We start from the raw sequence: 72,089 nt of genomic DNA, 5'->3' as shown, positions 1-72,089 counted from the left end.
CCAGTGTCCTGCAACCTTTAAATGTGCCTCTGCTTCAACACACCTGAATCTAATAATTAGGTCATTAGGAGGATTCTGGAGAACTTGACTGCATACTGAGGAGATAATTCGGCCATAGATTAAGGTGTGTTGGACCAGGGACACATCTAAAAGTTTGAAGACACTGGCCCTTGAGGACTGGAGTTTGACATCCCTGTTCTAAATGATCAAACAAAACTACACTTAAGTCGGTCAAACAAATAGCCACAACTGAAAATGAATGTCTCTGGTTACAGTAACACCTACAAAACTACCATCTCATCTCAAATACTAACCAAAATTACAATAAAGTCTCTGTTGCCTTGGGGATTTCTTGACTGCTCAGACAGCTAAACTTCCAATTGTTGTGGCTCATAGATCTGCTGCACCTCATGTGTCCTGATTAAGCAGGTATCAGAATCTTATTTTAAATACTGAATATTTATAAGTGGTGCATAGTGATAAGATATGCAGTCATATACAACAGATCTGATCTTTTTGTTTGTTTTTTATGTCTTTTTATTACTTTTATGGTTCAAACAGAGAAGCACGTGGATCAAGTTGTAGGAACTTGACTCTTTCGGTAAAGCTCTACTCACAAGACATTGTGATAATATCAGGCACTCTTGTTATACCAGGAACTGTATTTTCCCCCACTAGGAATGATATTAATTTTGACCAGACATAGCACGAAACAATGTGAAAGAAACTAAAAAGCTTAGGTTTTAGTTAGTAACCTGGGAGTTAAGATAGACTGAAATTAAATTAGGAGAGCTGGTTGAAATCCAGTATGGGAAAGAACTCCCCTCATTCATTTCCAGCCTTTTCGAAGGGCCCCATTGGTCCTTTGGACTCTCACAAATCCCCTTAAAACCCCTGGAGTCACTGATGGTGTATCAGGCCCTTGGATCTGCCATGTGCAGGGCTGGGTGACAGGCTGTGGTTTGGAGCCAGCCAGGGGGGTTAGAGGACAGCTACTGTGAGGGCGCCCAGAGAGCTGGGAGTCACTCAGCCACATAGACCCTGTGTTTGTGTATGGAACACTGTGCTCTTATCTCCCGCCTGTACTGACGCCACACTCTTCCTGTTTCAAATCTTTACGACTGATTTTCTCTTCACTCTTGCCTCAGCCCCAGCCAGTCTTGTTGTTTTTTTGGCACCCTTGTTCTTTTCAGGCCAGATTAAATTAGAGTCTCACTGGCGACAGAAGCAGTGCTGCTCTTAATGCGGACAAGTGTGAGAAGTTCAGCGCATCGGCTTGTTTAAGTCTTCTAAAAGTAAATATTTTTAATGGTCAAAATGTTTTTAATCAGTTCAAATATTGAGATTTCACCATGCTTATTCCATGCCTTCCTTTTGCTGGTCAATGTGAATGTTGAAACTGGTTATTATTTGTACTCATAATATATTAACAACATAATATAATATATATAACAATATTAACAAGATGTTATTGGACGAGCATGGTATGATAAAGAAGTATATAAATAAGATGTTAAGCCATACTGTGGATGATGAATATATATTTTTTAATTGTTACGTATTTTGTGCTATGAAGAGTCAATATTCAAAAATGTTCAAAGAACGTCAATATAGAGTGAAGGATTTCTCTCCACTGTTGCCACACGCTTGCTCAAGAGGACTGGTTATGATATTTTATTTTATTTTTTTACTGTGTCCTGTCTGGTATACTTGTAGCACAATCACACTGCCTATGAGATTACTGGCGAAACATGACATCATTAACCACATTTATTCGTAACCATGCTGTTCTGGCGCCAGAAGAAACTCATCAACACCTTTAGAAATCAGTGATCTATGGCCGCTCAGAGAGATATCACTTTAAATTCACAGTAAACTAAAGAATAAGTTTTCATCCACAAAGCATACTGAAAAAAACTCAACTCATCTGTTGCGAAGGGGTTAAAATCAGTCTGAATAAACTTGTTAATAAACTATGTGACATTTTGCAGCTTTTTCTTTGGTCACTTATCAAATAGTGAGTTCGACTTCATTGTTTTAAATTCTGCGTTCCACTGTATACACGTTGTTGCTTTAGAATAAATAACTTAAGAGAAAACAATAATGAATATTATTTTTATGTTCTACAGGGTTGGATATTCATTTGTTCATTGATAAACCTTTAAGCTCTGAAACCAGAAAGCTAATAAAATATGTATATTTAGCAGCAGTTGAATAGTTGCTCTGCAACTATTGTAATATTATATTTTAAACCCTTCGAGCCGGTGCTCAAAGGTTTAAAATATAAACACCTTTTTAACAGCAAGGCACAAGTAAACTTGTGCGTAATTTGGAGGTGTGTGGGGTTGAATTTTGTCTTTATTGAACAGAGTCTGCTGTATACTAGGTATGGGCCGGTTGGAAATTTTCACAGTATGATAACCTTGTTTAAAAATACCATAGTTTCATGGTATTATGGTATTAACACAAAATCTAAAATAAAAATGTCCAACTTTTTTTTGACTGTATACTGAAGGAGTGGTATGGGGGACATTTTCAATGGTTTTGAAACCGTAGCTTTCAAAAACAGTGGCACACCTTTACACTGATACCCACCCCATACCTATTTCATACCAATCTCTGTTTGAAAGGTGCCTCATCATGGGACTGTACAGGGGTTGGACAATGAAACTGAAACACCTGTCATTTTAGTGTGGGAGGTTTCATGGCTAAATTGGACCAGCCTGGTAGCCAGTCTTCATTGATTGCACATTGCACCAGTAAGAGCAGAGTGTGAAGGTTCACTTAGCATGGTAAGAGCACAGTTTTGCTCAAAATATTGAAATGCACACAACATTATGGGTGACATACCAGAGTTCAAAAGAGGACAAATTGTTGGTGCACGTCTTGCTGGCGCATCTGTGACCAAGACAGCAAGTCTTTGTGACGTATCAAGAGCCACGGTATCCAGGGTAATGTCAGCATACCACCAAGAAGGACGAACCACATCCAACAGGATTAACTGTGGACGCAAGAGGAAGCTGTCTGAAAGGGATGTTCGGGTGCTAACCCCGATTGTATCCAAAAAACATAAAACCACGGCTGCCCAAATCACGGCAGAATTGAATATGCACCTCAACTCTCCTGTTTCCACCAGAACTGTCCGTCGGGAGCTCCACAGGGTCAATATACACGGCCGGGCTGCTACAGCCACACCTTTGGTCACTCATGCCAATGCCAAACGTCGGTTTCAATGGTGCAAGGAGCGCAAATCTTGGGCTGTGGACAATGTGAAACATGTATTGTTCTCTGATGAGTCCACCTTTACTGTTTTCCCCACATCCGGGAGAGTTACGGTGTGGAGAAGCCCCAAAGAAGCGTACCACCCAGACTGTTGCATGTCCAGAGTGAAGAATGTGGGTGGATCAGTGATGGTTTGGGCTGCCATATCATGGCATTCCCTTGGCCCAATACTTGTGCTAGATGGGCTACCGTCAAGGACTACCGAACCATTCTTGAGGACCATGTGCATCCAACGGTTCAAACATTATATCCTGAAGGCGGTACCGTGTATCAGGATGACAATGCACCAATACACACAGCAAGACTGGTGAAAGATTGGTTTGATGAACATGAAAGTGAAGTTGAACATCTCCCATGGCCTGCACAGTCACCAGATCTAAATATTATTGAGCCACTTTGGGGTGTTTTGGAGGAGCGAGTCAGGAAACGTTTTCCTTCACCAGTATCACGTAGTGACCTGGCCACTATCCTGCAAGAAGAATGGCTTAAAATCCCTCTGACCACTGTGCAGGACTTGTATATATCATTCCCAAGACGAATTGACGTTGCATTGGCCGCAAAAGGAGGCCCTACACCATACTAATAAATTATTGTGGTCTAAAACCAGGTGTTTCAGTTTCATTGTCCAACCCTTGTATATTGTAATGGGCAATGTGGCTTATTTGCTCCAGCTGCTTGGTGAGTTTCTTTTAGTTGCAGTTAGAACAGTAGCAAAAAGCCACAGAGCAAAGAGCGTTATAATTATTTACTTGGAGCAGTGCCAGCCCAAAGTTGTTGTGATGAGGTTGTTGCCTTACCATTAGCCAGCAAGGCCATCTCTTGCTTCAGATTCTCTAATAACCAGTCTCTGCTTGACCGCATGTCATGAGAAAGCTGCCAGTGCTGCTCCTCTTGATGGTCCATAGAAAACTTCCCTTAGACCCTGCAAAGACCATCCATCTTCTGGCTGTTTTATTAATGTCATGGCAAGGTCTTAGTGCTTCAAGAATCGGACTGACTAAAACAGGTACCTATAAGTACCGAAATGGGCACTGTGTGTCCTTGAGCTTACTAATAATTTGGTACATATTGGTCTGAGATTGGTACTAATGCAGAACTCTTTTATCATTACCAGCATTATTAACACCAGTCCACTTTCCAGAGTATCAGTTCTACAAATATTGTCTTCATAACACACCAAGGTAATTTCAGCTATTGCGTTAACATAACTGTGCAGGGGTAAAATATATACCCATTGCATGACTGCATGTGTAAGAGGATCTGTTTAATGCAATCAGTATTTTTTTTCATCTTAAACTTATTAATTTCCTGAAGTTGCCAGCCTTCAACTGTATAGTCCTCTAACTTACATTTCAATAGTAATGAAATAGTAATTAAATATCTTCATAAGCTACTGACTACCTGGAGTTGTCTTAGTTATGAACCAAGTAAACATGATATCTATAGCAGTATCAAAATTACCTAAAATAGTGTTAAATTTTAACAATTTTAACTTAAATATTTAAGACAATAATGCATAACATTGTTTTAAAAGTACATTAATAAAATACACAGACAGAAAGAATTGATGTATCGTGTCTTATAGAAATATTTGTATCACTTTATGGTTTTCTCATTTTGTCATGTTGTAGCTACAAGCTTTAATGCATTTATTTGGATTTTGTGTTAGAACAACACAAGACAGCACATAATTGTGAAATTTAAGGAAAGAAGTACATGGTTTTCTTAAATTTTTATAAATAAAAATCTATCAAGTATGACTTGCATGTGTAGTTTTCCCCCTTTATTCTAAAAGCCCAAAATAAAATCCAGTGTGAGCAACTTGCTTAAGAAGTCACTGAATTAGCAATCAGAGTCCACCTGTCTGTAATTTAACCTCAGTATGAATCCATCTGTTCTATGAAGGCCTCAGAGGTCTGTTAGAGAACATTAGTGGAGAAACACTAACTTGAAGACCAAGTAATTCAGCAGGCAGATAAGGGAGAAAGTTGCAGAGAGGTTTATAACAGGGTTGAGTTATAAACAGTACCCCAAGTCTTTAACACCTTACTGAGTTTAATTCGTCATCAAAAAGTGGAGTACAGCACAACTGCAATTTTACCAAGACATAGCTGCCCACCTAAATTGACAGACTGGACAAGGAGAGGAATAATAAGGCCTATGGTAACTCTTGGGGAGCTGCAGGGATCCACAGCTCAGGCAGGAGAATCTTTGCAAATGACAACTCTTAGAGAGGACCAATCTGGTTTTAATGGAAGAGTTGCAAGAAAAAAAGACATTGTACAGAAGGCAGCCATTGGATGTCTTGTTGAGAGCTTGTCACAAGCCAGGTGGGGGACACTGCAAACATGTAGAAGAGGATACTCGGGTCCAATAAGATTAAAGCTGTTTAGCTTTCATGCAAAAAACTGGGTGGGGCTGAAAATTAACATGGCACATCAACCTTAACACACCATCGCTACGGTGAAACATAGTGGTGGTATCATCATGCTGAGGGGATGCTTTTGTTCAGCAGGGACAGAGAAGGTGGTCAGAGTTGATGGAAAGATGGATGAAAAACAAGGCAATCATAAAATAAATCATGTTATAGGCTGCAAAAGACTTGAGACTGGAGTGGACTTTCATGTTCCAGCAGGAAAACAACTTTTAACATACAGCCAGAGCTACAATGGTATGGTTTAGATCAAAACATATTCATATGTTTGAATGGCCAGTCAGAGTTTAGATAAAATCCAAATGGGAATTTGAGGCAACTACTGAAAGGGGATGTTCACATATGATCTACATGCAAAGAGCAATGGGCAAACATTTCAGTCTTTAAGTGAGCAAAGTTGGTAGAGACATACCCAAAAGACTTGTTTAAGGGGTATGAATACTTTTGCAAGGCAATGCAAAACAAAACAGATCACTATGTATTCTGCATAACTGTTGAAAACATGTTTATTAACTTTGGGAAGTGTCCATCTTTCTTCTTCTGTTTTGCTGAATCAAAAACAACAATTAAAAATACATAAACACTGAAAAAACTCCAGACCAGTTTTTTTCTTGGTATCTGCAAGCGTCACTACCAGTCTTCCTCTCCGCTGTCTGCGGCCTGGGTGGCTGATTTGGATGGCGCCAAGCACTGTGAAACTCTGCCGTAATCAGGAACAGTGAGGGGCAGTCTCTATCACACAGTTTCTTTCCTTTTCCTTTGTTTTCCACAGATTTCCTTCCTCGTTTTCTTAGATATTCTCTCCCCACTGATGTAAGTCCAAACAGAGGCCTATTTAGAAAGTAAACAGATGAATGAGGGGAGGTTCTGAGCCTGGCGTCCACGGAGTCAGGCACAGAGCGGAGACGTCTCGCTCCACCCGCCCCGCGCTGACACAGCCTGTAAATATACGGCATGACAAATGGCGTGGCCGCGGAGCCGTCCCACAACCAATCTCTGGCAAGCAGGCCCGATGCCGGAGAGGCTAGCCGGCAGGCTGCGTCTTATTCACTGTCACAAGAGACACATTGTTTATAGGACAGAGAGACACTGTAAGACAAACACTAATACCCCTTGAGTGGGTGACACACTGGGAAAACCCTCAGCTTGTGGCTCCAGTGTTGGCTGGGAGAGCATGCATTGAAAATTTTGCATCAGCTCCTTATTATACTTTGTTGCCTTTCCGCATAATTTTGAGCGATCACTGTAGCCAACTTTAATTTTGGCACTATGAAGATCTTTTCAGATGCCCTGCTCTGGTTACATGGGCTCAGCTCTGTCTGTGTGGCTTTCACCACATATTTATGCATCTGACTACTAACTGAAGGCATATATTTTCACCATAACAAATTTATTTTCATGCTTCTCTCAGAGGACATCCACTAGGGGAGAATTCATCTTGGGAGAGCTCATAATAGCAGTTTTTCTTCCTGTTTGTCTCAAACTTGGCAAAAGCACTGGATTTCATGCTTGTCCTAGCTGTGTGATAACTGATTAAGTATTAGAGACACTGTTAATAGCTTTGGGGACAAGTTGCAGAGCAGTGGTTCAAATTCTCTTTTATGTTAAAAGTGCTATATGAATCAAGTCTACTGACTTATTTTATAACAGTCACTACAATATTGATGAGTGGATGAGTCAAAATTTCTTACAAAACGAGACATAATAGACAGAACTTGTTTGTTTGGTCTCAGAAATTCAAGGATAAACTACTGCCCCTAGATTTCTGACCAAAATTAGGAAAACTGATCCTATCATATTAGCCTTTAAATGCAAGCAATGGTTCTCTGTCATTTAAAGTATACATATTAATATTTGTCTATGAGGGAGTGAGTAGTTTAGGGCTTAAATAAATTTTGGAGTTGATTGCCAGGTATGAACAAGAGCTGCACAAAATATTAAATTACAGTCATCATTGTAATATCACCATTTGCAATATCATAATCACAAAGGACTGCTTGGGAAGTCCTTTGCTATGAGATTGTGTTCAAGGGTCATGCATTCACACTCTGCATATTAATAATACATCTGAACAGTTGGATGGGCTCTAACTGCCCTTACTGCCCACACCCAAACTATTTTTTTTAGTCTGAAACGCTGAAGCCGGTGGAGGGCATTGTGTAATGGTAAAGAAAAGGAGTCCTAATAAATGTGGTTTAGCAATAATAATCTATATCATTATCACAGGTTTTCAGTAATATTTAATTTCCCGTAGTATAAACCATGTAGATCCCTCAGGTCAAAACTGAACTGTTCACTCAATGTTCCAAGACAAGAACTAAACAAGGAGAGGCAGTATTTAGCACCTCTATGCACCTCATCTTTGAAATCAACTTCCTAAAACCTGAGATGCTGTTAGATGAGAGACTGTTCGCTTCTTTACATCAAGACTGAAAACACTGATGACTACACCATTTCCATGAAACTCAAATAATGTTTTATCAGTTCATATTTTAACATGTCTTAGCTCTATGTTATTATACTTTCTTTCTTATTTTGCCATGCTTAAATTTTATTATTATTCTTTTAATGCGCCTGGTTTTTAAAGGCATTTTCTTTACTTCTTTTCCTTTATTTTTTATGTAAATTCCTTTGAATTACATTTGGTATGAACTGTGATATACAAATAAATTTCCCTTGCCTTTTTAATGGAAACATAATCCTCGAATCTAATGTATATTTGAGGCAAGTCTATTTTTAATTGCTCATTCTTAAACTATGGGAAGTCTTTTTCTGTTAATTCTACTGATTTGTTTCTTCCTAAAAAAAATTGAGATGCTAAAGCATAGAAGTGTTTTGTACTATTTAATGTGCATTATTTAATTGCTGAGGCTCCCTGTTTGGCGTTCTTTCCTACTCCATATCCCTTTTTCTGGTTTAATTCAATTCAGGACCTTGCATTAAGTTGATGATCTCATTAAAGTGAGTTAATGTGTCCACAAGGTAAGTTGTTTTAATCTAAAACATATTAATTTGCTTTCTGTCATAGATGGTGCTGCTTACATGCACTTCATCCAGACAGATGTTTGACTTTTTTAACAGGTTTTCATAGCGTGATCTAATTCAACATGTGCAAATCTTATTTTAAGTATCCCACAATCTGAGTGCATGCAAAGCCTCACACACCACCAGATTAGGAACTATGGGCTCAGAGAAAGGAATGTCTTTGAGGAGGAGAAGGAGGAAAACAGAGAGAATATGGGGTCTCTCTGGGGAAACAGTTGTTTGACCTCTAAAGATAGACCTGCAAACTGAAAGGACCCTACACTTTCCGGCTTTGCTCTTTACCAGGATTTCCTTCCCATGTCAAAGCACACACGAAGCACTAGAGACATTGGTCATACTGGGCGACCTATTGTGATCTCTGAACAAGTCCGCTCACTGTGGTCACACAAGGAGCCAGAGAGCGCCAGACTGGCAGGCGATCCAGGGTTTCCTCCAAGATAGGAGATCAAGTAAATCAGAGTTAGGAGTCGTTACCCTTTAAGAGTCCTAATGACCACCGCTCCTTCCCCCCGGCACACAACTATGTCTGAGATATGGAGCATTATGAAGACAGTATTTGGTGTTGTCATTCATTTTTCATCAACCAGCTCTTCTTTCAGTAAACCTGATATCATCCCGGTGTCTCTGTATCAGAGCTAACTTAATGCAACAGGATTTGTGTTATGTAGCATTAGCATTTAGTCTGGAACTCCATTAGTAATGTATTTTGCATTTACCCCACATGAAAACTATGTTACCTTATAAGAGCATCCATTTGTCACATTGTTCTGTGTGAAATGCAAACAAATTGATTTAAATTTATGGGTAGTGTCAGTGGAGGTTAGACACATTCATCTCCCTGAACAACAGGAATGACAACAATATAATACAACTAACTGGCCACCACAGATTTGCTGCTGATAGTACAGTATAAAGCTGTTGGACATAGACCATGTTTCTTGCTTTCTTTATTCATACATGTTGATATAACCCACACAAAGCTAAGGATAGTTCACTCGTAACTAACTTAAAAACTCAACCTACAAGTAAAATATGTTGTTAAAAGTCTCCCTTCATCTCTATATATATATATGTGTTAGCAATAGAGATGAATAGACAAATCAGCGGATTAATAAATTCACAGTCAGAAATTGAAAAAAATCCTTTTTCTGTTTAGTTAAGGTGTTTAAAAAAGAAGCCGAAGGACACCCAGAGATCACATCCTTTCCTTAAAAAAAACAAAAAAAAACACTGTATGCATACACATTTACAAAAACATTACTTCCTTTTTTATTTATTTATATTTAAGATATCTACATAGAGCAAATTGGAGCCAAAGAAAAATTGTTTGTGTGCACAAACTTGTTGAATAAAGCTGATTCTGATTACAAGAGATGAATGAATCAATATAAAAGAACCATGTATTTTCTACAACATGTCCCAATATGTATACATTATTTAAGCTGTGAGACAAGGATGGGAGTGACACTTTCAGCAGATAACAGAATTGCTTAAACGATTACAGCAAAATAGCTGTTTTATCTTGTTATGGAACATGCTGGGTTTGGATATTCTGCCAGAATCCTGGAGCTCTCATAGTTAAGGTAGGACTTTACATTCTCAGGCCATACACACAGAGACGGCTGTTATGGCAATGTGGTGGTAATACTAGTGGTATAAACAGAGACTCTGCCACTCTCCACCTCAGAGCCTCTCATTTACGAACACACTGCTTTACTTTTAATACTATTTTTGAGAATGGAAGTAACAGCTATGTGAGGACTTTTTGCTTGACTCACTGATCCTTTTATCACTGTTGCTGAAATGTTTTTTCTAGTTTTGAAAGTACAGATTACACATTCTGCCAGGGCTACATTCTTTAACAAACAACTTATGCTCCAATAATATGTAGAAATCGTGGTGCTGTAAGCCCACAGCTTATACAGCCTGATTGTTTTACACTTTAGATTAAAATGCATGTTATCCTCTTCTTCTTCATAATCTCTGTAAATATAAACTGATCAGATTTCTTTGTGCCAATAGGCAGATTTTACACATAACTGCCTATTGTTATTAGAAACACCCTTTACAAATTCTAGGAATTGCTGCAAAAATGCTGGGTTAACGAGGCCAGTGCATGAAATGTATTTAATCAGTTCAATTTTTGTGTAGTCTTTGTTGTTTGTTTTTTCTGACATGGTTTACAGGCTTTGATTATTGTTTCTGTTCCCTAGGTTTCAGGTTGGTTTCTCTGTTTAACTTTGACCGTTCTCTTCCAGGTTCAGTGGTTTAGCTTCACTTCCTGTCTTACTGTAGAATCTCTTCTCCTTTATAACACTGTTTTTTGCTTCCTTTCCATTTTCACCTCAAGTTGTGTTAATGATATTTGAATACATTTTTTATAGTTCTTTATACACAAACCCCTTGTGTCATGCATTTAGATTCTCATCCTTCTTAAAATTTGTAATGCCTGTGCAGATAAAGGCGTTGAAAGTGCTGTATACAACCTAATCCCTGAAGGTTCTTTTGGAAGGTTCTAGGTCAAGCTCAGTGTCTCTACTCAGTAATATTTATTTCAGCATAGCTATAAAAACCTGCTGTGGCTGTTTTGTTTTTAGTGCATAAATGGTGACCTGCAACTGACTCTCTTTGTTGTGCTCTACATTGGAAGTGTGGCATCTGAGAAACCGATTAGCAGTCTTTTCTATGACTAGTGAATCCTAGAAGCGCCCTTCAGGAAGAATTTAGCCAGAGTGTTACCAGTAAAGAGAAAGCGTGTCTTCTCATCATTGGGAAAAGATAAGAGTCCCAATCAGTTGTGAATTAATCTGTAATCATGTTGAATGATTCAGTCCTCTTTAGACTGGTCAGTATACATGTTTTCTTTTTTTTTTATCTTGTCTAAGGTGGACCGAATGCCAACAAACATTTTATCAGGATCTGAACAAATGCAGTCCCTTTTTATTAAAAACTTATCGTTGCCTGCTGGTTTGCTACAGAAATTATGCTTCAAATCAGATGCCAGCTTTAGCATCAGTAATGGCTAATGGTTAGCTAGTTGCACTATTCTGAGAGTGCTTACAAAATCTTCATATCTTATGTCACTCTGACCTTCTTTTTACCAGCGAATACCCAAAATATAGCAACACAAACTATTAGACGTTGTGGCAGCTTTTTGAGTGCCTACTGTCCTAACAAGAATGTCGGGTTCTGGGAGTTGCTGCTTGTATTTTTGTGCCTGCTATTAACTACGCTTCGCCCCCAGGTGTCGCTTGTGCTTGGTTGGGTTAGGACAGGTGTTTTCCATCTCCGTGATCAAGGTGGGAGGTTTAAAAGGAGCATGCTGCCAGCACTACAACGCCTGAGTGTTTTGCCTCTGTGGTAACAAGAGGCCAAGTTCAACCAGCCAAGTTTAAGACATCGTGTTTTGTTAGACTACAACTTATCAGTCTTGTCCTTGCTTATTTCCAGGTTCAGCTTTGGACCCAGTTCAAGCTCCGCTGAAAGTACCTACCTGACTTCGCCTTCTTTGCCAAGATTTCCAGTCAGGCTTTGCTGGTAGCCAATGGACTCCATACTCTCAGCTTTCCCAGCGAAACCTCTCCACCCTCCAGTGAGCAGCACTTCTGGACTCAAGGAAACACCGAATCAAAGTTTTGATCCGTGGGAAGGATCAGTTAATCAAAGTAACCAGGCCAACCAAGCTTACCAGACCCGGAATCACATTCCGGGTCTGGTAAGCTTGGTTGGCCTACAAACTGTAAGATGCCAAACACTACAAATCCTAATTGTCCCCATTCTCTACTTACCTGTTTCCCTTCCATACAGCCGAGAGGTTCCAGTCCCAGATCCCGCCTTCATCGGACCTGTGATAAAATAAACACTTTAAACTTCATAATCTCTCTGAGTGTTTTCTGCACGCGGGTCAGATTGGCTACAAACAAAATGACAAAGAAGTCTTTATTAATGTTTATTAACAGAACGCCTTCCTTTTTTATTTCAAAATAAGGTGTTAATAAATAAAAAAAAGAGTGTAAAGCTTAAAGGGCACACCTTCATAGCCAGAAAAATAAAATAAAGATGGCAGAAAAATAAAGTGGCCCTATGTAAAAACGTAATTGCCCCTAAACTTATTATGCATATTATTGCGTTTGCATATAATGGGCAATGAGTATTTTTCATCACCATAGAGTAATTTTGGACCATTGCTTTTTTTGGAATTGCCCTATCAGCCACATTGAAGGGCTTGAGCAACTTCTTTATTTTCATGCCACAGTTTCTCAAAGTGATTTTAGTTCACACTATGACTAGGCTACTCTAAAACCTCAATTTTGGCGGACTTGCTGGTCACAAACCAAAGCCTCAGGTCACAAACCCATGACCTCAATTTTTCCTTCAGGAATTTCTGGTAGAGAGCAGTATCACATTACCACCACCATGTTTGACTGTTGGTATAATGTTCTGGTTCAGAAACATTTTATTAGTTTTACCCTAGATGTAATCCTATCCACACCTTAAAAATGTTACAATTTTCTTTTACCAGTGCACATAATTGTGTTTTCCACAAACTCCTGGAGATCATAAAGAGTTTTCTTTTTTTTTTTTTTTTCTTTTTACTGCGTCCTGTCCGGCAGAGTAGCACTCAGAATTATTGTCTGAGTGCCAAGAAAAAGCCCAACAGATTTATTTTCACAAGTGGAGCATTACGGCTTAAGGTGCATTCACACCGAACGTGGATTCTGCGAATATTTCGCCTCATTTGTGTGCTTTTGCCCGCTTGACATTCCGCGTGAACGCCGCATTGGCATTTGGCATCAAGCGGCAACGCTTCACCGTGTCATCAAATAGGAGGAGCTTCCATCTGCTGCTTGCTAGTTTCAACTGAACATGGCGGACATGGATTACACGGATAATTATGGTGTTTTACCTGTGGAGAGCCGAAAAACGCCGCCGACGTCAACATCCCTGGGTTCACCAGATTCTTCAGGGACGGGAACAGTTCGGAGATTACCACCACCTACTCCAGGAGCTGCGTCTGGGTGACGGTCGATTTCAGCGGTACTTCCGTCTATCTAGGAACCAGTTCGAAGATCTGCTGTCCTGCGTTGGGAGACGAATCGGCCTCCGGGACACCAACTACCAGCACTATATCCCCGCTGCTGAACGCCTGTCCATCTGTCTTCGGTGAGTAAATAAATCTCAGCTCAGTAAAAAAAACTGCCGATTTTTAATGTCCACATCTCCTAAATATAAGATATTTGTGCCTAAACATAACCAGGCCAGGTCCTTTCTGTACTTGTCTCGGTAAAAGTAATTAATTGAATCATACAACTCTGGCTTGCCGCACACCGCCACTATGATTTTGTCCTCCATCTTCACTGACAACCACTTCTTCTCCGCTGCGGTCTTTCACCCTACGTCACAGCCACATCCAGTCCCTGATTGGTTGACGCGACGTGAATTTAGGAAAAAGTTCAGATTTTTGCCGCTTCGCTTGGCGCGCCTTCTGCACCGTGTCCTCCGTGTCCTTCGCACCGTGTCGCGCCGCTCTGCTCCTTAACACGCCTCTACATAGGGATAACATGTAAATCGGCCTCTCCTTTCACAGAAACCACGTTCGGTGTGAACGCACCATAACGCTTTGATGCTCTGCTTGATAGGACAGGAACGAAAAGGAAAGGTGCTTATGAATGCAAGATGCATTTGGTGGTAACTGCGGCTCAATAAAGAACACTTGTGTATATGTTAACACCTGAATCTAAACACCTGTGGGTTTGAGTGTGAGTGCGCTTGTGTATATAAGGTAGCCAGGAGGTGGTCCTCTTCCCTCTGGGATGGAGACAGGCAGACCACCCCACCCCACCACCAGTCCAGACAGGTGCTGGGGTGCCGCCTGAAACCGAGTGACTCTGGCCCGGACCCTGAACCCCCGCCCCGACCCCAGTTCCCAACAACCCCCATCCTCATCCAGAGAGGGGGCCATGTACAAAAGAGGTGTCTACCTGGTCCAAACGAGCCCATCAACTAGAGCCGCCACAGGATGAAACAGTCCCAACCCTCCAGTGAATTCCTACCCCATGAGCCCCCCACCACCATGAAGCTCCACAAGCTCCACACACACCCCAAGCACCCCCACCACATCCTGCCCCCCACAACACAGCGCGCTGTAACGGCAAGGGCCCCGCGCAACACCCCCCCGCCTCTGCCCACAGTCGCAATAGAGCAGACACCATCGAGCACCATGCTCACAATGGAGCCCCCGATCCCACACCAAGACGGGACAAACTCATCCGGCAAGATCATTAAGAGTTTTGTTTTTGGAAAATGTGAGATGGGCCTATACATTCTTTTTAGTCAGCAAAGGTTTTCCTCTTGGAATGCTAATGTTTTTGTCCCATCTCATTCTCAATGTTTAATCAACCTGTGAGCTTATCTGAGACAAATAAGGCCAACATTGGATGTTGTCTGGGTTATAATGTGACATATTGAAGGAGTCTTGAAAAACTATTGGCAAGCTTGACACTTCCGGGAAAGGTTCACCACCATTTCATGTTTTCTCCATTTCTGAATAGTGGCTCTCACTGCCGCTCGATGCAGTCCCAAATATTTAGAAATGGCTTTTCAACTATTTGGATAGACTGAATTGCTTTGCTTCTCTCTTTTCTTAGATATTTTAGCCTATGTCATGTTGCCAGATAGACAAATAGGTTCTGTTTAAGTCATTTCTTTGTTCTACATGTCCGGCAATAATTGGGCCAGCGTCTGGCTTGTAATATTGACCTTAGGTTTATAAGTGGTGAATCACAGTTAATTAATAATTTAACCAGGGTTTAGATTACATTTTCACCTACCAGGATGGTGCGAATATGTTTTCCCTTATTGACAGAAATCATTGTTTGAAAATAATATTTTCAGGTGTTTGCTGTTAAAAGTAGTTAGATCTGAACATTATAATTGTGACAAAAAGAAACCTGTAAAAGCAGAAACTTCCTGCATTCATAGCTTTCCATACTTGTCTTTCACAATTACATTAAAATGTTTGAGCTGAGTTTTGTGGATAATAAAGTGTACACAGGACTATCAGCAGATGTAAGCCTAAAGTTAGCTTTTAGGTTTGCATGCCACAGTCTTTGCTTCTCCTCAGGCTGTAGCCAGAGAAAGAAAATGGACCTTCAGCTCTTTAGTCATACTGACTATAATCATTATCAGCTCTGTGGTAGGGACTGGCTCCATCTCTGTAGAGGCGGCTAAATGTCTAAACTGTCTAGGGTGTGACATGGCTCTGCTCAGTCAGAGAACTAAACGCTTTGGTTTAGGTACTCTCAGTGTCTGCCGCCTCTATCTGCTCGCCATTAGCAGCAATGGCTCTGATGACATGTTCTTCCTGAACTGCTCTTGTCAGAGCTCCTTTTCTGTGGCTGTAGTTGCCTGTGGCCTGTCCGTATTGAGGCTTGTCTATTTTGGGAGGTCATTTGGAGCCGGACACTCTGTCTCCCCAAAGCAGCCTGTCTCCTGATACTGATATCAACTGCTGGCTTTTAACAGGGGAGTCACGGCAATTTACGAGAGTGACGCCAAGCGAGACAGTTATCAAGACCCCACCGCCAGATTAGCTGGTTGGTCTTCTAATGAGCATCCTTGAAAAGGGAAACGGAGGGGGGATCCACAGAGAACAATAATAACTTTATCCTCCGTGATGTTGACAGAACAGGAAATACTCCTCAAAGTGCTTCATTTAAGAGAACATGTCAATCATTTCTCATGTTCAGAGATTGGCTTTTAGGCATCCCTAGCTTCAAGAGATGAAGTAAGGATTCTGTCAAGGTGAAGAGTGAACAAGTCTTTACATAAAATTATACAAGTTATTCTGGTGCTGTTTATAGCATGTAGGTCTTCAGAGCATTTCAGGGAATAAGCCTACAATAAGAATAGAAACCCCAACAATTTGTATGTTATAAATTTATGAAGTTTTAAAATGAAAAATATAATTTATTGTTAAAAAAATCTAGGTCACCCAGGTTGTTGTGATTGACTTCAGTCAAAAGTTAAGGTTTGAAACTCAAAGTTAGTTTGACTCTGATAAACCATGTAAAACTATGTGAAGTTTTTTATTTAATAGTAGAAAACCAATAAACCAAGCTTAAAATGGAATGGTATTTGAGTGGAAGGTGTTGCCTTTTTCTGATATTTTTGTCATTTTTTGTTGTTTTATAAAACTGGCAGAGGTGGTGAAATCAGTTCATAAAATTGATTTGAATCCATCAGAGGCCGATCGGTTTGAAACATTATGCTGAACCAGAAGTCAACCAGAATGAATGTGAAATATGGGATTGGTAAACATTTAGCCATTTTCCCCCTTTGTCTGTACATAGAAACAGAAACTCTCACACCTATTTCAGAGAGATGGATACTTTGGATTTCCAGTGTTTATTTTGGGTTATATTTCACGTAATTCATGAAAAAATATTTGTATGCAGTTAAACCTAATATTATTTCTACCCCTGGTAGATTAAGGTTTAGAGTAATCGTGTTTCTTTTATCACATGTTTCTTCTGACTGGGAGTATTATTTGCAGTTTGGACTGACCCAGCCAGAGTTGCCACTTATAGTTGTTTGAGAATCTGTTGAGGAAGGTAACGATTAGGGTGGTGGTAAGGAGGACATCCATCCTGGAAGACTTGGAGCTTGGAGACTAAATGACAGCATCTTAGAACACATTTGTGACCAATTATTTATTTACATTAAATAATGAACAATTTAACATATGATGAGGAATCAACAACTATTCTTTTTATTCCCAACTCTGAGGAACTCACCAGTTTTGACTCAACCTTGCCAACTTATTTTCTGTTTCGTTACTTTGTGTGTTGGCCAGTCTATAATCTAGGTAAAAATCATAAAATGACTTTGTGCGTGGGTGATGTCATACTTGGCATAATGTTTTACTGTGGATTTTAGAAGGATTAGATTTACTAGCATTTGGGAAACATTTAAAAGGTACAGTGGTTTAGACAAAGTGCCTTCACTGCCTGTAGTATGTCTTTCCCCCTCTCCTGCCTTCATGAAACCCCTTTATTTACAGAGCATTCAAGTTTGTTTCATGCTAGCTTTTGCCAAGCTTGAAAAAAATGAAATATAGCAAGTATGGAAGTAGATGAATGTAAATTCTGCCAAGCACTTGGGTGAACTTTCAATGCCAGTCTCCTGAAGGGGAATGATATCTGCCTGAAGTGTGAATATTCACTCTCTGCCAGCTAGTTTTGGCCTGAGTGCTCCTCTTCTGGAACAGTATTTTCATTTTAACACTACTTGTATGGACAGCCAAAGGCAGTCAAAGACAAAATTTATGAATACATTAAGACCATTTTGACATTTCAAATGAACTGAGTGCAGATATACTGTCAGTCACAGTTTTGTGGTAGTCGCTAGTTTATAATTGCAGTCTGCTCCTATGAAGTAAGAAAAATTAAAGAAACATATTAAAAATATGTGACATCAGTTACAGTTTAACACATTTCCATGAGTGTGCTTTTATGTGTGAGCTCAATGTGGACAGCTTGTGACTTGGAAAGAGTTTTGTGGATCATTTGGATGCCTAAGGCAAGAGCCTTTGGTACCACTTGGATATGGAAGACGGGAATTATAATGCATTTATATAAAAACATTAAAACGAAGGAGAAAGTTTGAAATAAAATAATAAGAAAGCCCATTAATGGGGCCAAGAAAAGGTGACGCACTCTTACTCTAAGATCTTTACCTTTTCTTTTAGGCATGCTTTTAATTCATATTGCTTAGAATAATGTGGTGAGTGGGATAGCAATTTCAAGATTGAAAAATGCATGTATGGAAGCAATTCAGAACATATTCAACCATTTATTTAATAAAATGAATAATTCTTAAACCACTGTACTAGTCACAGACAACTGACCAGATCTGGTCAGATTAGGTTTATTTAATTTTTCCTTTGATTTCTTACATTTTGGTCTGTTAAAACAGTTTTCTCCATGCTGGTTTGACTGATGGGTTGCTACTACGATTGTTGTTGATAATTCTGGATAACCTTCTGTTCTGAAATTACCATGCTCCTGGGGCCCTCGTAAATAAGCACATACAAAGCCCACCAGATCCCTACAAAAGCCCATGTAACACCCAAAAGCAGATCCCAAACCTTGGAACTTTGTGAAACACGTGGTCAGAAAAACTGGACACAGAAACGTATTAATCTGTTCCACCAATAAATGGCTTGTACAATAATACTGGATTCCTCTGTCTAATTAATGCACGAGAACTTTTCCAACTAGTTATTGGTCTGATTTTCATCAATACGGATTTGATGATACCTTACATCCAGCTTACAAGAAGTGACAATCCACAAAATTAGGTTCAAATAACGAGACGAGAGGAAATTGTAGCAATATATTTTCAAAAAATAAAAAATCCCTAATGTTTTTTTTTTTGCTTTGTCTTAATAGGTTTCACTAATCACAAACTGTAGAATAAAACATTTCAAAAGTTACAAAACTGCATTTTAGAGAATGTCATCAGTGTACAATAATCCAGTCCAGGTAAGAGTAGCGTTTTTTATGCTTGTCTAAGCCTCATTAAGTTCTTGTGCAAAAAAAAAAAAAAAACATTAAAAATGTTCCCTTTTGTAGAAAACAAGATTTCAGGAACATCAGTCTGAATATTTGCTCAGTGTAAAATTATCCAGCTCAGGTTTCATCCGCATGGGCATTTTAGATTTTGGACTAGAGTTAAATAAATGTATGATAAAATATAGCCTTCAGCTTAGTGCCGATGGAAAGCCCCAAATCAACCATAGCTTTGTTAGCAGCTTTAGAATTGCAGTGCATACAAATCATTCATATTTTGTCTGTCACCAAATGCTGCCTCACAAACAGTTAAAAACTGATTGAGGCCTCTTCCACTTTGCTGTCGACCAGCCATGTAGACATTTTTGTGTATTTGTGTGTATACGGTTGTGTGTATACATTTAAATGAGTGTGTGTGTGTGTGTGTGTGTGTGTGTGTGCGTGTGTGCGTGTGTGTGTCTGTGTGCATGTGCATGTGCATGTCTGTGTGCATGTGCATGTGCATGTTAGAGAGAGGCTGTAGTTGATCGTGTTATATGCTGGCTGGTGCTCGGGTATGGAAACCTATTGAAGTTTATGTTTTTATTTTTTTGAAATGTGGGTCAGTGGGACTGTTGATTAAAGCCTGTGTGAGTGCCCAGAAGGTCAGCCCAGAGAGAGACCCACATGAGCAGGCTCCAGTGCTGCTGAATGGGCCGATAATGGCCTCGATCAGAAGGAATGTGTTCATGGAGCCTTGCTAGTGACAGCCAGCCCCTGGGGAAGGGAATTACTCTGACTTATTCAAAAAGAAGATGACAAAAGCAGGGCTTTAGGCACAGTTTCTCTGGACTTCTTGTCTCCTCTCAGCTAAATTCATAAAACTACGTCCCCATCGCTTTTCTTCTGTTAAAATAAAAAAAACATCAAACTTCTCAGTACAGCATTGAAGAAAAAAATAGGTAGTTGTCAATCCATGTAATGTTTGCAATTCATCAAGTGTCTTACTGAGAAATTATAGATCTTGGGAAAAATGTTGTAAGTTGCGAATACAAACTGTGCTGGAAACTGCCATGAATGTGCAATAACATTTCCAAATTTAATAATTTCTGCAGAGTTTTAAAATTTTTGTGTTTCACTTGTAGTAAGATCCCTTTATGAGTTATTAATCAAAAGAACGCTGTTAAAGCCACTGGAATGAGTTTGTTCCTGCTAGTTAACGTCCTTCATAGATATCTACATCTATTAATAATGACTCAAAAAATATAATTTCCAAAAATACATGCAGTGTTCTGTTCTATTTGAAAAAAATGTAATACTATATTTGTTAAATTTTGCATTAATCTGTAATTATTTTATTTTAATTGTCAGTGAATGTTATTGTTATCCTACTGTGGTATAGGGCAGCCCAGTGCATGCACCCTCAATTTCGTTGTACCTCCAGTAAAACGACAATAAAGACTATTCCATTCTATCAGTCATTTTCTACTGCTTATTCCATAGTGGGTCACAGGGGAGCTGGTGCCTATCTCCAGCAGTCTATGGGCAAGAGGCAGGGTACACCCTGGACAGGTCACCAGTCCATCACAGGGCAACACACAAACAACCACACACACACTCATTCATACACCTAAGGGCAATTTAAAGTGACCAATTAACCTAACAGGCATGTCTTTGGACTGTGGGAGGAAGCCAGAGTACCCAGTGAGAACCCACACATGCACAGGGAGAACATGCAAACTCCATGCAGAAAGACCCCCAGTCGGGAATCAAACCCAGGACCTTCTTGCTGCAAGGCAACAGTGCTACCAACTGCGCCACCGTGCAGCTCTATTTTATTCTATTCTATTAAAAAGAAACATCGATATTTGCATATTTTTAAGTCTTTTTTTCTCAAATGGGACATTAACATGAACATAACATATTTATTCACCACAAATTTATCATAATCTCCTCAAAACAGTTTTTTCTTCCCAATACAAAGAAGATATTCAGTGCCATTTTCTGTCACAACTGGCTCCTGAAGTCAGAATAGCATCACATCAGTCCCCTTCATAAGTTATATTATTCCAAATGCTGCATCATGGACAACTTTATTAGCTGGTGTTTGTTTCCTTTTGGAGCTCGGACCCTGGTGGCAGACATGGATGCTGATAATGACATGAGCTTGAATGAACATCTTAGGGTTAGAATTAGAAAAGTCTTCCCCCCGAGATCCTGATACTGGGGGTGGAGTGGAGGCCTGAGGAGATAAGGGAGTTGGAAGGAGCTTGGAAGCCTGATGTTGGAGATGGAGTGGAGGAGGGCTCAGCTGAAGAGCTGGAGATTCTGTGTATGAAGGTCTTTTAAAGCAAAGCCGCGAGGAATGATTGGCTGAAGAGGATTGTGGATCAGGAGCTGATTGGTTGGAGCGGAGAACGTAGTGGAGTAGTTAGACGGAGCCGGAAGTAGAGGTGAGTCTTCCAAGTTGAATTTTCGTCTAAACTCCATTTTCAAGTATTGCCGCAGATTGAATGCCACATATTCTAACACATGAATATACTTGGATCTGAACCACTCCACTGTAGCTCTGGCTGTATGTTTAGGGTTGTTGCCCTGCTGGAAGGTGAACCTCCACACAGATCTCAAGTGTTTTGCCTCTAAAAAGCTTTCTTCCGTTATTGCCCTGTATTAAGTTCTATCCATCTTCTTATCAGCTCTGACCAGATTCTCTGTTCCTGGTGAAGAAAGCCAACCCAGCAGTATAATTCTGTCACTACCATGTTTCACTGTGTTCCCTTTTTGCCACACATCCCATTGTGCATAAATGCTGAAAGATTTGACTTTATCTCATCTGACCAGAGCACATCTTTGCTGTGTCCCCTGCATGAATTGTAGCATATTAGAACAATAGCTTTTCCTTATACCTGACCTGTCTGCTGTGTTCTTTGGTCTCCATGATGCAGTTTGTTCTCCATTGTTCTCTAACTACTGAGGCCTTTATAAAACATATGTATTTATACTGAGGTTAAGTTACACAAAGCTGTACTTTATATAGTAATTACTAAGGTGACTTCCAAAGGCTGTTTAGCTAATTGGCTGCACTTGGTTTCATCTAGTGGTCCCAGTAAATGTGTCTCAATATGAATGCTGAAAAGATTTGTATTAATAAAAAAATGTCAAAAACATGTTATTGTTCTTCCTCTTCAAAAATATGTGTTGCTTTGTAATGGTCTAAAACATTAAAAATCCTATAAAATACACTGATATTTGTGGTTGTGACATGACAACATGAGGAAAAGTTCAAGATGTATGAACCCTTTTGCAAAGCACTGTATATTATCCTACTTTTATTCTGCCATATTAAAACTGTCCGTCCACTTTGTGAGATACATCGGTAGCAAAAGCGTTGCCGATTTGACCACTGCTTAAGACCCAGAGGTCTCCAGGGGTGCCTGGGCCTGAACCTTCATGGGGAAGAGGGGAGGCCAGGCGACAGGCCTGTGTGAACAGCTGTGCCCTGTTTTAGATTGCTGTTCTCAGTTACCTCTTACACTTTGAAGGAGTCTTTCCTTACACACTTTCACACATGAAGCATGCATTAGTGAAGCAGGGCTTGGAAATGACTAAACTTTGACGTCTCCATTTACAAAAAAAAATAAAAAGGGTTTTGAATACAATTTTGTAAAACAGTTAATCTGTTGAGAATGTGAATTTATCTGGATACTAAATGTTTAATTTAAAGCCATAAAACATGAGACAGCTCTAAAGTTAATTCCAATATACTTCATCATACTGTGACAATGGAGCATTTTGCAGAGTATTTTAGTAAGTCAGCCTGTTTAGGCTATTTGTCTTCTAGATGACTTGTATTTAAAAAAAAACTGCCTTCTTCTGAATAATTCTGCCTGCTTAAGCTACTGCAATATGAGTTGAACAAGTTTATATTTACAGATGCTGGTATTAGAATTAAAGAAGACATTGTACATGCTTTAGTTTTATGTTAAAAAAGAGTATTAGCAATTTGTAAATTATAAAAATGTACTTTATATCTATATTATATTCCCTTTCTGAATTTTCAATTGAAAACCAGGGGACCTAATTCAGCTATGTGTGCTGTAGGTAGATTTCTGAACATCAAAATCTCATGTGAAATGTCTCTTATGTATGTCTAAATGTATCTTATTTGTTCTGAATATAAACTTTATTTATAAAACATAGTTAGATGTTATTGATGTCAGCCAAGAAAATACAACCCAACAAGCAATGACATGCCCATCATTAACACAGTGCACAGTGAACTCTCACACAGCTGGGTGATACTTAAACAGAGAACCAAATGAAGTTATTGATTCACAGCCATTACTGACAACAGCTCCAGCTGTCTGCTTTTTCACCAGGGTTTTCCAATAATGAATGTGCATAATGGGTCTTTGTGATTGTCAGCTAAAAGATGCATAAACAAACTGTGTATTAAAATGCTCAGTAAAACAGCCTTAGTCAAAATGTGGTGAGGAGTATTAGGAGTAGATTTTAGTTGATAAATATTTACTTTACCATGTCATATTTATGGTTATACATTTTAAAATGTTTTTCTGTTTTTGACCAATATTTACTACTAATCTAATCATTAGTCTATTTCAATGTTTTATGCCAGAAAAATGTATGTTATAACTGTTTCGGATAGCAAAATAATGTTCATTTTGTTATCCAAAAGCTAGATTAAGAAACAAATGACTTAAGAAAAACTAAAAGAAATATATTTAAGAGAAAGTGTAAGTTTGTACTAATATGACCTGTAGTTTTCAGTCCTCATTTTATTTTTAGAAACAAAATTTTTAGGCAAAGTTCTTATCTAACAAACTATATTATTTATAATAGTATAAAACAAAGCTCCTTCGATCGCATTGTCTGTTTTTTAATATGAAAAGCACATAGAATATAAACCAGATATTCAAATAAGTTATATAATAAAACACTGAAGCATTTGACTTTTTTTCCCCTGTCCGATAAGGTTGCCCTGTTGGCTAAATGCCAGAATGATGAACAAAAGGTTATTTTAGAGATTTTGTTTAGGTTTCTGCAAATACAGATTTTTAAAAGTTTTTGGTAGTTGGTAGGAATTGCCTTTAAACTGTATAACTTGGCGCAAATGCTTTGGGTATCCTTCCACGAGCTTCTCAAAATAGCTTGAGGAAACTTTGGCCCATTATTCCTGACAGAACAGGTGTGGCTGAGTCAGGTTTGTTGGCTGCCTTGATCTCACATACGTTTTCATCTCTCTAATATTACAGTCATTGTACATTTAGAAGGCCTATTTGTTCATAAACTAACTTCCCTGAGATTTTCTGTGTTATTGATTCAACATTTACTTGTTTTTTCCACATGATGCAACCTATGCTAATCTTCATGCACCAGTCCTTCCTGCAGCAAAATACCCATACACAGTAATTCACAGATGAGATGGTGTTCTCAGGTTTGTAAGCAACCCCCTTTTTTCTTGAAGTGTAATTATGGTCATGATGGCCAAACATTTCAACGTCAGTTACATCAGACCATAGAAGAAGTCTCCAAAAAACAAGGTCTTTGTTCCTTGGTGAACTGTAATCTTAATTTTTATGTTTCTTTTAGAGTATTGGCTTCTTCCTCCTTGAGTGACCTTTCAGCACATCAGTATGGGACTTATTTCACTGAGAAGAATGATGCTCTCTTATCAAAACACATTCACTGCTGAGACACAGATCCCATCTCTCTCCTGAATAGTATGATGGCCATACATTCCCAATCAGTTTACAATTGTACATAATTGTTTAAACAAATGAAAGCGGCACCTTTAGGCATCTGGAAATTGTACCCAAAGATGAACCAGACTTGGGAAGGTTCAATGTTTTCTTCCTGTGTTATGATTTGGGATTTTTTTTGGTTTCAGGTTTTTCCTTTATATGTTTTTCACAGTTAAGGTTTTGAATTGTTCTTTTATTTATTATTATTATTACTCTTAGATTTTGAATCATGTTTCTGTTTGTTTTCCTGGTCATCCTTTAGTTTATGTATTCATGTTTTGCTTAGTTGTGTACTTGGATTGGGCTTCTGGTTATGCTTTGGTTTCATGTTTTTCTAGTTAGATTTCTATTTGTTTGTATCCTTGAAGTTCTGTTTTGCCCCTGTCATGTTGTGTTCTGTCTGTTAATTATTTTTATCCGGTTCACCTGCTCCAAGCTAATCTGTCTCCTTGCTCCACCTGGTTTACTCTCCATATATACTCTCCTCTTCAGTTATTCATTGCGGAAACATTTGCCAAATCATGTCTTGTTTTGTGGATCATGCCAAGCCTGTCCTGCCTGTCAGTTTATTGTTTTGTTCCTGCCTTTCTGAGAGTGAGTTTTTGTTTTTTTATTAAATTGTTTTTCACTTACCATCACGCTGCCTGCTCGTCTGCATTCTTGGGTTCTATCTCGCAAGCCCTAACATCCTGATCCTTGGTTGTTGAATTTATTTATATTTTTCCCTGATGTCACACAAAGAAGCAATGTGTTTTATTTGTTGCATTGAAATACAGGGGTTGGACAATGAAACTGAAACACCTGGTTTTAGACCACAATAATTTATTAGTATGGTGTAGGGCCTCCTTTTGCGGCCAATACAGCATCAATTCGTCTTGGGAATGACATATACAGGTCCTGCCATTCTTCTTGCAGGATAGTGGCCAGGTCACTACGTGATACTGGTGGAGGAAAACATTTCCTGACTCGCTCCTCCAAAACACCCCAAAGTGGCTCAAAAATATTTAGATCTGGTGACTGTGCAGGCCATGGGAGATGTTCAACTTCACTTTCATGTTCATCAAACCAATCTTTCACCAGTCTTGCTGTGTGTATTGGTGCATTGTCATCCTGATACACGGCACCGCCTTCAGGATACAATGTTTGAACCATTGGATGCACATGGTCCTCAAGAATGGTTTGGTAGTCCTTGGCAGTGACGCGCCCATCTAGCACAAGTATTGGGCCAAGGGAATGCCATGATATGGCAGCCCAAACCATCACTGATCCACCCCCATGCTTCACTCTGGGCATGCAACAGTCTGGGTGGTACGCTTCTTTGGGGCTTCTCCACACCGTAACTCTCCCGGATGTGGGGAAAACAGTAAAGGTGGACTCATCAGAGAACAATACATGTTTCACATTGTCCACAGTCCAAGATTTGCGCTCCTTGCACCATTGAAATCGACGTTTGGCATTGGCATGAGTGACCAAAGGTTTGCCTATAGCAGCCCGGCCGTGTATATTGACCCTGTGGAGCTCCCGATGGACAGTTCTGGTGGAAACAGGAGAGTTGAGGTGCACATTTAATTCTGCCATGATTTGGGCAGCAGTGGTTTTATGTGTTTTGGATAGAATCCGGGTTAGCACCCGAACATCCCTTTCAGACAGCTTCCTCTTGCGTCCACAGTTAATCCTGTTGGATGTGGTTCGTCCTTCTTGGTGGTATGCTGACATTACCCTGGATACTGTGGTTCTTGATACATCACAAAGACTTGCTGTCTTGGTCACAGATGCGCCAGCAAGACGTGCACCAACAATTTGTCCTTTTTTGAACTCTGGTATGTCACCCATAATGTTGTGTGCATTTCAATAGTTTGAGCAAAACTGTGCTCTTACCCTGCTAATTGAACCTTCACACTCTGCTCTTACTGGTGCAATGTGCAATCAATGAAGACTGGCTACCGGGCTGGTCCAATTTAGCCATGAAACCTCCCACACTAAAATGACAGGTGTTTCGGTTTCATTGTCCAACCCCTGTAAATTCACAGGTGTTCTTCGAGCGATAGTAACTCAAATGTTGTGAATTAACCTACAAAGTGTATGTAAATATAAGGGTTCAACAGTAAAAATCATTTAGGCAAGCAGGACATTACTACATATAGTTCAGCTGCTATTTTAACATTAAAACATATTTTTTATCTAAAAGTGAAACTTTTCTGAAAAAAGTGAAAACAACTAATCTTACAATGATGATATTTACTGATGTTGTTAACATACAATCAAAGTAGCAGAAAGTTGATTCAGTAGCTAATACAACTACAATGGGTAAATCTGTCAGTGTTATGATTCTGGCACATCTGCTCTACCCTGTTTCCCTGGATGCAATCAGCAGATGAGATGCACCTGGTGACTGCTGCAGTGCAGTGCAATCTGTGGCATGCCATACACCTGTATCTTCCCTGATATATACTGACTCTGACAAGCAGACGGTGCCAGATTTTTGAAAGCCATCGTGTGAGTAGATATCCAGCGTTCCTTCTTGTCTGATCATTGTTCTTGACCTTGCCTTGCCTTTTGGATTTATGCCTCTCTGCCTGCTCCCTGTCGGACTATTTGGATTTTGGTTGTCGAACTTGTTTCCTGTATCTGTTTTATGCCTCTGCCTGCCCCTTGCCTGACATCTCTTGTTCCGATCATTGACCCTGTTTCTGTCCTTGGATTATTGAGCCAGCCTTGCCCTTGGATTATTCAGCCTGAAGTCACATCTCACCTGTGCTGTGGAGATCACTGCCTGCCACCCACTGAGGTTTCCCCTCTAGGTTTCAAGTTCTACTCAAGACAAAAGCAGGTTAGTGACTTTTCTGATCCCTGCAATATCTGGAGAAACTACAAGTCACTAATCCCTCTTTCTGCCCCATTGATTCCCGGAAGCTGTGTGGAGTTTTACCCGAGTGATGTTTTCCTGTGGCTGAATAAACCTTTTAAATTTTCAGTACTGTGTCTGGCTGAATCTTGGGTCTGCCTGTTTCTGATTCGTAATAGAACAATCTGGCCAAAAATGGACCCATCGCCAGCACAGCAGAGGCGCACCCACATTGATGAGACCCTTTTCCGGTTGTGATCCAGCTTGGAGGAAATATTTTCCACTTTACGTTCTGGAAATCTTGTCTCCGAGCCGCCACCGTCACAAAGGGAGCCACGCCTATCTCCGCCTGAGATGTTCAGGGGAGAACCAAACCAGTGTCGAGCTTTCCTAACTCAGTGTGAAATTCATTTTGAGCTTCAGCCGTCATCCTTTCCCACTGAACGTTCCAAGGTGGCTTTTGTTATATCTCTGCTGGCAGGAAGGGCGAAGCAGTGGGGGACTGCTGAATGGCAGAACAGGTCTGCATCTTGTACCTTCTATGAAACTTTTTCCAAGGAACTCATTCGAGTTTTTAACCCTGTTCTTCCAAATCGTGAAGCCACAAGAGGCTTACTGTCCCTCAAACAGGGTGATCAGCCTGTCTTGTCCTATATAATTGACTTTCATTTGTTGGCCACAGATAGCCGTTGGAATGAGGCAGCACAGATGGATGCATTTATGCAAGGACTAAACGCAGACATCAAGGATGAGTTAACGACCCGTGACTACCCCTCTTCCCTGAAACAACTCAAGGACCTGGCTGCTCGCATTGACATTCGGCTGGCAGAGAGAGGGAGGGGGAAGCGACATGAGGAGGGTCGCTCCTCATTAACTCAAGGTCTTGCACTCTGGCATGATAGAAGGAGTCGGTCACCTCTCTCTGAGGAAAATGAGGATTGTGAGCCCATGCAGTTGGGCAGAACCAAGATTACCCCTGAAGAGAAGGATCGTCGGAGAAGATTCAAGCTCTGTTTTTATTGTGGAGAGAAGGGACATTTAGCACTCAGGTGTCCATTAAAAAGGACAGGCTCAGCAGAGGAAGGGAGGTTTCTACTGAGCCGAAGTCAGCTAACTGCCTCCTCCTTCTTGTTTCCTGCTTGTTTTCAAAACTCTTCCATGTCTCTCCAGGGGCCCATGTTTGTTGATTCAGGAGCAGACACTGAATTCATGGATGAAGCATTCGCCAATAAGAACAACATAAAGCTCTTTCTGTCAGCTGACACACATAAAGTGCTAGCATTGGATGGTCACAGCATGAACAATTCACACCTCAGGACGGAGGAGATTACCTTAACAGTTGGAGGTAATCTTCAAGAGAATGTAACCTTCATGATCATAAATTCACCTGAACTTCCTGTTGTCCTAGGGGCCTCCTGGTTGCAGAAACACAACCCTCACATCGACTGGAAAAAGAAAGAAATTCTGGGTTGGTCTGAGTCATGCTCCACTGCCTGCCTTTTGTTTGCTGCTATGGAGGTCAGCGTGGAGAATGAGGTCAAGGAGACATACCCGATTTATCCAAGGTACCTCAAGAATACCATGATCTAAAGGAAGTATTTAATAAGATTAAGGCCAAGAATGCTCTGGCTCATGCTGTTCAGTCGGCTCGTCATGACTGTGATCTGCTCAGAGAGCAGTAAGAGGAGGAGCAGGAGGCCAAAGCTGAGCTGCAGCGTGCTATGTCCAAGGCTAACAGCAAGGTGGCTCAGTGGAGAACCATGTATGAAACTGATGCCATTCAGCGCACTGAGGAGCTCGAGGAGGCCAAGAAAAAGCTTGCCCAGCGTCTTCAGGATGCGGAAGAGTCCATCGAGGCCGTGAATGTGAAATGTGCCTCTCTGGAGAAGACCAAACAGAGGCTACAGGGTGAAGTGGAGGTCTTGATGATCGACGTGGAGAGAGCTAATGCTCTGGCTGCAAACCTGGACAAGACGCAGAGGAACTTTGACAAGGTTCTTGCAGAGTGGAAGCATAAGTATGAAGAGAGTCAGGCCGAGCTGGAAGCAGCTCAGAAGGAGGCGCGTGCTTTGAACACAGATGTTCAAAATGAAAAACTCCTATGAAGAAGCTCTGGGCCACCTGGAGACCCTGAAGAGGGAGAACAAGAACCTGCAACAGGAAATAATTGATTGGACTGAGCATATTAGTGATACAGGAAAGATGGTTTATCTGGTGACCCTGGAGAAGCTCCCGTCTGCAAAGGAGATGGGTGAGATACTGACCAAAGACATTTTCAGGCTTCATGGAATTCCTATTGACATTGTTTCTGATAGAGGACCCCAGTTTGTGTCACGTTTTTGGAAGGAGTTCTGTTCCTTGTTGGGAATTTCTATCAGTCTCTCTTCAGGTTTTCATCCTCAGTCTGATGGCCAAACTGAGAGGGCAAACCAAGAAGTGGAAACCAAACTTCGCATCTTATGTGAGTCAGACCCGACCAAGTCGTCACAAAATTTGCCCTGGGTTAAATACGCCATGAACTCTATGCAATCAAGTGCCACTGGTTTGTCCCCTTTCCATGTTGTGTTTGGTTTCCAGCCACCCATGTTTTCGGTTCAGGAGAGAAAGGCTAATGTTCCGTCCACCCAAGCGGCTGCCCTAAGGTGCCAAAGAATATGGAGAAAGGCCAGGAGGTTGATGATTAGAATGTCACTGGTTCAGTTAAGAACGGCCAACCGGAGACGGACCCCTGCCCCTAAGTACCATTTCAAGCCCTTCGTAGAACCCCGACTCGGGCCCACCTCCGGGCCCCCTACACCCACCCGGGTCATTGATGGTGGCCCAGTGTTCTTGGTCCGGCGCATTCTCAGGTCCAGGCGAAGAGGACGTGGATTGCAATACCTGGTTGACTGGGAGGGCTATGGGCCCAGGGGGCGGACATGGATTCCTACAAGGTTCATCCTTGATAAGGACCTAATTCGTGAGTTTCATCGTCTCCATCCTGATCAGCCTCATGGTCCGTCAGGAGCCGGTCCTTAGAGAGGGGGTACTGTTATGATTCTGGCACATCTGCTCTACCCTGTCTCCCTGGCTGCAATCAGCAGATGAGATGCACCTGGTGACTGCTGCAGTGCAGTGCAATCTGTGGCATGCCAAGCACCTGTGTCTTCCCTGATATATACTGACTCTGACAAGCAGACGGTGCCAGATTTTTGAAAGCCATCGTGTGAGTAGATATCCAGCGTTCCTTCCTATCTGATCATTGTTTCTTGACCTTGCCTTGCCTTTTGGATTTTTGCCTCTCTGCCTGCTCCCTGTCGGACTGTTTGGATTCTGGTTATTGACCCTGTTTCTTGCATCTGGTTAATGCCTCTGCCTGCCCCTTGCCTGACGTCTCTTGTTCCGATCATTGACCCTGTTTCTGTCCTTGGATTATTGAGCCAGCCTTGCCCTTGGATTATTCAGCCTGAAGTCAGGCTGTGGAGATCACTGCCTGCCACCCACCGAGGTTTCCCCTCTAGGTTTCAAGTTCTACTCAAGACAAAAGCAGGTTAGTGACTTTTCTGATCCCTGCAATATCTAGAGAAACTACAAGTCACTAATCCCTCTTTCTGCCCCAGTGATTCCCGGAAGCTGTGTGGAGTTTTACCTGAGTGATGTTTTCCTGTGGCTGAATAAACCTTTTAAATTTTCAGTACTGTGTCTGGCTGAATCTTGGGTCCGCCTGTTACTGATTCATAATAGTCAGTACTTAGAAAACATTCATTCCACTGCTATGGGCAAATACATTTTAGCTGGTTACCTTTTAACTGATGGCCTACAAATACGTTTCTCATTATCAAAGTATTGCTGTCATAAGGCTGTTTGGTGCCGGACCAAAAATGCAGACAAGCGCGGAGAAGGCAGAGTAAGTTGGAATCTTGATTTAATCAGAACGCCTACTTACAAACAGATGCTGCTTGACAGGTGATCCAGGTTACACAGCACATGAGCAATTCAAGGTTCTGGAATCGGGACCTTGGGCATAATCATCAACAAGGTCGACTTAGATGACCAAATTAGACTACGACACCGCATGGAAACAAGGACACAGACAGACTTAAATACAGACAAAGGTGGACACGAAACAATAGGGCTGGTAATCGAGAAAACCGGACACAGGTGTGGATCAGGCATGCGGGAAGGCAGAAGGGCAGGTGAACCTTATTAGGGAGGAACGAGAACATGAGGAGCCAGACAAGACAAACGGTAAACAAACACAAGGGACCAGAACACAAGGGAAGATAACAGATCTAAGAATACAACTAAAAACCCAGTGAACAGAGCAAAACCTAAACTAACTAACAAATATATAAGAAACTGAAAACACACCTGAAGCAAAGAATCACGAAATAACCATACACTGAAGTAAACAGAAAAACACCTGACTGAATAAACGTAAACAAATACCAAACCAAAACACACTGTGACAATTGCACAGAGTGGTTTTGGTAAAAGCAAGGAGACTTTTACAAAAACAGTCTTACTGTTGCTAAACATACTAATGGCAATGATTACAGTAGCATTTCTAAACTTCTGAATGTTCCAGTGGCCATCATTGAAGCCATAATCCAGAAGTGGAAAGAACATAATTTCACTATAAACCAGCCAGGACCATTGGCTCCTCCTAAAAATTCTGACAGAGGGTCAAATCAAATAATCAAAAGAGTTGCCTAAGAGGCAAAGGTAACTCACGGGGAACTTCAGAAAGTGAAATGAATATAGCACGTACAGATTTTCCCATAAAAACAATAAGTAACACATTCAACTGCAATGGCCTCTGTGCACAAGACTTCACTGCAGAAGAAAAAAGCATGTTAATGCTTGTTTAATGACAAGCCAGTGAAATATAGTCTGGTGAGATGAGGCTAAAGCTGAATTCTTTGGATGTCATTGCACAAATGTTTGGAGGAAGAATGGTTCTGCACCTCACCCTCAACACCATGACAATAATGACGTTTTGAGGTAGGAATATCATGGTGTGTGCGATCTTACCGCATATGGTACTGCCAGACTTCATATAATTAAAAGACAGATTAATAAAGAAATCTGGGACATTTTTGATAAGAATCAGAAGATGAAACAAGTGTGGATTTCCTCAAATAAGTTGCTAGAATGGCCAAACCAGCCATCTCAGTTGAATGCAGTTAACTTCTATGGAAAGAACTGAAGATCGTAGTGTATTGAAAAGACCTTCAAGATTTAAAGACTGTTTTTGATTACAAATGGGTCAAAATTAAACCTGAGCAATATCTGTAACTAATTTCTCCATACAAGAGATGTCTTAAAGTTGTCATTAACAAGAAAGGTTTTACCACAAAGTATTTTACACATTTCTGGAGTAATTGTGTTGATTTCCTTATGTTTGAATTATTTGGGTTGTCAATATCTAGAGTGATTTTTTTTCAGATGACACTTGGGATGTTTAACTTATTTCACTGAGGTCCAACTAAGAAAACTAACTAGCATTGGGCAGAGGTTTGCATGTGTTGCAAATTCATGAAAGTGTATTTCCTTTCTTGTTCATTTCTTCTTGGTCCTTTCTTCATGCACTAGTTCATTGGTAACTGACTCTTGAGTTTTTACAAAACTAACCATAGCAAAATATGCATTTTTTTAAAGAAATATCAAGAAACTAATTTATACAACATTCTCCATCATTGTTTTGCCCTTGGTAAATATGTGTAAAAAAGCTTTAAAATAGGTTATTGTTTGAGACAGGTTGATTCCAAGAGGACCTTCTTTTTTTTTTTTTTACATTTTTCTAAAAGTGACCTTTTTTTGTTTTACTTCCTTGCCATCCTCCTCAGTCTGTATAGTGTGTCAAGATAAGTGCTTCTTGTAGCTATTTGCTGTCACGAAGATCAAGGTGCATCTGCCTCACTAGAAAATGGCATGTTTTTTTGTCACATTCTGAAGAGTGGCAATGAGAAATGATCATGTCAAATTCATACTCCTGAAACACAGAAAGTAGTGGATTACTATTTAAAGGGTACTAGAGACACTGATAATTTTCATTATACATGTTTCTGACTATTTTGTTTGAAATTCTTAATTCTTAATGTGGGATTGTTTTTACCACTGAATAAAAGTGCTAAAATTAAAAGGTGAAGTTTTCTAAAGGTTTTGATTGTGAAATTATGCAAATGCAATAGCAATGGCTCTTTGACTTGATTGCAATAAAATCCACAAGCTCCTGTCACTTTCTGACATTCGTTTCACCTGAATCAGTTCCAGCAGCACTTTTAAGTCGGCATCGTTTTTCCATCAAGTTGATTAACAATTTCATGATTCAAATAAAGCGGTTCTCTGCAATCACAGTTTCATTTCCTTGTCTGACATGTGACTGAGTTACAAAGGGGAATGTGTTTGCAACAGGTGCCTGTAACACAGTGCAGGCATGAGGGCATTTGTGTTCATCCTCAGTAACCTCCCTCTGCCCCAAAAGTCCTGTGCCTGCCAGGGAAACCCGATTCCAGTTCAGACACTGGCACACTCTGCTGCTGCAGCCGTTTCCCTGATGCATTGCTGAAAGCTACAGAGATGTTCCTATAAAAGCTGCTTTTGTGTTATATAAGTTTGAAGTGCTGGGGTGTTTAAAAACTCCATCATTAGTCTTGTAACATATAAATGCACACAATCAATAAAATTCTGACACTCAATCTATTTTTGACAAATGAAAGCGGTACATTTTGTGGAGAATATGCAAAGAAATTGGTTTGAGCTTTTACTTCAGTTAACATATGTACTGAAGTTAGTCTGCAGGAGATGTGCACTTGCAGCATGCAAATACAAGGGGTGGGAGGTTGGGTGTGTGTCCAAGGTTTTTGCACTGCTGCCCTCCTGATCTCCTTCACCGTCACCCTCAAGATCTTTGTGCCTTCTCAGGGTCGGCCACCTGAACTCTGTGCCTCCTTAGGACAAACTCTGGGTTGTCTGAACTCTGGGTTTCCATGGCCCCCTTCTCCCACCCAGATTTGGCTGTTTTCTGTTTCTTGCCCTCCTTCCGAGACCCTTTCCGCCTGGGTTGTTTTGCTTCTTTTTTCATGGACTCTGTTTGGGTGTCTTAGATCCACCCTTGAAGGAGATAGACACAGCTGCTCTACATATCCCCTGATTGCCACACACCTGTATCCTTTGTCATTTTCCATATCTCCCTGAGTATATATGGCACTTTACTCGCATTGTTCTCTGCCGGATCAGCCCATTACACTCCCCCATCTTCATTTCTGTGATGTCCCTTGTCCTGTTTACCTTGTGCTTCCCTGTAAGTTCTCTGTATTTATTTATTAAGTTATCATGTTGATCCCACTATCCTGACAGAATATCTACGGATGTTACCCTCTTGGCCAGTTCTCAGAAGAGGATTGATGGATGGATGGAAACTTTACCATAAATGTCCCTTCTTTGAATCCCATTATTTCTGATCATTGTTTACACAATGAAACACTTGTATGACAAAAGAAGTGTTTGCCTATGTTGTGCAATCTTAATAAACTTCAGAAATTTATTAGACTATTATTAGTATACTATTCAATGCAGGAAAATGTAAGAAAAATTGTTGGTATATCTTAAAGATTAGTGTGAGATGTCACACATTGTAAAGCTTGTAAGGATCTGAAAAGACTTTTCTAAAAGCTGTGCACATGGAGCTTTTTTTTACCTGTGGTAATCAGTAGCTAGATAACAACTCAACAGAAACAGGAGGTATATGTTATTCATTATCTGCCCTAACCAGACATGAAACCTGAGATAAGGTGGAGACACACATATGGAGTTGTCAGTAAGCAAGAATTCACCTGCTGTGCATCCACTCAGTGGGAGGACGGCTGCCTCTAAAAGTGGGAAAGGTCTTAATCATTACTTTAGTTTCCAAACAAAAAAATGTTATGAGATGTTTTGAATTAACTAAAAATATCAAATATTGGTTGCAGCTGTAGCTCAATATTGTGTTTGTTCTATTTTATTCAGGAAGCCCCTTGAGAATGTCCTGGTTAAATAAGAAAAAAGCTTAAAATAAAGAAAAACAGCTTGTATTTCAGTTTAATATATTTTAGTTCAAAACAAAATCCAACAATTACATTTTTTGTCGGTTTTTCATAACTGGTTTCAGATGAGGACATCCAATGATTAAAACAGGTACGGATGTGATTATTATCAGAGGTTCAGATTTGATTTGAATGTTGATATTTGGGTGTTTTGTACCTGACACAAATGCTACAAATGTTCATCATTATGGTATATGGTAATACACACACACACTATACTGGGTCACCCCTCCAAATCATTTAATTCAGGTGTTGCAACCACTTCCATGGGTATATGTGTATAAAATCCAGCACCTTGGTATGCAGTCTGCTTTTACAAACCTTTGGGAAAGAGTTGGTTGCTCTCAGGAACTCAGTGAATTCCAGAGTAGTTAGTATGTTGGATATTATCTGTGCAAAAAGTCCACCTGATAAATGTTCTTGCTACTTAATATTTCAGTGTGAAATGTTAGTGGCATTATAACAAAGTGGAAGACATTGACAACAACAGCAACTAGTCAGATAGTGATAGACCACATAAAATCACAAAGTGGGTGCAGCAGATGCTGAGGTGCATAGAGCACCAGGGTCTCCAATCTTCTGCACAGACAACAGCAATGGAACTCCCAACTTTACATGGCCTTCAGATTAGTTTAGGAACAATGCATAGAGAGCCTCACAAAACAGATTTCCAGGGCCAAGGCAAATCTTCAGATGTGATGTAAAGCATGCTGCTACTAAACTCTACAGCCATGGACTTTTTTTCTGGAGTGACGAACCCTGCCTCTCTGTCTAGTAATCCAGTGGAGGAGTTTTGGGTTTGGCAGTTACAAGGAAAGGGGACTTGATTGCATTTTGTGAAGTGCAAAGTTTTTCACAAAGAACTTTGAGAACTTTTCATGCATCAGCATTCCAAGACATTTTGGGTAATTTCATGTTCCTAATGTTTTGGGAACAGTTTGGGGATGGCCCCTTCCAGGTCCAACATGACTGCATCAGTGCATAAAGCAAGGTCCGTAAGGCATGGCTGAGTGAGTTTGGTTTGGAAAAACTTGACTGACCTGCACAGAGTCCAGAATAAGACCAGAGACAATGAGCCAAGCCTTCTTGCCCAAAATCAATGTCTAACCTCACAAATACCCTTCTAGTAGACTGGTAAAAATGTTTCATAAACACTCTTCTAAACCTTCAGGAAAGCCCTCCCAGAAGGGTTGTAGCTGTTATAGCGGCCAAGGATTAATTTGCTGCATATTTTCCAAATAAGTCTAAATGCTGAATGGGTTGACTGTTAAAATATTAAATATTTATTATATCATACTTTAAACAGAGCATGTGAGATTTAACAAGTGTGCTTAAGAATCAAATACAAAAATAAATAAACAAACAAATAAATAAATACGTTATATATTGACTGCTAATTACCTGAAAATAGGGGGAAAGAAAATCCATTTGAATGATATATGAAAGTTCCTCAACTTTCTCTTTTTCCTCCTTATTTTATGACAGATAAAACCAGAAATGTAAATGAGTTTCAGTAACTCGAACTTAAAAAATGAGAGGTGAGTGTTTCGCCTTTAAGAGTTAAGAAACTTGAAACCTTGTTTGCGCAACAATCAGTGCAGCTCATAGCCGCCAAAGTGTCTAGACTAGCACATGATGGTAGTCAGCCAATGGCTCCACCGCTCTCCTCGGGGGCCCCGTGTGTGTGTGTGTGTGTGTGTGTGTGTGTGTTTGAGTGAGGAAGACGGGGGGAGGTGGGGGGAAAAAGAAAAAGAGCGAGAAACAGAGAAAGAAAAGGATCCGAGCTGCAGTTTGGTTTAGATCTGAGCAGAGACGCAGGAGACCTGTTCAGCGGCGGATCGAGTCTCTTCGCGTTTAGTTTGAACTCGCATGGATGTTTTCTTTCAAATTATTATTATTATTATTGTTTTGCTGGAAATCGGCGAGAAAGAGCATCTTAAGAAGACGGCGAGGATTGTGGACTTTTGGTGCATTTTCCTGGGATTTTAATCGCAGGGGATACCTCACACTCTACATGCCGGTGTAGAAAGTCGATCCGAGCTGTTAAAAGTGTTTCGGGCTGTGACTTTATACCGTCTCTGGTTAAAGGGTACGGGCTTAGATTATGTTACAGACCATGTTATGATGTTTTATTCGTACCTATCAAACACATAAACACTCCATTGCGCAGAGAACCGCCACAGTTATTTGTTACTTACTGTAAAATCAGCTAAATGCATGCATTTTAAACGGAATGCTGCAGTGCATTTGTTGCATGGTTTTCTTACTCTAGATGCAACAAAATAGCCGTCAGTCTAATGTTGCGGTTTTGCCACCAATGCTCTCCAGTTGGCTGTGCATGCGACTGCACGGCATTTCAGTGTCATTGATGTTTTGCAAAGACAGGAGTAGTATATCCGTTCAAGAATAAAGCCTCCCCTTCTAAATATTCAAGTTATCGTATGTTCAGGACGAAACGCTCAGGTCTTGTGCGGCGACTCTGGAGAAGCCGTTTGATCCCAGATAAAGAAGGGGAGGATGGAAATGGCAGAAATAGTGAGGGCTGTTGGGACGATCTTTTTGGCAACAACCCAGAGAAAATTCCCAAAACGGAGTTCAGCCCGATGACCCTCAGCGGGTCATTTTTCGGGGACATAGGGAGCGTGCGCGCCGTGGAGAGCGGCGGCGGAGAAGGTGGAGAGCTCGGCGGCTTGGGGGTCACGTCGGACCAAGATGCGGGCGCGGTGTCCGTCCCGGAGCAAGGGAGCCCTCGCTCAGTGCAGGACTGCGAGTGCAGGACGGTGACGTGCTGCTTGTTTAAAGAGCGGGACCACACCGAGGCGGCTCAGGGCACCAGGGATCCGGGGTCGTGCCACTTCATGCTGAGGAGCCTCGGCCCTGGAGACGACAGCAGCTCTCCTGAGGCTCAGGAGGCGATGCCGCGCACCGTGTTGGAACAGGAGCTGAAGACGGCCACGTACTCCCTGCTGAAACGGCTAAAGGAAAAGGCGCTGGATACCTTGCTGGAGGCGGTGGAGTCCAGAGGAGGGATGCCCAGCGACTGTGTTATGATTTCCAGGACCGAGCTCATTCTGGGCGGACATGTGGCATCCCCGCAGCTGCTTGTGTGCAAAGTGTACCGATGGGCTGACTTACAGCACACGGCCCAGCTCAAACCGCTCTGTGAGTGCAAGAGCTTCGGGGCACAGGACAGTCCAACAGTATGCTGCAACCCCTATCACTACAGCCGGCTCTGTGGGCCAGGTAAGGACCTCTTACCGCTCCAACCTGCTTGTCTTAAGGTGCTATTCCTTTTCACTGCTTCTTATTAACTCTGCTCAGGAAACACAAAGTAAGACCTAAGTGAACTAGAGCCGACCCAAGGCAAAGCGAAACAAGCGGGGCCTCAAAAATATTCTCACTAAGCAAACACTAAATTTAGCTTTGGGTCAATTCGCCCATTTGGCAGTTCATAACCCTATTTCATTCCCAAGCATTGCAGTTTCACACCTGTACCCTAACCATTTCATATCCATGTACTTAAACCATTGCACATGAGTTTTTTTCATTGAAGTTGACTATTTTTTTGACTTATGGGGACAGATCACAAAATGCTCAAATATCACAACATTTAACTGAGTTGTATACTATATCTATAGTATGAATGAGTGTGCGCATGGTTGTTTGTGTGTTGCCCTGCGATGAACTGCATGGCGACCTGTCCAGGGTGTACCCCGCCTCTCGCCCGTAGACTGCTGGAGATAGGCACCAGCTTCCCCGCGACCCACTATGGAATAAGCGGTAGAAAATGACTGACTGACTAACTATGGTGTTGATCCTTTTTTGTGCCCATTGATTCTTATAAGATATGGCAGAAATACCAAGTCACCCCTCCCCATTCCATACCGTTGAAGATTTAGTCACTTTGTACCTGACTTTGTCATGTATGAAATGGTGTATTGCAGGGCGTTTCATGCTGACAGTAGTTCCGGGTCACAGAGCTTCTTACTAAATCTTGTTTTATTTATAAAACCCTATCTAAAAATGTACACTCTATTCCTACTTGTTTTGGTTCTGGTCTCCTGCTTTGGAATCAGAACCATACATTTTTATAAAATATGACAAATTATGAACCCTGATTAAACCAAAATTACTATAACTGAGCTCCCTCTGTTAGATATTGGAATTGTAGTCTGTCCTGCTCCGCCCCACCGAGTTGCTGTCTCAGCATGACTTTCTCTGTCTAAGCTATTATACTGTGCACTCAATCCATGTTATAGGCTGTTATTTAAGGTAGAAAAAGTTCTTGACTTTACCTGTGTGTTGATCGAGTCGGCTAATAAGGACTTCTGTCTAGTTGATAACACTCGTTTGAATTTGCATCAAGGAAGCCTTCGTTACTTTTATAATTGTACATAATCTAGGTAGAAAGCAGAAACAGGGACAGAGATACTGATAGGACTTGAATAGTGTATAAACACCGCAAGAATGCTGCAACTGGCTAACTATTAGCTGTTGATGACACCAAATTGGCATTTGCTTCAAAGTGTCTTATAAATGCTAAACCAAAGGGCTACATCAGTTTTCCTAATGAATCTTGACAAGTTTCATAATACAAAACACCAAATACTCAATAAAATGGGTGATTCTTAGTTTTTGGAAAAACACTGTTAAAATCTCGTCCTGTTCTCATGACCTCAATATGGGGCATATGGTGTGTTGGCTTGTGAGCTGAATGTATATCATTAAACCCATAGGTTTAACATTCTTATAAATGTCCTCCGGTAGTTTCTGAACTGCTCATTTATTTAGCAATACAAAGATAATTCTTCATAGCGTAGCAGTTACATGTCCATGTTAACATATTCATAATTGTATTGCTTCCAGTTATATATTTTCTGCTGCAGTATACCTGTTTGCAAATATATCTCAACTAATAATTCCCTGGTTTTTATGATTTCTCGTAAGCATAATCAGTTAAACCTGGATCCGTCTTCCCAACTTCACAAGTTGGGTGTTAAAATGCTGATAGTGGTGGTTAGTGGTCGATGGTGGGCATTTACAGGAATTGATCCCCCAAATCAAATTCTGCTTGAGACCGTATTAAAACTTGAACAACACAACTGTGAGGAGATTAGTCAATTTCTTGCCTTTAGATATTCTCTCAGATCTATCAACTTTTGCAGTCAGTCCGTTGGTTTGGCCCACTTCCATGCACAGAGAAAAAAAGCAGGAAAAGGTTTGTTGGATTAAATAGCTTTTAATTACCAACATTATCTATCCTGTAACATGAATAGTTTTATTCTGTCTTCTAACAAGAAATTGTGTTGTTATCAAACTGATCTGAGACAGTTTGTTTGTCTCCAAAGATGTAATTTATTTCTATTTATAGAAAGAAATATAAATAATATAGAAGAATATGTATTGTATCTGTCTGATTTATTAAAGACTTAGATACAATAATTGTATACAAGAGAACTACAACTTTTATAGGATATTTTGTTAAATTTGCTTTTGTGCTGTCTTTAAAGCCCCGTTATGGGATAAGTTTTTAATTTACAGTTGAATACAAATCTGATTAAGGTTAGGGACATGTGTTTTGATGCATAAATATAATCTTGTAATTCCTTCATTTTCTGTTGGATTTAAAACTGCTATCTCTATCAAATTACACAGAGAAGCACATTTTTGTCCTCACAGTTGGAATCTTCAAGGCAAAGCTCAGAGAAAACTACAGATCAGCAAAATGTTTTTTATCTTTATAAAAATGTAATCTGTAGGATGTATTTATTATTATTATTTTGATTTTGATGCAAAGACAAAGTTCTATTTCAGATTCAGATCTTTATTCATGCCCCAAAGGGCAATTCTACAGCGAGTCACAAAAAAAATGTAAAAATAAAGCAACATTTTTACCTAGAGGACATGGCACTCACACTTGCAGCAACTGCAACCAGCAGGGGTTAAAAAGCAAATGATTATATAGTAGCTTTCAAGTACTTATCACACAGAATATTATACCTTATTGCCAAACTTATCTTTGTAGAGTAACACAAGTATAATAAGCTGAAATGAACCGGTTATTTAGTCCGACTATCTGCTCTTTTAGAGCCTGTAGTCAGCTGAGTAACAGAAATGCTAATTGTAGCTGGCCATCTGTACTTTTAAACAGGATTACCTTCATAAAAGTGATTATAGTGGCAGACAACAGTGACAGCAACAGGTGTAGAAGGAGCAGCACTGCATTACTTTATGATCCATATAGTTGGCTAAAGCACTTTCCCTGGCATCTCATCAGAATGACTTTAAACTGTAAGACCTTTCAACTTTGGTATATCTTAATACCTGTAACCAGCTCATGCATATTAGTGAGCCTGAATAAGTCTGAGGCTTTAGTGTTGATGGTTTTGAGCTATATTTTTGAAAGTGAATTGCATGTGTTTTGCTGTTTAGCCCCACCCGCAGATTTGGACCTGCTGCCCGACAGGTCACTTTCAGTTGGTGTTTGTGTGTGTGTGTTGTGACCTCTCCATGGCAGAGCCTCTCTGACCTATATTAAACAGATTAAATTTTGGCAGGGGCGGGTGTGTGATTTGGAAAACCTTAAACGCTGGGGCACTCAACCCCAGTGACCCAATGACAAGGCCTGGTATCGTGTGTAGAGATGCGAGGGTCAGTATTTCTGTCTCCTCACTGGCACATAGGTTGGATTTTCCATAACATCCATGTTTACTAGAGCCAGCTGGCTATGACAAGCACTTTCAAAGTCACAGGGCCAACAGCATAAAAATTTGCATAAAGGCAATGTTGAGAAACTGATGTAGCCTTTTTGCTCCTGTCCTCACAAATTCTATTTATTGGAATTAAGATGTTCATACCTTAAATATCTGCTGATAGACTATAAATAAAAAGTTATTTTTTGATTAATCTGGTTATGTAGATGTCAAACCATTCCGTGTGAGCTTCCTTCCCAGTAAAAGATCGAAGATGAATTGGAAGCAGAGGCACATACCCCATATTGGGACCAAAGCTCGTAGTAGACATAGCTCACATGCGCTCATGCATGGCCCAATAGAACTGGTATTTCTTTCACGCTATTCAAGAGGAGACGCTTTGAATCCAGGCTTTATTCACTGCATTTGACATTGTTTGTAAAAAGGGGGAAGACAGAATGAGAGTGGTACCAGATGCCATTCAATTAGAGGATACATTTTTGATTTAATAATAGTTTCATCATTTGTGAAACATGCCTAAAATAGTTTGAACTGCAGTTAATTCTGCATTTACATTATGCCAGAACAAACTAGTTCTTAAGACTTTTATGTAAGCTGTAGGTATTAAAAGAAATGTAATGTCAGACGGGGAGCTTATTTAACTTCAAGTGGGCAGAAGGTTTTTCTCTTTTAATTCCCCAGGCATTATACTTTTGGAATGAGATCAGTTTCAAGTTGCACTTTAAAAGCCCCTTTTGTCCTGAGGAGGTCCCCTCATGCTATTTAGGTGAAGGAGTGGTGATAATATACAGTTTGCATACTGTTGGCGCCAGACTGACTAGCTGTGTATCTGAGTGACTGAGTTCAGATCCTGGCAATTACTGCCGCCACTCTTAAAGGACCCACTGCTATTATGCTTTCCTCCTTCCCATTTTCCCTGTAGGCGAGGTCACAGCATGCTCACAAAGTTTTCTTCCTTTGTGCTCTGCCTCTTGTGCAAGCCGGTCTCTTCATTTAAAAAAAATTTTTTTTTGCTTTTATTACATACAAGCAGGCTCTATGGGCGGAGTGGCATTAAAAAGCAGAGATATGCCCATGTTTAATAAACTGCTAACGTAGGTTATGGCCAAACAGTGGTCTGCATCAATTAAATAATACACTATTAAACAACGGCAACTAAAGTTTTCTGTTGAGTTTATTTGTATTTTAAGTACCTTGTGAAATAAAAGATTTATTTTTATATTGTGCCGTTGTAGTCTGCTGCTCTGAATTTGAAACACTGGCTTAGAAGCCCTTGTTGTGGCTTGGATTCAGTTGTGCATTTGTGGCCTTTTTTTGCTCTTGTGGAAGAGAAACAGAACTAATTTAATAGTATTTGGTTATTTTCATCAAAGATTTCATCTTCCTTAAACAATGTTATACTACATGGTTTGTTTATTCTCAGAAAAGTTTTGTCTTACCTAACATAGTTTATTTCTTAAAACTATGTTTGATGAAACGCTTATCTGAAGCAGATACTTCTTATTAGCTTATTGATGTCACTATTTTGTGTTGCAGAGTCACCTCCACCCCCATATTCGAGGCTTTCTCCTAATGAAGAACACAAGCCACTGGGTAAGAAACAAATAGTCGGATGAACTTTTTAGCCACTGAACTTTTCAGTACTTTCTGTAAGACCTGAGGTATTCAGTCTTGTTTAGATTTTTCTCATAACATTAGTTCCTGTCATTTAAGACCTGTGAAGTAAAAAATCATTTATTAAAAACTTATAAAAAATTTATTACAAAAAGATTTGTGGAACCTATAAATTGAATTGCTTGTTTTTCCTGCTTTAATATTTACTCATATATTTATGCAGATCCAATACAGATTATATAGTGTTGGTCATAATTCACTGTCCTGCTCAGCATATGTTTGCACATTGCACATTCTGGACTGGTTTAATTGTTTTGGTTAATGTAAATTAAACTGACTTTTAAAAAAAGTGAGTTCATAATACTCACACAACACAACTGTCATTCATTATATATTTTAGATTCTTCATCGTTCTGTTTGTTAACCAATGGAAATCAAGAGCAAATAAATTGTTGTAATGTACATTTAGTCTTTAGGGAACTCAATAATCACTCTTGAAATTCTTTGTTGTTCATAAAAAGTTTAATTAGACTGATAGAGGTGGACATAAAGAGGAAATAAGGAGGGTTTCGCTTTTTTGTAAATATTCAGCATATCCAGCTCATGAAATAAGTCAATATACATTATTGGGATCACACGGGCAAGACAAAATTAGGGTTTTATTTATATTAGGGAAAACTAAAAATTCGATTTTCATAAACAGAGTAAAGGTTTGTGGTTTGTAAACTGTGTTGTTAACAAGCAGTGTCAATAGTTCATTTACTGCATCTTTTGTTTGTTTTAGTTCTAAGGTGTTTATAATACTAAAAATACTGAAAATCCTCCTTTTTTATTTTTACAAATAGAAAGTTTCATACATCTTAAACAGTGTTTCAAACAGTCCCTGATAAACATAGTAATTACCAGATTCAGGTTTTACCACTTCAAATATTTCAGATTTGTAACTAGTGGAGCAGAAGCACAATCCTGGTTCTTTATATACTTTGAAATTTGGCTTGTTTGTCACTGAAACTGTTTAGACCAATGATCCAGCAGCACATTTGTTGTAAAATGGAATAACACCAAAAACCATGTACAGAGCACATGCCAAAAAACAAAAACAACCTACCCCGAGGACACTGTGGTGTTTTTTGCAGGGACTGACAAATATAACAGCCATCATAAAAAAAGATGCGATAAAGACACAGTGTACTTCCCATTAACATAATGATTCCAGTAATATTTTCAAATTAATCAAAAGCAGGATTCTGGCCTGTTACATCTTTAAGAGAAAATATCAGTCCTGGACGCACATCACAATTAGAGCCTTTGATGGGATTGTTATAGCAAAATGGAAGGCCATGATAAGGATCAGGAGCAGAAATAAGATAAAAGTTGTCAGGTGCTTATGAGACTACAATGAATTTCTTTATTTTATTTAATGTCCAATTCATGCTTATCTTGTTAGACTTCAAAAAACCAGCACAGAAAAACTCAGACAAATATATTCTGATAAAAGCAATGTCTCTCAGGTTAAAGGGTTTTAAGCATTTTGTTTGCAAGTCAACATATTCTTTGGTGGAAATATGGAACCTGAATGCATACAAGAGCTAAAAACCTCAGTTCAGTTTAAGTGGCAGTCAGGATTTGGGGATTTGAGAGAATATCAACACTAAATGCCTGTCAATGACTATGCAAAGTTGTTGACTATGTGATGAAGTCTAATGTGGTGCTTTTGGACAAAAAAAACCCTACTGTTTTGGTATGAAATTTCCACAGGTTGAAATCATTTTTACTGAATATGGAAAAACTGTTACCTCAGTACACAGGGAGTTCATTTCTGGTTTATACCCTGCAGATCTCTCAGACTCCACATTGTCGTACACTGAAAGCGAGGCAGCCAGCTCGCCAAACATCACACCGGGGGAGTTTTCAGGTGGGTGTGTTCTCACAACTTTCATCGGCCTCCAAATAGGGACTCCCAAGAAATGTTTTGACCTAATAGTCGAGGTTAATGATTTTATGGAGGTTATCAACAAAGAAGTAGTTTTTCAAACAACATCATTTGAGAACTTTAAACAATGGAGAGAGGACATTTACAATGCCTTGAACCTAAAACCACTAACCTCAATGTACTTTATTGTGATTTTATGTAATAATGATCAAAGGGAAGGAGAAAGATTTTAAAAGTTTTCTACAAATTCAGAAGTGTTCCGAGCAACTGTATTCAGCTCCCTGATTCAATGATTATTTCACTGCCATAACCGATGCAAGCACATTTAGATATAGAAATATTTTCCCAGTCTTCTTTGCTAAATAGTTTAAACATCTATGAACATACATTTTCAAGTCTTATCAAGGCTCCCCAATAAGTTTTAGGCCTGGACTTTGACTGGGCCATTCTAACGACTGAATATGCGTTGATGTAACCTAGCGGTATGATGTCCTATGTTGATGTCCTAGTGGTATGTTTAGAGTTGTTTACCTGCTGGAAGGTAATCTACCCTAGTCTCGAGTCTTTTGCAGCCTCCAGACAGTTTTCCCTCTGAACAGAACTGTATTTAGCCTCATCCATCTTGCCATCAACTTTAACATGAGTTTCTGTACATGCTGAAGATAAGCATACCCACCGCATGATGCTTCCACTACCATGTTTCACCATGGCATTTTGTGTTCAGGATGATATGCAGTGTTTGTTTTTCAGCGTTACCTTTAGGTCTCATCTGACCAGAGCAGCACCTACCTTCCACATTTAACTGGGTTCCCTAAATGAATTGTTGTAAACTAAAAATTGGATTTTTAATGTATTTCTTTCAACAATGGGTTTCTTCCAGCTGCTCTTCCAGAAAGGCCAGATTTGTAGTGTGCAAAATCAAGATATTCTGCCACCTAAGCTTTAAATTTATGCAGCTCCTTCAAAGTTACCATGACCCTTTTGAGTGCTTCTATAATTGAAAGTCCTCCTTGCTTGGCCTGTTAGTTTAGAGGGGATGACATGGGCTTGTAGGTTTACAGTTGTGCCATACTCTGTATTTTCAGCTTATCGATATAACAGTGCTTCTAGAGGTGTTTAAAGGATGAAATATTGTTTTAAAACTGAGCTCTGCTTTAAACTAACAACACTTACAACATTACTCCTTACCTGTTGCCTGTGTTCCTTGGTTTTCTTTGTTTGTTCACTATTGTTCTCTAACAAATCTCTGAGATTATAGACTAAGATTTAAGTACACACAGGTGGACTCTAATTAGTAAATAGATTAATTTTAAAGGTAGTTGGTGGCTCTGGATTTTATTTAGAGGTATCAGAGTAAAGGCCACTGCATGCACTTGAACACAAAACTTATATATATATAAATATTTATATTTTTCCCCTTTGCAATTATACTCAAAATTATTATTTTTATTGGTTGATCACATCCCAGTTCCAATAAGATACATTGAAGCTTGCGGTTGCAACATAGCAAAATGTGAACAAGTTAAATGAGTCCCTTTGTAAGTCAATGTATTTTAAATGCACTGTATGGTTTTAAATAGTTACCTACAGTCTTTTATAGTTACACAGAGGACATTGAAGTAAATGTAGGTTCTCTCTGTGTCTTCTTGACTGTGGATAAGCATGTGTAAAGGTCTGTTAAAAATAGTGAGGCTTGTAAAATGTGCCCACTAGCAGTTATGTTGTTTGCAAAACAGCCTTGTTGGTTGTCAGTGTAGGTATGAGACTTATTCTTTGTTTTTTCCCTTGAACTACAATTTTCCTTTAAATCAGAGCTTTACCTTAGTAGTAAGTCAATGTGTGAGTAACAGTATGGTCACAGAGTTTGAACATTAGGTTTTGGTCTTCCTTATTGCTTGAAAATTGTTAACATAAATGCAGCAGAATGAGATAATGCCTATTAAAGTTCTTAAGTTTGCTGAAGTTTAATTTAGCATTTCGATTCTTTATGTGCATTGCAGTAGTTAAATGTTTAAGTTGTGCTTTATCACATTAGGGACCATTTAGAACAGTTGGAGCTTTAAAGAGAAAGGTTTCATTGTAAACTGTGGAGAGGTTCAAAGGGGCGTGTGCTCTGGCTTCAGTGCTGGCCTTCCTTCTTCTGTTTTTCTTACAGAAATATTTGAGTGGGATCAAACGGTAACTAGATCCAAAATTGCTCTGAAACAGACACACACACATAGTTTTCCATATGAATGTAGGCAGACTCACTTCCAGGCATTGCACTGTATAACCTGGCTGAGAGTGGGCAGAGGGGAGGGGGTTTGAAATGGAGGTGCTTCTGTAAATGTGACCACACCAAAAGAGAGGAGTGGAAACGCTCCGGCCCTACTGATTTAAAATGAAACACTCCCTTCTCCTGGTGTACAGCAAGCATGCCTTTCATTCACTCATTCATAAAAGGGTCATATCCAGCATGCACAGTATCATGCAAACAGGCAGTAAGAGTCCTTGTTTCGGAGCCAGCAAGGACCAGTGTTTCCTGTTAAAGGGTCTGCCACAGCTCAAGTGCCTGGACACTAAGACATTGACATGGCTACCTTGCAGAGATGTATTTAGTCAGCAAAACGCCCCCCCTCCTCTGCTGCACGCACAGGCTGTCACCACCTCAGCATGGCCCGGCGACACTCCCTGAGTCAACAAATGAGGGGCTTGTCAGAGCGCGCACCACAATTCCTCAGAGGCTCTGGTGAGGGAGGATCAAGACATGTAGGGCTTTGGTTTCTTCCAACTATATTGCTGTTTGCACAGGCATTGACACTCTCAGCTTCATGGAATTGCGAAAGGGTATGACCACTTTAATGTTGCATATGATATTCTTTCATTTAAGTATTAATAATCCTTAAATCTCTTCAAATTTGTCAAACTACATACCTTTTGGGATTGACATGTATATATGATAAACCAGTACAAGGTAGATCACAACTGGGAAGTGAAAGAAAAATTCATGGATTTCAGTTTTTTTTAAAACAGCATAACATCAGTCTTGGCACAGATTATCAATAAGATTTAGGTCTGGACTTTGACTGGCCCATACCTCTCCCTGTTGAGGAAACACTCCACAGTATGATGCTGCCACCACCATGCTTCATTGTGGGCATGGAGTGTTCAGGTTGATGTGCACAGTTAGTTTTCCAGCATATATTCAGTTTTGTATGTAGACAAAAAGGCCAGACATCATCTTCAGCATATTTTTACAGTACTCTGTGATGAACATGCTGCTGCCCAAAGATGACTCCATGAATCAAAGCTAACTACAGCATGCGTCTATGTGTAACCAGAGTTGTTTGGTATCCACACTCCACCAGTCATGCAGAAACATGTAAACCTCTTAAAAACCAACTCTTCTGGGCATTAGCAAGGTGGGGTGTATTCAAATAATCAATGTCTGTTGGTATCCCAGGGCTACAAAAATACCCAGCAGGCATTCTTCTGTATCACACAAAGGCAAAGAAGCAGATCGGAACTGGTTGGTGTTCTAGATAAGTTTGCTCTACCACTCTAAAGAGTATATTCAGTTGAAGTTGAATAGCAATTCTCTCAATAGGCTGCTTTGTAAAATGTGAAAGGCCATTAAATTATTACAGAGTGTGCTGAGACATTAAAGCCAATGGATATACTGGCATAGTTACTGTATTCGTCCCATGGTTCCCCATGAGTTTGTTACAGCATTATTGTTTTTTTGTAATATTCCTACTTCCATGTTCTGTAGACATTTTGACTATTTCCAGTTCTCATAGATGTTTGTATTATAATATTAGCACCATCAGGCTGCCTGATTAGCATATCATGTTGTCAGCTCCGTACCCTGGCTATAATAAACCCCAGTGTGTGAGGGAATGTGGTTTTCCTAGTCCTGCCCTCCTACTCTGCCTGCACAAAGCTGGGTCTTCGTTTTGTCTGCATCAAAATGATGCCCTTTGAAGCATGTCTCATTGCTTCCTGAATGACTGTCCGAAGGGAGGCTTATATACACATTGACATTTTGCCCCGTTGCATTGTCTCTGACGTAGGCGGCTCTTCAGGTTTGTCACTACTGCTCACCAGCTGTTGTGGTGAAAATAGGATGCCTCGGTAAGATGTTTCTGCACCGTTACAGTGACTTGTAAAAGTGCTGATACACCATGAACGTTTCTGCATTACACCATGTTGCATGCACACCTTAAATCACCAACTTAAATCAATTTTACTGGGATTTTATGTGGTAGATTAGCACAAAGTAAATGTGAATTTGAAGGAAAATGACAGATAGCTTTAATAATTTTTTTAAATCAATAAAACAGGCAACAGTGGCGATGGTGGTAGGTGTGCTTCCTGTAACCGGTGGGTTGCCGGTTACAGGGCACTAAATTAGATTGGAGGGATAGTATTTTTGAACATCAATTTTTAAGTCTTGCCACAGATTCTTAATTTGTTTTTAGGTCTGGACTTTGGGTGATTCTAACATGACTATGCTTTGATCTGAGCCATTGAAGTTCTGGCTGTATGTTTAGGGTCATTATTCTGCTGGAAAGTGAACCTGAAGTTGTCTGCTGCCTTTAACCCACAACCCCCCCCCCCCCCCCCCCCCCCCCCTCCTGTAATTATAGTATTTAAAATGCAGGCCAAATTGTTGAACGTTTGTGCCTACGTGGCTTGTGGCAAACTGCAAATGGGAATTTTAGCGCTTGCTTTCAAGCCTAACTTTCTTCTTGACACTCTCTCATAAAACCCAGATTAGTGGAGTACATTGTAGTCCTTTCAACATAAGCTCCCACATAACTTGTGGATCTCTGTCTTAGTCTTTACGTTATTGAATGATGGATTTAAAATTGCTTTGCATGATAGCCCCACCTGGCCACAACTTTATCCCTGACATGTTGGTCTGAATGTTGTTGGTTTCCTCTTTTGTTCTCTTGCTGAAATATACACTGTATTGCCAAAAGTGTTGGGTCAGACTAACAAATCAATGAATTCTGGTGTTACAATCACTTCCATGGCTCTGGGTGTATAACGTTTGGTGTGGAGAACCTTGACTGGCCTGCTCAGAGTCCTGACCTCAACCTTCTTGAACACCTTTGGGATGAATTTGAGCAGAAACTGCATATCTGGTTTTCTCATCTAACTAAGAACACACTCCTAAACCTTAGGGATAATGTTTACAGAATAGTTGAAGTTGCCGTTTCTGGCAATGGTGGGTCCATCACCAAATTGGACTTTATAGATTAAGAATAGTTGTCATCAAAGTTTATGTACATGTAGACAGACCAATACTTTTAGCAATACTGCGTATTTACTCATTATCTGATTTCTGAAGGCAATTAGTTGCAATGTATTTAATTTAGGTGTTTCAAAGTAAAGGGGCTAAATTGAGATCCACACAACATTTTTCAAAACTCAAATTTGTAAAAAGAAAAAACCACGATGAACAATTTTTTGTTGGTCGGTCACATACAATCCCGATAAAAGAGGTTTATGGTTGCAATGTCACAAAATGTGGGAATAATCAGAAGGACTAAAAGGTGTTTGTAAGGCATTGCATGATGCAAGGTTTTCAGAGTAAGTGACACAATGGCTACCTGATTACCACCATTTAAAGTAGTGTGCAAACGGTTTACCTGACCCCAGGATATAATGCACTGTGTGCAAAACATAATGGAAGTGAACCATTGAACAAGAAGGAAGACATGTCAGGCATTAAAAAAACTATGTATATCAAAAGAAAAGTAATTGAAATTCATGCTTTTTTAAATTGTGAAAAAGGCCTTTGGATTTTTTTTACTACCTGTTTATTACCTGAAAGATGCATCATCCTTCAGTTGATCTTCTATTGCATGCCATGTTTGCCACTGACACCTCTTTAAGAATCCCTTCTTTAAAGCTAAAACCCCTTTTTACATCTGTCAAATTGTAGTACTGTTGGTGTTTTTAATGAAAGTGGAATAATTTGTTTCTACTAGAGATTCGATGAGTTTTGGAGCTTTTTTACGCCTGGATAGGCCAGAGTTAATTGGGTTAATAAATAGCAACATTCCTCATAAATACATTGGTTGCAAAAAAATGACTGGACTGAAAATAAGGGAAAAAGCGGGCAAAATTCAAAGATAAACATTAAAAGACCTTCAGAAAGCCTGGAGAAAATAAAGAAATGACTCTGGACTTTTGCACAGTATGTGGTATGCGCTGTTTGTCTACAATGATCAAGTATTGCAGCTGTGTTCTTGTTCAGCCTAGGGACATTTGTAGGTTCTATCAAAGGTGTGAAGAAATGGACTCCATTAACTTGTTGTATAAAGTCACCAGAGATCATCCTAATTTACCTTGTGTCTTCTCTTTTTTGATCTACCGGATGTTATAGCAGAGAAGTGGAAAGATTTGGAAAGATTTAAAGTTTCTCGACGTGGGTAATAAAGGGCTGGGATTACCTGATTGCAAGAGCATAAGTAGGTAGAGCAGAATCTACCACTGGAATCATATGTCATCCTTACTCTGGTTGAAAAGGTGTCACTGCCTCACTGAGCATCCTTTCTGCAGAAAGTGCCTCTGTCAAGTCCACTCAGGTATTGACAGATTTTTCCATGCAGAACAAGGCAGTTGTGGGATTGATCGGAAGGACCTCTGATTAGTTAGAAAATGCCACATAGAAAATTGCATTGAGAATTTGCAGCGTGCATCACACAGAGCTTATGTAATCCTTTTGTTAATAAATCTGCAAGACAATTTGTCGTCCTCTGTGTCTTCATATGAATCAACATGCATATATTTTCACACTGGAGCTAAACAAATTAGGCTATGCCATCAATACTAATCACACTTGCCTGTCTGTGTCAGGAAGAGACTATCACTCCCCACCAAACCATTGCCTGTCTCTGTGTCAGAGACCGGTGGAAATATAGTGAATAATTAGGCAGTCCAGTCAAGCCTTGCAATGCTTCTTTTGATTAATGCAGATTAAAGCCAGTCCATCCTTGATGATCTGAGTGTGAAAACTGCTAATGTCTGACTATATATATTGGTTTATAATAGAATGAGTCTCAAAAATCTCCTTTCTGAAGGCCTGTGCCCCTTCCTCGCAGTACAGAACCCTGAATGATATAGCACAACCCCCCCCTGAGGCACATGGCCTCAGGTTTCTACCGCAGACCTGAGCCTTCCCAGCGCCTGGCCGCCCACACTCCCTCAGGAGTCCGAATGCTGCAGGATACGGGATGTGGAAATAATGTGACTCGAGTGCTTCCACTCGGCCTCCCGAAATCAGGTTTTGCGGATTGTTTATTTGAGGGGAAGGAGGCCTCAGACAAACATCCTGTTTTAAAAAGCTGCCTGGGTTTTGTAGCACTGAGAAGCAGTGAATTGTCCCTTTGACAGCGCAACAAGAGTGAGGAATGTTAAAGAGAAGGCCAGAATCTCAGGGGACATAAAGGGGCTCTCCTCACCCCTTTGTCATGTCCAATTTGCAGCATCTGTTTTAAAATGTGGGCGGAGGGTTCTAACGATACATCCTGAAAGGTCTTGAGCTGTGTTCACTCTGTGGCAGTGCAGGGCTTGTACCCACAGTCCTTGTCTCAAGTATCCGATCCAGTCCTGGGAGGCTAGCTTCCGTTTCCCCTTACGTAACGTGCACACAGAGAAAAGAGAGCCATTGATAAAAGTGATAAGGCCATTTTTCATTTTCCCTTTCTCAGCATTGTTATACTGTATTGTGTCAAATGTCTGGCCTGGTCATTTGTGGATCATTGAGGATCCTCCATAGAGTTGTTGTGGCCCTCTGTTACTGTAACATATGCTTTTTAAATCATCTTTACAGTGTATGTTGATTAGAACAATACACAAAAAGATATTTAAGAGCATTTTTAGTTGCAAAGACTTCAAGAGGTTAAAAAAAAAGTTTTATAAAAGTTACAGAAAGCAATAGGTTTGTAGTAGGACTGTAACAAGAATTTGTGGCATGATATCTCGCTAGACTGGAAGCCTGTGTTGTGAAGAAACTTCTTGTTGCTGTATTAGAAGCCATTATTATGATTCCCGGTTATGATGGTGAACGTTTTAAGCTTTACACACTGTAATTATGTTTGAAACATATATTTTTGGGGAAAGTAAAGAAGCAATTTTTGAGTTCATATGCTGTGTTGATGGACATGGCTAAGACAGCTGCTAGTAAAGGTGGCTATAACCCATTTGTGAGTACAACCTTAAACATGCTGGCTAAGCATTAACAACTAATGGTGCATAGGTTGCCATGTTTATGCACCTTCCTGCTGACTCTACTGTAAATGCTAACCGAAAATGCTATTTTACCCTGCCTATTTTTTGTTGTAAGTAAAGACGTAGTTCCTGATATTTCCTTTCGAAGGTTTCCTTACCACTTTTGAAACGTTTAGGTGGCAGCATTTGCGCATCCAGTGCAAAAGGAAGAAAAACAGAAATCTTGAAATAAAAAAGAAATGAGTTGCCATGATGTGCTGATGTGGATAAATAAAGAATGGCACTGATAAAACACTCAACACTTTTAAATGGTGTATGTGACTTCGTTTTGAGCATCCACTGTAAAAAAAAAAATAAACGTCACAGATAAACAGACAAGACACAAATGGTTTCTAAACACTGTATTCATACTGCTCCTTGCTAGCCGATAGCAGCTAATGATGTTGAAGTTATCTTTGGCTTTGGAGCATCCAATCTACGCTAGACTAAAGAGCTAAACTAAAGAGAACAGGTTCTAAAGATTCTGGACTACCTTGGATGACTTTAAAAATCTAAACACTTTCTGAAAGACTGATCAAACCTGAACTCAATTATCCTATACGGAACACAGTATTAGTAAAACATAAATTAATATTTATAAAACCTTTATCCTGTATGTTTGAAAAAGAAAAACACGAGCATTGTCAATATGTTTTTGACCGAAGGACCAGTGGAGACGGTCTGCACGGGGGCGTAGTTGGTAGGACTGTTGCCCTGCAGCAGGACGGTCGGGGGTTCGACTTCTGGCCAGGGGTCTTTCTGCATAGGTTTGCATGTTCTCACCGGGTACTCCGGCTTCCTCCCACAGTCCAAAAACAAAGTTGCTCTTAAGCATGAATGAATGTGTACGTAGTTGTTTGTCCTGTGTGTGTCTGTGTTGCCCTCTGATGGCCCGGTACCCCACCTCCTGCCCATAGACTGCTGGAGATAGGCACCAGCTCACCCGTGCCCACTATGGAAGAAGTGGTAGAAAATGACTGACTGACTAGCAGAGATTTAGAGAAGCATTTAAACTGTATTATATTTACAAGTCAAGCCCACCCATTGCTGAACACTGCCAGTCAGCTGGATAAAGAATTAACATTATGTTTTTCGCATAGGATACCAACAGAACAGACTAGTTTGCCATTTTGGAAATATTTCCAGTTGTAGATATCAAGCTATGAACTGGTTTGCAGGCTGTTTTAAATAAAACTCACTTAGATCATGCAAACAACTTTGTTTTACATTTTTGTCTTAACTGAGTGAAACTGTGGTATTTTTACTCAAAGTTAACTTACCGTGAGAATCTCATCCCTATTAATTGTGAGTTTTCTTCATGTGTGATCTTTCTATGGCATGCAGTAGAAATGTTACTTTCAAACAAAACACTTTTATCATCTTCATCTCATTCAGACCTGGAGATAGCAAGTGTAGTTGTCACTGTGTTGATATTTTTTAACACTGATTTGTTTTGAGAGGTGACTCACATTCAGAACTACTAACTCAGGTTCGTAATGTGGTGAGGAAACGTGACCCCTCCGTGCAGAGTGAAAGCAAGGCTAATCTACAGCAGTCCTCGGAGAGAGCTCTGAATCCCCTTGCATGTCAACAGAAACTAACTGTCTGGGCTTTGTATTTATCTGTATCTGCTTGGCCAACCTGTGTGGTGCGAGCGCTGGTGTGTGTTTGACTAACATCTCAGAGCCTAACTGAGAAATCCTCATAAATGAATGCAAACTGTGTTGATCTTGCCATTTGATTGCACAGGAAAGTATAGACACTTTAACCCCTACTACACATGAGATGTGCTATGACTTTTTATGCCCTTAATTCTACCAGAGCAAGTAAATAGAGTCAGCTTATTTTTGTGCTCTGCGATGGCTGACGCTCCCATCGTCACTCCCGCCACACCACAGAGCAGCACCATCCTGCCTCCACCAAAAGGCCATTCATTCAGCTCGGGGCACAAGGTTACGGCAACAAATAAAGAGCGTGCAGTGCCATTAAATATGTATGGAATGTCCAACTGTTAGTTTAGCATTTTCGTGTGCCTCCTCTCAAAGCGAACGAGGGAACAATACTCCATTTGAGCCGGACTGTGTAAATGTGTTAGCCTTGTGTCGCCTGGCATGGCTAAGCTAAGGTGGTGCCAGTAGTGGATGCCGTTTTTATTTTCTGACCATTTCACCCACAATTTTAAATCCAGACACCGACCTTGGCTGGCTTTGATTTAGACCTGTGGCTTAATTGCAGGCAAAAAATAGATTTAAGATTTTTTCCCTTCCTCCCCAGAGGAGCATTGACAGTTGTGCCTAAGCCGTTGGCTGTCAGTATTTTTAAAACTCAGCATAGCCATTGCATTCTTGAAGCCTGGTGAATGCTGTGTGTGGATTAACTGTTGAATCCAGTGTCATTCGACATCTCTGGACAAGCCTCTTACAGCTGGAGGAAAATTATAGAGGTATATATATATATATGTATATTATATATTTTATGTATATAATATATACAGTGGTTCCCAAAGTTAGGGTCGGGAAAGACCAAGTTTAGGGTCTTGGGATACTGTTCAGAAATGTAAGCCAAATGACAATGCTTATGCTACAAATGATAGCAGATAAATAGCACTTATAAATAGATAAAAACATTATATTAGCTGTTGATGCTTTTCTGTTATCACATTAACCCCAACTAACCAACTAGTTTAAACCATCTTGTGTTAAAGAGCTAATTTGTTGTTTAAAAGTTTGGTACAAATACCCTGATAGAGTGAAATGTTGTATGTGTACTAAAGGTCATACTTGCCTGTGCTGGTAACTACAGAAACTGTAATGTCTCCTGCAAGGTACACCCCTCACATTTTAAAAAATATTTTATTATATCTTTTCATGGGCCAAAAGTGAAGATTTGACACTTTGATATAATGTAAAGTAGTGAGTGTACAGCTTGTATAACAGTGTACATTTGCTGTCCCCTCAAAATAATTCAACACACAGCCATTAATGTATAAACTGCTGGCAACAAAAGTGAGTACCCCCCTAAGTGAAAATGTCCAAATTGTGCCCAATTAGCCATTTTCCCTCCCAGGTGTCATGTGACTTGTGTTACAAGGTCTCAGGTGTGAATGGGGAGCAGGTGTGTTAAATTTGGTGTTATTGCTCTCACACTCTCTCATACTGGTCACTGGAAGCTCAGCATGGCTCCTCATGCCAAAGAACTCTCTGAGGATCTAAAAAAAGGACTGTCGCTCTACATAAAGATGGGACAGGTTATAAAAAGATTAGCAACAACCTAAAACTAAGCTTCAAGCTTAGCTCACTTTTGAGATACTCTGTGTCTTCATTCCAGTCTTTTGTCCTAACATTGGGATTAGCACAGAAGACATATTCTGAAGTCTGTAGTCTTGTTCTGAAAAATGGTTCCCTTCAGACCATGCTAGAAATAATTTTTTAAAGAACAACATGACAAAACAAACTGCATTCTGCAATTATGTTATTGCAAGTGGTTGTTATTACAGCATGCAAGCATGCATATGCTTAAGCTCGCAGTAATTGTGTTCCTCTGGGAAAATCTTATTTACTTCTGTCATGTGTGGTTTGCTTTTCTTTTATTTGTGTACATTTCTAAAGTCTTGCTGGCCTGACTATGCCTGTGCAGTCAGCCTGTCACATTTCAGGGTACGGCTTAGATTAGAGTTCTGGCACAAGCTTTCCTCCACTCTTGACTGCGACTGCCAACACATAATTTACTTAATGAAATCCTGCTATTCCCTGTAACCTCTGTGTTTCTTTTTTGCAGATGTTGACAAGGACTTTATGAATAATTTGAAATGTTCACTCTTGCATTTTTAATGAATGTCTCTCTTGTTGTGAGCTGGTTGACTTGGGAGAAACAGTTGTCTTTGTTTGGGTAGCTAGTGTCTGGATAACCGCGGTGAAGCAGTGTGGGTTTCAGTCGAGCAAGTGTTGTGATTGAAACAGAAACTCTGGTGCCACATTATCCTTACAGAACACACTCTTCTCACAGACTCTGATCCACTGGGTCAATCAATAGAAAACCATTATTTTGAACTGTAGCGAAGGCCATCATAGCTACCTCCACCTCCCAGCTCAGCCGAAACAAAATACCTACCCTTCAACTTAAATTCGTTAGATTAATATAATAAATTTTGATGTTGTGGTTCATTTGGATCCAAACCTTTCCAGCCTATGACACAACAATTATCAAAGTCCTGATTTGGATCTGGACAGAACAGCAAGTCAATCTAAACCCAGTCCATACTTTATTTTCAGGGAACGCTTACCTGAGGCTCAACAGATTGCTGTATTGAAGAGATCTGATAACAGTACCGCATTCTGCAATAACACCACTCATTAATAAATTACTTAGTTAATGAAGCAGCTGGACAAATATTTTATAAGTTTTTGTTCATGCATGATTAATTGAAACTACAAAAAACATTTAAGAAGCCAAGTTATCAAAAAGTTATATACAGACAGGGAGGAAGCACGCTAACGTCTTAGCAAACATCTCCCAGAGCAAAGTCCCACAGCAGAGCAAGGTGTGTGTTTACAGTAGCTGTCATTTAGAAATAGATGATAAAGCTTTGCATGTTTTAGTTGAAGTGTTTTTAGAACATATTCTAAATCTCATTTAATCCCCTGGTGGAGCAAAGAAGACTGTTCCCACCTCCGGAGGGACAAAATATTGGTCGCTGTTCTGAGCATCATTATTGGTGAATTAGTTAGGCATTCGTAAGAAGTCAGTCACATTGCTTCTGCAGACTATGTAATACATGAGATGCATTCTGAATGTTAAGAATGTACTTCAAGTAAATTTTTTTTACAAAGTGTATTTGTCATAATCTGCCTGTGTTTGGGGTTTTGAGTTTGTGTTCGGTTTACTTTCTCTGCACTGCCATGTTCTTCTGTTGCTTTATTTCAGTTCATTCAGGCTTATTAGATTCATTCTGGTGTTAGGTTTTTGTTACTTCCTTGGATCCTTAGGTCATATGTTTATGTTTGTATTTCCTTATAGATCTGGTTCTCCCCTATTTGTTCTTTTGGCAGTTTCATTGTTTACTTATTTCAGTTTACTTTATTTTCTGTTACCTCCCTGCACTCCCGTCTCATCATGTTAATTAATCCCTCTCTCTTAGTTGCCTTCAGTCTCTCTCCCACCAGCTGATCCTGATTCCCCTTTTATTATCTCCCTGTATTCATTGGTCTATTCTCCAATCACCCTCAGTACTTATACTCCCTTGTTATTATTCTCCACTGGTTCCTCCTGGAAACTGCCCTGTTAACTATCCTGTTTGCTGCCCACTCCATTGTCTCCACAATCCTATCGTGTGCCGGACTGTAAGTCTTTTTATTATTAAGGAAATTATATTACTCACCTCGTGGCTCCCTCGCCATTGTCTGCAATTTGGTCCAACATCCAGTATTATGGCACTATTGCTTATTTGAAACCTCATAAAAAATGTGTATGGCTTTCTTTTTTTGTTAAAAAACACTTTGTCATTACTAGCAGGTAGATCTTAAAGAGCTTTACCAGAGAACTGAATAATCCTAATAAATTTATAATATATTTTCTTTTAAAATGTTGAAATATGTGATTAGATACTTCTTTATGTTTGGAAATATGGTTACTTTGTAAAACATTGAATCCTGAAAAAATAAAAATAAATCACTTATGCTTATTGAAAACCAATGGTGACATATTCATAGAAGGTTACTATACATTATAACTGTCTCAGAGTACCTGTAAAAAACTGGCAGTTGTTGCATGAATGTCACCCTGTATGAGGCTCCATGTTTGCACTGCGTAGCCATATTTTAAAATTGTTTATAGTAAATTTAAAGTTTTGCAAATCAAGGCTGTTTCAGGAAGAATCTATGATCAGTGTAAAATAACTACTCTATTTAGGCCAAGTTTCATGCTCGTCTCAATCTCAGATGGTCATAATGGCAAAACAAAATGTTGAAAGTGTTTTTTCTATTTATTCACAAGGAGAATAAAGGTGTCATATATCACAAAACCTTTTTCCCAGTGTAGATCAATCCAGTACAGGTCTTATCAGTGTCCAGGTTTTTATAAGTGGAGTTAGGTAGCCATTCAATTTAGTGCTGAATAAGAATCTATGACTCAGATACAAACAGTATCATCAGCCTTAAGCAGGCCATACGTTCCTTCAGTGCTTACACCATAACCAAACAGGGCATGTCCGCTTTGATCTGAAGAATATGCGATCAAGTCATAATAACAAATTTGATTGTTTTGAGGGCTTCTGGTGCTCCTCAATAGAATGGCAGCCTGTGCAGTGAGCCATATTACCCTTCTTAAAAAACAGCTAATTTTGTGTAGCTTTAACCCTATTTGTGCACTTGTTGCACGCACAGTTTATTTGTTCTTATTTATTTGTGTGTGTAATGATAAGTTATTAAGTTGATCAAGTTAACATTTCTTTTTAAGTTAGAGTGCTAATTACATGTTTCTGTAAAGAAACTAGCAACTGTAGGCATAAGATGTCATTTGCTTTGCTTGGACGTTCTGAGCAAATTGAATAAAAGCAAATTACTCGTCACTAGCCGTTCCAGACCTTTGACCGTATAAGCGAAATAAATACTTTGTCTAAGAGTTTCAAAGCCAGCAGTTGCTGTATTGATGTGAGTCAGTCAAGGCTAACACATTTAAAACTAGATAAAAGGTTGTAAAACATGGAAAGAAAATAAAGCCCTCATTGCTGCTCCCAAAGCCTTACCCCGAGTAGGAAGTGAGGAGGTGCAGCGAGGGAGGGGTTCAGGAATGTGCTGGGTCTCCCCTACGCAAATGCTCCAGACTACTTGGCTCAAACCTCCTTCACACACCAGCATACAAACATGTTCACACTTACACACAAAAACACACACAGAAAGAAAGGTTGCATGTGGAGGTGAAAGAGTGCAGCCATCCAACAGGATGTTCCCTGAGTATTTTGCTTTCTCGTACTTTGCCGGTTTGTAAGGCAGCCTGTATATATGACATGTTCACAAACCCCCCACAGTTTTCACATAACTTTTACTTGCCCTAGAAAGGTCTCCTAGGCCTCTCCGGGATAACTTTGCTTGTAAATACAGAAGAGTTACCTATCAAACTGAGAGTCTCTAACGGGCTGCAGGAGCTCCGACATATTACCTTCCTTGGCTTCCTGTGCTTTTTACACCCTCTGTTGTTTATTGATTTAATTTATGGATTCTGTTGGTTATCTGCTATCTGGGGCACAGCACTTTTCCTCTCTCATGGGGTCATCCTCAAAACAGAAATGGAGGAAAAGTGAGGAGGAAGTGGATGACAATGTAAAGCATTCCCATTGTGACCAGGAAGGTTTGGTGACTGGATTCTGTTTCTTGGGCTCCCACATTGTTTTCTTCCAGCACATATCTCTGTTGCTGTATCTTTTGCTCTCTTTCTCTCTTAGCAGAGAAAGACCAAACCTCAGGGAGAAAAATCCATAGACATGTAACAGCAGCTCCAGTTAGCATGTCTGTCTGATAAGGCAACTTCGATGGCAGTGATAGCCCAGACGCCAACCTAAATGTAGCCTGCTCAGAGGTTGCAGTAAAGCCTGTGGGAGCCATTGTCCACTAAATTAAAGCCATACCATACCCTGAGGCAGGAGACGTAGGGCTCTTGCTTTTCCCCCACTTTGTTGTATAGGGATTGAGAAATGTTGTTTCTATGCACTTGTGCACATACAGTTTTTGGTGGAAATACAAAGATCAGAATTTTGGGTTGGCTAGCGCTAGTAAAACAGCAGCGTATTCTGGGGAGAATTTAGATCCTTGTCTCTTAAATTTCAAAAGGTAGCTAACATGCCCAAATCCAACTTCTTCCATAGAAAACAGAAGTTGAGAACACAAAAGAATAAACAGATTTAGCTGTACTCTGCTACGCCTTCCAGTTATTTCTTGAAAGCTTTGCTCTTTCTTGCTTTCTCACAGCCTGAATGAACCAGAGACATGCTTTGACACGTTGTAGAACAAACATTTTGCTTGTAAGTAACTTCTTACATCTCTGTGCTTCCTCTGACTTCATTTTTAGACACATACCTGATAGTTACTGAAAATAGCTAATGTAAGTGCCTTACCCAAAATACTTTAAGGCAAGACTTAGGTGCCTTTTTGCTTTCTCAATATATTTTGTGACAGGACAGATGCTGAGAGAAGGGTAGAAGTCAGCCCGCCTCTGTTATGCTCCAAGCAAGGTAGTCACAGGTCAGCAACAGCTAACTGCATGAGGGCAAGCCGGTTTCACGGGTCTTTTGGAGTGATGTAGTGATGACTTATGGTTTGTACGCCCAGCCAGCAGCAGCGTAAACAAGACTGAGAAATCATTTACGACAAAAAAAAAAGGAAGAAGTAAAGATATGTAATTAAAATTTGAAGCATTTGCTCAGGCAACAACCAGATTGTTACACTGAGCTTGTCTACTATTTTTTTGAAAATAATGGCTTTGGATGACTCCTGACAAATTTCATACGAATTTCTTTGAATCTTTGTCCCTCTACAACTTTATCCACAGTGTTGTTCAGCCTGTTAGCGCTTAGAAAAAGATATGCTTTTTCACATTTCCCACCAGTTGTTTGATGGTTAGGCTAAACTATGACCAGTTACAGTCGCTAGCCAATTTATTGATGCATCTCTAGTTGTTGGTTTCCTGACCGCCTATCCACACTCTAAACCTGTAATCAGTTTGCTTGAAGAGACCAATAGCTGGGGGAAGATCTAATCCTTGGCATGGCATCAAACACTGCTGCACTCCTCCCCAAGCCTTGCAGCAGTTTTCAGTTTTTTCCTCTTTTTACTCCTATTTAAAGTTTCTGAGGAATGGATGCTTTTCTTGTACCTGCTTTCGTGCTACGGAGAGTTGAAGTGAGATGGAATGGGGGGGGGCAGAGCCTGATGGCGAGACGTTAGCACGTAGGGCAAGCTGCTGTTTGTCTGCCTGTCCCTGACACTCGGCCTCCCATTCATCTCACTCCAAGGCTGCCGAGCCGTGTTTACCCTGGGGCAGCTCTTCTCTGATTCTCCCTCAGTACTCACCCATCCCTCTTGCTGTTCATGCTTTCTTTAAAAGCATCACTGGATGATCATCAAGGATTACCATTGAAACTCAAGCGCTCATTTTTGTTTACTTAACAGTAATTATCCAAACTCATCCTGAATGCAAGAAACTAACAGCAACGCAGCCACTACCTTTTTTTTAACTTCTTGTTAACCTTCAGTTATTTGTATATGACATGAGTGGGCTGTGTTAATGACCTAATTTTCCAATATACAATACCCAGTCTGCACAATATATAGCCAATGTATCCTCATCGCAATATCACTGGATGAAGTCTTAATATCAAAAAGGACTGTTCGATTTCAACAACTGTAAGCTAATATATTTCTAGTGCCATGAATACATGTTGCATGCCTATAGGATATTTAGCCCACTGGATGGTTTCTCACTGTACTATATGCCCAGAGCTAAGATTTTAATTTTCGATATCCAAGAGGTCACATAGAGCGGTGAAAGCAGGCATGGCAAAACATCAGCAAATAAACTGACATCATCATCAGAATATTTAACAGTAAAATCATAATCACATGACAGAATATTGTGCAGCCTGGTATAATTCTGAGCAACAGTTGTTGAACCATCATTATTTCTTCATAATTTGTTTCAGAGGAACAAGACTTTATTGTAACCCTTTCTGTTTAGTCCTTTTGCTCTGTCCAGTTTAATCCGTGATAAAGAAATGAAAGTGAACAAAAAAGAGGACGATGAATGGTGTCGCATTTTTAAGAAAGAAGTAAAACAAATCCAACAGCGAACTGACACATGACCTATGTGTCATCCTGCATCAGTTAAACTATGTTATGACAGGTTTTCATCTGACAGTTCTTTGGAAATCACAAATTGTATACTAAAATAGTCCCTTATCCTTATCAAACAGTGCTATGTTTTTGTTTTTTTTGTTTTTTGTTATAGAATTTGCAGAAGATATATGAAAATAAAGCATCTCTTTCTTACAGGTTGCCATGAAGAAGGTCCTTAAAGGATTTAGTCTTAATACTTAGTTGCCTTTTTATGATCAAATGTTTCATAAGGTTAAAGTACAGTTTCCAAACAAACAAAATAAAATGTTCCTCTGCTCAAAAAGTTCAAATATTAGACTCAGAATAAGTTTAAAAGCATCTAAACTCAAAAGAAAAACTTTCAAGTAGCTTCAAAAAGCCAGAAGGACTATAAAGGATCCTGTCTTTGGATTTGTTGTACAAATTATAAGCAACTATCAGGATCTTTTAGGCTCATTAAAGTAACTGTCGGGAACATTATATTCAGTGGAGAAAGATATGCACTGCGATAATTGTTTTGGGCAGAAATAGATTTTAAGTTTTTGTTTCTGTATGATGTGGTTCAGCCAATTAAATTAGTCTTTTTGTTTGAAATTGTGTTTCTATATTATTTTTTACCTTGAGTAAATTGTACCTCTGTCAGAATTAAAAGTATTTGGTAGTGATAGGTTTCTCATCTCTCGGGTGTTAGGCTATAGTAGTGTCTGAGCACTGAATTAGTATGAATCAGTGTGCTTTAAATGATTTTAGGAATGGTGTTAGGAATTATAAAAGTAAAATTTTTATCTTTAAATATTACTTCATTTGAAATATCCCTGTTTTACTTTGGCTTTTTATATTTTTTCCATTTTCTAAAAATGTACTAATCATTCAACCAGTGTTGGAATTCAACCAATCTTTCCTTGATTGGCTCTGATCGGGAATCAACAGGTAACACTGAAAAATCTAATTGTTTTGTTTCCATTCATTAAATTAATACAAACTAAGACCTCCCAAAATGTTCTGCCTAAAACTACATGTACAATTGCATGGTCTTTGATGCACTTTGATGCACTGGAGTTTAATAAGAATCAGATAAAGGTTAAGGACACATTTTTCTTTGCATAAATGGGCATATTCTTGTGATCCCTTCATTTTCCTTTGTTTTTTTTTTTTTACTACCTCTATGAAATTACCTGCTGCACATAGTCCTTAAAAAATCTGAATCTGCAGGTCACACCCCAAAGAAACTATATCATTTTTTTGTTTATTATAGTTTTTTCAAACTTATTTAAGAATGTGTTTGTGCAGATACCAAATACCCTTCTTTTAATACTCCTAATTTGTCTAATATAGGATAAAGGAAAACACAATCACTTATTATCTATTCAGCTCAAGCCATGTTATTGATAGCAAACTCTGGGTACATCTTTTTTCCTGTATGAGAAATGTGACGATACAACAATCCGGTACTGCATTGGTTTGAAGTCTTACCATATATTTTGAGCCATACTGTACTTACTGATTCTTAAAGGTCCAATTTTAGAGGTATAACATTGAGGCCTGCATTAAGCAAGAAGGATTTTACTAATTATAGAATACATTATGGACCTAACACTTGCTAAGGTTTTTGTTGTTCCATCTGTTTTGTAAGTTTGGTTCCAGAAGACGTTAGGCTTCATCATCTCCCCAAGTGTTCAGATCATTGCCTCTGGCTGTGCAAAGTAGGAAATGCAGCATCCAGGCCGCAGCGGAGCCCAACAACCCTGAGACTGACACTAAGAGGAGAGGCTTTTGAGAATAAAATAACAATAATAACATGCGCTACAATTCTAATGGGTAAACCGAGCTGTTAAAAGGTGGCAGGGTTAAATGGATGCAGAGCGCCAGTAATTGCTCCCATCCGTCATCGCTCCACCCAGAGCAGACCCTCTTAAAAAGCAAGATGTGGAGTCTGAGAGAGTTGGGCGTCCATGTTGTGGTTAGGGAGGGGGAGGAGGACACGCCCTGACTTCTACGCCTCGTGTCTGAACTTTGAGATTTGCCCTCGGCTTTGCTTGGATCTGTGTCTGAGTCACTTTATGGTCCAATGGTACTAATCAAAGCTTCATGCCCACTAAAATTAGTTGTAAAATATAGGTGAAGATCTGCGGAGTATCCAAACACGGCTCTGAGGTATTTAAATTTAAAAACACAGTCTGTGTGTTGGGGAAGAAACATCATTGTAAAGGTAATCTGCTGAATTCAGTAAGATAAAAAACAACTCTTTGTAGTGGAAAATTAACAAAAAACAGTCAAGTTTAGTCATTAAATGTAATTCCATTGTCAGAACTAACATACATAAAGGATACATTAGTGCATGACTGTAGTAAAACCTATTTAAAGTAGAAGAAAAGCCTTGGCTGATGGATTGCTAACATAAAATACATATCTAATTTTGCCCTATTCTTTCCTCTTCCTGCTCCTCTGCTGTTTTCTGGCGGCCTGTTCCTGGCTAGGTGTGAAAACTAGATACAACTGCCAAAACTCTCTAAGTCATCAGCCATTTGGTGCTTTTTTGTGTGCACTGTTTCAAAGTGAGTTTGCCCTTGATGTGTGGGCTTCGTTTGATTTGAGACAATGGAGGGCCATAAATGAGTTGGGGCTAAATTCTTTGTGTGGCCGAGCTGAGCAGCGGTAAAAGCCGAGCTCGGAGTGGAGGAGCTGGAGTGTGGAATTCACTAATGGCACATGCATGTTGGGGCCTCTGAAGAGAGGGGGGTCATTTCAGCCATCAGTGTGTGCGCAAACACACAGAGAGCCTGTCTTCAGCTTCCCCCCCCACCACCCCACTCCACCCGCTGCACTCCATCACTATTTTCCTCCCTCCTCCGTAACAGAGCACCTTGAACCAGCAGGCATTTTTGTCTATGCAAGTCTGGTCAACGTTTTTGCTAATCTTTGAATAAACTTTACTAGTGTGGGTCACTCAGCAGAAAGCTTTAGTTGGGTAGGAGGTGAGCGAGGCATTTTGGTGATGTGTGGATCCACAATGCTCCACCTTAAAGGCGTTTGTTAATGGGGCGGGCGGTCATTAAGCCCTGAGAGCAGAGAGACTGAAAAGAATGGGGCCACAGGCCCAGGCTTTAAATCTTCTGTGCCAGTAGACTCTCTGAAGCAAAATAATGGCATCACTCTGTGTGTGAGTTAATGGGAGCTGATAGCATGAAGGCTGGGGGGTCAGCGGGTCATGGGCTTGTGCTAAGTTGTCAGGGAGCTGAATGCCTTCCCTGGGCCCACAGCAGGGGGAAGGGTGGAGGGGGAGGGGGACCCCCTGCCTGGCCTACTCCCATCACCCCTCCACACACACTTCTGTGGAATGTGAGGAAGACGAGTAAAGAGGAGGAAGGGGGTTCCTTTACTTCTTAGGAGAGGAGGGAGAAGGAACGGATGTGAGATCATGGAATTCTCCCGTATTTTCATTCCTATTTCTTCCTCATCCACTGGCCTCTCTCCTCTGCTCATACCACAGATTTTATGAGCTATATAAATGTAGAACAGCAAAGAGCAGAGTGGACTGAAACGGTCTCTAGGAGCAGTCATCAGCATGTGTGTGTGTCTATGTTAAAGATCGAAGTCTACCTTGGGAGCAGTAACTCACTGTGGAGTGCTGAGGGCTGTCACTGAAAAGAATTCACTGACTGCAGCCATGAAACTGAATTAAGAAGCTGATTTACTGGGCTGAGATGTTTAGGAGCAAGATGCCTGGTTTGTTCTAACGGAACAATGAAACATGAAGTAGAACGTTGGCTTTAAATAAACTTTTCAAAACGTTTTACTGTAGCTTGTGTGTTAGGCTGTATGAGTGCTATTACCTTGTTTCATTCTAGTAAACACGATCTGCTTATGAAATGCATAAGCAAAGAGCATTGAGCAGGTCTGCTGGGTGGTCAGAGGTTAATAATTACAGTGCCCTCCTGAGACAGAGTGAGGAAGTGCACGTTCTGAGCTGGACTGACCCTTAGGGTATGTACAGTACTGTGTGTGAGTGTGATATGATATTTATGCCAGGATTATGTTTCAGTAGAGGGCCTCATTCAGCCATTTTTATAGTGTGTCCATCTGCTCTGAACAATAAAAGAGGTAGTTAATCCCTTTAAATTCAACCTTTTCTTTTTAAGAGCTTTATTTACTTGTGTTTATGTTTTGTTTAATGACTGTTTCTCTGTCACTTCTAGATGCCAGCATGTCGCCAAATGCCCCGAAGCAGAGCCACTGGTGTAACGTGGCGTACTGGGAGCACCGCACTCGCGTGGGCCGCCTCTACACGGTGTACGAGCACTCCGTCAGCATCTTCTATGATCTACCTCAGGGCACAGGCTTCTGCCTGGGCCAGCTCAACCTGGATCACCGCAGCAGCAACGTTCAACGCACGCGGGGCAAAATCGGCTATGGCATCCTCCTCAGCAAAGAGTCCGACGGCGTTTGGGCGTACAATCGAAGTGAGCATCCAATATTTGTCAACTCACCTACGCTGGACATGCCCAACAGCAGGACTCTGGTTGTGCGAAAAGTGATGCCAGGATACTCCATCAAAGTATTTGACTATGAGCGCTCGTGCCTCCTGAGGCACTCCCCCGACTTGGACTTCCTGGATGGACCCTATGACCCCAACAGTGTGCGCATTAGCTTTGCTAAGGGCTGGGGACCCTGTTACTCAAGACAGTTCATTACTTCCTGCCCTTGTTGGCTGGAGATTCTCCTCAACAACCATAGATAACACAAACGGATCCCACAAACTTTCCCAAATATCATCTACCTAGATTTAATATAAAGTTTTATATATTATATAAAATATATATTATACATGTAAATACAAAGTCATTTTTACAATGTCATTATTTATGTATGGTGCAATGTGTATATGGACAAGAGGAAAAACAGAAAATGCACTTTGGCAAGTATATATATATATATATATATATATATATATATATATATATATATATATATATATATATATAATATTTGAGAAGTTATACAGCAAAATTAGGATGAGCCTGGATTTGGTGTATAGTTTTCATATACTATTAATATCCAGACAAAAAGCTAACACCATTCACACATTGATAATAAAGTATTCGCATATTGATTCTGTTTGGTCTGCATTATTAGCTCATTATATCACATTCACTATTTCTCTAGGTACCACTTTACAACAGCCCTATATACCTTATAAATCACTTTTAAACCGTTTATATCCAGCTTTTAATGAAGCTTTAACCATGTTTAGGAACTATTATTTGAGAGTTATAGCATATTATTTAAAGAGTGAGAAATAAGTTGAAAAGGACTAGTGTCTTGCACAAATAATGACTTGTCATTGATGTATGAAGTCTCTTATCAATATCTTACAACTACCTGCTGTTTGTTAGGCAGTTAATGTTTCAGAACGTGTTAAAAACTGAACTATTAGCAGCATAAATAATTATTTATAATCTCCCCTAAAAGTGAAGTGTCATTTTAATTGGCACTCTTCTTTATATTTTCATTAGCTCATGTTTTACAGTGGCTTGTCAAATAGCGAAAATGCTTTAGTGTCTAAAAACATCTCTCACAGCTGCAATATAACTCTTATTAATGGTGTTGACAGCTTAATTAACAACCCACATAGTTTACTAACGTAATTATTGGTTGTTTATAAGCCCTTGTTGATGGTAGTCCATATAGGTGCCTTTTAACAGTTTTCTTAAGTGCTAACAGCTTTATCAAATACATTGTCATTTTTATTAAATATTTCCAAAGCCTTTAAAAAGGTATTCATATTTTAAAGTGGTTCCCTAGCACACATTTTCATTGTTTCATTTTTCACAGGGCAGATGTGTAGTTGTTCAGTGATGGTTTATAAAGGTTTAGTTTAATTTATAACATAATTATTAACAAGCCCTTTATAAGAGGCAGTTTTGTTCTTATGTTATTGTTTCCTGACGTGTTGTTATTGGAGTTAACACAAATAAGGCTTTAATACGATCCAGATGCTCTGTGAAATTTGCCATGATATCAGATGAGCAAGGACCTCACTGCTCATGTGGAACTTTCCATCTGCTCCACTTCTTTTGCTGAAGCAAACAGGAAATTGCCACTATGAAAAGTTGTGTGATGTTTTTGTTTGTTGCAGGATAGGAGGCTTCGGATGATGACATCTCTGTCACATTTACAGGATTAAGTTTATAATTACATTTTAAGGATAAGCTAGCTCCACTGATCCAGATGTCCTTGAGGTCCTGAGGAGCCAGAATAATGACAACTGTGAAGAGCCGGAGCATTTGAGGACAGTGTTGGAGGAAATAATGAAGTGACTCAGCCTCAGTAGTTGCCTTACTTCCAAAAGGCTCTAATTCTTCAGCTTTGTTGATCGGTCATTTTTCACAGTGGACCTTGTTCTAACCTAGAAAGGGATACGGCACCCTCAATCCATCACAAGAGTTCTGGAATGTCTGCAGAGAAACCAGGAAGTTTTACAAGCCTGTTGGAATCTTAAAAACCGGAGCCAAACTGGATGTGGTTTAGCTGGCTTCCTTTATAATTGCTAGTGTTGGGTTGTCAGGTTGGCGGTGATGGTGATGAGAGGAGGGGTGTAGAGCTCTCTGCCAGCATTCAGCAATAGAGGGATTCAGTGACACATGGATTCTAATAGGAGGCGGTAGCAAGAATATATGTGTATCTATGTGTTAGGAATAACCTTTATTAATATGACTCATAGCTGTTTTTTCCCATTTATACCATAGTAATATAAAATACATGTTCTAATGTTTCCCTTTTGTTAGAATAGGATAAGAATGCTCATTGACACACATTACAAGGATAAATGGCCAAGGGTTGTATTGAATTAATTACCTGAGGCTGGGGCACTGGGTTTGATAGTGGAGCAGCTGGTATAACTGGTTTGATTAGAAAGCCACAGCACACTTAGATTAAGGATGGACACCCGCTACTACACAACCTAACAGATAGACACCACCATGGTGACACATAGTCTACTGATCATCACTGAGGGAGTGCACATCCATTGCATTAGAGTGCCAGATATAAAAACTGTATGTGACCTTCTATCGGGGCTCTTCGTCATCCTCTAACAGACGGCGACGATCCGAGACGGGAGCCTCAGCGCTGATCTCTGTAATCATTCCTCTGCCTTAATTTAGATTAAAATAGCTAAAAGTTAGAAACTGGTTGAGAGTCGTTCCTTTAAGAGTCAGTGTTAGATAAAGTGTGTGATTACTTCTGGGAACCAAGGACCGGAGGAGCTCCGAGGTGTCTGACCGCCAACAGGGTGCAGTAGCTCGGATATATGTGTGTGCATGTTTTCACAGATATTAGGAATATTTTTTTAAGTTTGTTTCAAACAGAGTCTTTTATATAACAGTCAATGAAACCATTTGTTGAAAAGAGTTGTCTTTGATTTTGTGCGTTGCTGAGTGCATATCACTGTCCTGCACCACCTCCATAAAGGCTCCAACAGCCTCCTCTGGGCCTGCTGCCTGTCTGGAGCCAGGACTATGAAGAGTTCAAACAGCGGAGAGGAGTGGCTCCACTCCGCCTCTGTTTCTGCCTATACTTTCTTCCTTACAACCAGCGGCTATTATCATGCTCCTTTGTGTCTCCGTTATGGGAAAATAGGCCCACATCACTGTTGAAGAGGAACTGACACGCCATTATACTGGGTGGTGAGGTGGTGAGGAGTTAAGACACAATGAGCCGT

The 72,089-nt window shown here is 40.0% G+C and overlaps 1 protein-coding gene across 1 annotated transcript; it reads left to right on the top strand.

Moving 5' to 3' along the window:
- The first annotated feature begins 37,751 nt into the window (after positions 1-37,751).
- Positions 37,752-69,479, top strand: smad6b (SMAD family member 6b). Its single transcript, XM_047385297.1, has 4 exons — positions 37,752-39,227; positions 44,234-44,290; positions 46,149-46,226; positions 68,566-69,479. The coding sequence occupies exons 1-4, from the start codon at positions 38,426-38,428 to the stop codon at positions 69,105-69,107; spliced, it is 1,479 nt and encodes a 492-aa protein (XP_047241253.1). The 5' UTR covers positions 37,752-38,425; the 3' UTR covers positions 69,108-69,479.
- Positions 69,480-72,089: the final 2,610 nt, after the last annotated feature.

The sequence above is a fragment of the Girardinichthys multiradiatus genome, chromosome 2 (genome assembly GCF_021462225.1).
Source record: "Girardinichthys multiradiatus isolate DD_20200921_A chromosome 2, DD_fGirMul_XY1, whole genome shotgun sequence".
In the NCBI taxonomy this organism is placed as follows: Eukaryota; Metazoa; Chordata; class Actinopteri; order Cyprinodontiformes; family Goodeidae; genus Girardinichthys; species Girardinichthys multiradiatus.
Note: the sequence above shows the minus strand (reverse complement) of the source record. Positions and strands in the feature narration are given on the sequence as shown.

Coding starts and splice junctions, on each gene's coding strand:
- smad6b (XM_047385297.1), top strand. CDS start 38,426: ATGTTCAGGACGAAACGCTCAGGTCTTGTGCGGCGACTCTGGAGAAGC. Junction 39,228..44,233: donor CAGCCGGCTCTGTGGGCCAG/GTAAGGACCTCT, acceptor TTTGTGTTGCAG/AGTCACCTCCACCCCCATAT. Junction 44,291..46,148: donor TGAAGAACACAAGCCACTGG/GTAAGAAACAAA, acceptor TATACCCTGCAG/ATCTCTCAGACTCCACATTG.